Source organism: Eumetopias jubatus, unplaced genomic scaffold (assembly GCF_037043125.1).
Source record: "Eumetopias jubatus isolate StellerSeaLion01/CBP00866 unplaced genomic scaffold, mEumJub1_p1.0 scaffold_6, whole genome shotgun sequence".
In the NCBI taxonomy this organism is placed as follows: Eukaryota; Metazoa; Chordata; class Mammalia; order Carnivora; family Otariidae; genus Eumetopias; species Eumetopias jubatus.
Genome location: NW_028274812.1, coordinates 84,882,401 through 84,954,489, shown reverse-complemented (window position 1 = coordinate 84,954,489; position 72,089 = coordinate 84,882,401). Strand labels below are relative to the sequence as shown.

The following is a 72,089-nucleotide window of genomic DNA, read 5'->3' as shown; positions in this document are numbered from 1 at the left end:
AGAAGGGTTCAGATGTTAGAGATTAATCCAGACAACAAATGATGTCTAGTCAAGGAGTCTTGGAAATCTCTGGTAAATGTATTGCTGGAAGGTTTCAAACGTAATTCAAGCTTATTTAAAAGTCTAAAATAGTTTCTATACAAACAAAAAAGGCTCCATCCTAATCAGCTGGATGCATATTAATATCAAGTAGTCATTTAAGCTAGTCTCTCTTATTTGAAGAGTTTTTAATCAATATTCTGAGATAATATACTTCAGTTGCCATAAAATTCCTTTTTGCATTTTTTAGTAATTTAAAGTATTCTTCTCCCTGTCAACCAACATTTAAAATACATTTCTTTCATATTAGTGAGATTTTATGTGTCTGTTAAATACCATGTGGAAATAATCAAGCCCCATTATGAACCCAATGCCAATTCAACACCAATTTCAAAGCAGTTTACCCACTTAGTGTCAGCAGCTATGCACTTTTTAACTTGTGGTTTAACTTTTAAAATCCCTTTGTTTGATATTGAGTCCACTTCTTTGGTGTAAGTTAATTATTTTGGCAGGATCTGGACCATGTTGGAGTTTGCACCAGTGGGAACCAGCGTTCACTACAGCAGGTGGCGGCTGTGGATGGCACGGGTGGTGTCTGGTGGGGAGGCTTAGTGTTTCCAGGCAGATGACTAGCTTTTTTTTCTTTCCTTCAGGGACTTTCATGGACTTTTTTAGATCACTCAGGCTTGGGTTGGAAAGTTATTTCAATTACTTAGAGAACTAATGAAGATTTCCCACTAGCCTTATTCTCTTAGCCAGAGAATCTGATTCCTTGACTGTGTGTGTAGCAATTAAGTCATCTGAGGAAATAATACAGCAAAGAGGAATAAAGCATGATGGTGTGGGGTCTACAAAAGAAAAGGTGGTTAAGTCTGAGAAGGTAGCATTTAAAAAAAACCCAAATGATAAGAAGGGGTGAGCCATGCAAAGACCTGTAGAAGAGCATTCCAGCAGAGGGAAGAGCAGACATGAAGATCCTGGGGCAGGAATGGATTTGATGTATTTTGCAGGGAGGTGCTGCTTTTCTGCCATTTGTAAAAGGCACAGGCCTGGCCCGCCCATCTACTGCTATCTTTCCACTGCTAATGTATGTGCTCGAGTTCAGTGTCTGTGCAAGAGTTCAGTGACATGAACCAGGGATGAAGATCAGCAGAGGAGATAGGAAGGCAGGCAAAAGCAAGGTCATGAGAACTTGTAGGTGATGGTAATGAGCGCCAGTTTTTAAGCACAATGGAAAGTGCAGTTCAAAGCCTTTGGAGAGTTTAAGTAGAGAGTGACATAATGCAAATTGTGCTATAAAAGATCACTTGGTTGTGGGGTAGATAATGGATTTTATGGGAAGAAGAGTGGAATAATTAGGACGTTATTTGTATATTATAGGCAGGGGATGATGGTGGCTTTGATGTTATCAATGGAGGTAGAGGAGAAGAGAGTGGGTGAAGGATACGTTTTGGAGGGAGAGCTGATAAGAACCGTGATGCATTGGGTGGAGGAGACGAGGGAAAGATATGAAAGAGTGAAATCAAGGACGAGCAAGTAGGTGAGTAACAGTAATATTTATTGAGATAAGACCTCAATTATTCCTCACAATGGCCCTTTGAGGTAGTTCTATTATGCCATCTATCCTATATGATCCCTGTATTTGTTTATCCTATCTTATATCTCTCTATATCTAATGTGTACCTATCCTGTATTATTCCTGTATCTATCATAAAAGAGAGGAAAATTAAACCTTAGGACTGTAGGGTAATTTGGCCCTGGACATGCAATTAGAAAGTAGTGAGCAGGAATGTGAGCCCACTCTAACTGAATTCAAGGTCCATACCCTAGTCACCACTCTAAGATTACCTTTTAGTTACTAGCCAACAGCTATCATTGTCAACATTTTTTTTTTCAGGCTTAAGATGAATTTTCGTATTTTAAAACAGATCTACAACATATAATTTATAAATGATCTTTCATATCAACTATTATATTAAAGTATTACTATATACTCTTCATAACATCATGTTCTATGTAAACCATCATCCTTCAAATGTTTCTTTTCAAGAGAATGACTTTGAATATCATGGTGTGGGGAAGAAATAGGTAAATGGCCTAAGAAAGTTTCCTCAAGGAGAGAATAAAGAACGAATAAGTGTTATGTTTCTCTGATTAAATATTTATTTCCCTAAGATTTTCACTCAAATATTTATATATATGAAAAAAAATCTATATTTTACCAAAAAACATCTCTTTGCATATTATTTGTGAACTGTTTTAAGAATTATTTAATTTTATTCTTCAGAATTACCTTCAAACTTCAAAAAAAAAAATCTTTAGGTCTCAGATCTGAGTGGTAGAGCAGTTCACCTATTTCTTAGTATCCAGAATGTACTCTGCCTCATTGTTTTATTCTGGATCCTGTGGTTTCAGGTAATAGAGACCTGATCAAGCTAGTTCAAGAATAATAATAATGTGAATAATAGTTATCTTAGACTGGGTTTTCTAGAAAGTAGAGATTGAAGCAAGCAGGAATGTTAAAATCTGAAGTCGATTTGGGAGAGGCACACCCAGGGAAGCCAGGGTGGGGAAGACGGGAAACTGCAAAGAAAGATGAATCATGGGATGTGATGTATTCCCACCTTGGCTGCTGCTTCGTGGGACCTGTGACAAGACACAGCATGTCTTCTAGAGACTTCTCCAGACAGGTCCCATGGAGAAACTGTGCTTTAGAGCCGTCCAGGGATGTGGGAAGGAGGAGGGGATCTGCCCGGCTCCCTCTCATCCCATTGATCAGTTTGTTCCTGGGGGTCTGACTCCCTCTCCCTTGCAGGTTGCATCATGAGGGACCTTCAGTGACCGCTCAGGAAGTTTGGTGCGGTTGCCTGGGGCATCCAGCGGGGAGGACCTAGCTCTCCCAGCAACGTGGGCTATCTGGGAGGTGGGAGGTCGGGAGAATTTGAAGATGTGAGTAATCTGATATAGCTGAATGTCAGTAGGCTGAGCATCATACTTGGATTATCTTACTGAAACCTCATCAAAACCCTATAAGGTAGCTGTTATGTGCCTTAATTTACAGTTAGGGAAATTTAAATAATAAGTGCCGGAACTAGGTTTTCTTTTTTTTTTTAATTTTTATTACGTTCAGTTAGCCAACATATAGTACATCATTAGTTTTTAATGTAGTGTTCAATGATTCTTTAGTTGTGTATAACACCCAGTGCTCATCACGACACGTGCCCTCCTTAATACTCATCACCAGGCTACTCCGTCCTCCCACCCCGTCCCTTCTCTAACCTTCAGTTTGTTTTCTGGAATCTCATGGTTTCTCTCCCTCAGCAGAGAAAGACAATTCCATCATATGGTTTCACTCATATGTAGAACGTAAGGAATAGTGCGGAGGACAATGGGGAAGGGAGGGAAAACTGAATGGAACTAGGTTTTCATGTAGGAAGTCAGACCCTAAAGCTCATGCCTTAACCACTGTACTTTCCTTTTGAAAGCTCTGGATGAGTCAGAGGGTCTTATTAAAGTGATGAAATTCCAGGGAAATATACAGGGGACTCTCCTGGGAAACAGGGTTGGGAATTGGACCACCACTGGAAGCCAGGCCAACCCAGAGGTTTCAGAGTTGTGTACCTTCATGGCATATCTGCTTTTCCTATGATTCCTATCCATTTTTTTTTCCACTCTGTGAGTCAACTACCTTTCCTCCCTCTTATCTCTAACTAATGAATAATAACAGTCTCTGCTCACTTTCCATCTCTGCTCTGGCCTCTATGCTAACTCACAGCACTCTAGCTCTAACTCTACCCCTGTGGCATACAATGTCTGTGTCCTGGTTTGCTATTTCTACATTTCTCAGGGAAGCATTGGCCTAAGATAGTTTTTAGAGTGTGTTGGAAAATAACTCAATTATTAAGTTCTTTGGAAAGTGAATTCCTTAGAAACTATGGGTAGATCACAAGACCCCTGTTCGGGACTTATGGGACCTAAGAAGTACACTATGTGCAATGTGTAAGTTCTCAGAAGCAGATTCTGAAGAACGCCCACGAATGTGCCAGCCCTGAAATGTTCTTTTTCTTTTCTGCGTTTGTATAACATGGCCTGAAATTCAAGGCCCTTGAAAAGAGGGGCTGATTGGCTGAATGTAACTGACGTACCAGCCCTTAGCTACACCAGGCAATTTTCACAAGGAAATTAGTTGAAGGAGCCTCCAGTGATACCTCGATTCACTTTCCCAACAGGGTTGCACATAATAAGATAGATAATTACCTAGGAGGATATTAGGATGCTGGAAGAAAGCAGGGGATGAATGTTGGGCCGACAAATAGGACAAATATTTTCCTTGCCCAGCCCATCATTTCTCTTAGTGCAGCACACAACTCACCATCCGTTGGCCAGTCTATAAATGGCAAGAAAATTGTGGCGAGCCTTCATGCATTTCCAAGTAACATCTAAATGACTTTCCAATGATCTATTTTGAATTATTTATGCCTTCACTTTCTTCTGTTTGCACATCCTAGATCTAATCATAAGAAATGACCATATTATAACCATTTATCAGACAACACTTTGGCATCATATTTCTTTATTTACAAATACTTCTTCAGCATTGGTCTTCAATTTACTACTGTGTCAGGTGCTATGGGAGCTACAGAGGCCCCGGATAAGATGTGATGATTGCTTCCTGGTGCTTAGAATTGAATATAGGAAACATAATACAAAACAAATAATACAAAATAAAATAATAGAATATAAACCAGCGCATAATCAAAGATTAAAAAGTACATCTATGTGTGGGGGGCTAGCCTGGCTGAGAACCTAACTGGTGCTGGCATAAGAGGAGCTACGTACAATGTATAATTTAAATCTGGGAGGAAATATTTTTCATCCAGGGAAGAGACTTGTGGTGTGGCAACCAGGTGATCTTTGCCCAGGCTATGTTAATCTAAATTATAATTTTTTGCTATTCGTTTATTCCAAAAGGTAGGACAGAGATTGATTTAGACTCTCTCTCCTTCTGTGTGTAGTAAAGAGATTTTGTCCTGGGGTTATTTCCTTTGGCCACAGTCCCGCTCTGCAGCTTTGCAAGGAGGTGCTGCTTTTCTGCCATTTGTAAAAGGCACAGGCCTGGCCCGCCCGTCTACTGCTATCTTTCCACTGCTAATGTCACGAGATGCCTCTGGCAGCATAAATAACTTTATTACGAAGCTGTAAAGTAGAGCAAGTTATTAATATTGTATGAACTGCATTCTATTCGTTTTTTTTTTTTTTTTCTCTAATGAGGGTTAGATCTTACCATAGTCTGGAAAATACATCCTTGAAACTGCTGAGTAACATGTATTGCATGAAATGAATCAGGAAGCTCCATCGCTACTGGACATTTTGATTGGAAGCTGGTTTTAATAAGTTCAGGTTTCCTTCTGAGATGCTTATTTTCTTCAGGAATTTCAGGATTAAGGCAGGCTACCTCTCAGTGCTAACTACAAAGAATTGGATTTGACAGTGTAGTGTAAACAGACCTGGATCGATGAGATGACATTCCGAGCATTATCAAGAGGCTTGTGGACTGCTTTGTTGTGAGAGGTAATTGACACAGAAAGCTTTTGAAAATTGAGGTTTACAGGAGCAGGGCCAAGTCAATGATGTTTTGTTTCATCTGAGGTATTTGAATAAGACATTAGTTGGTGGGTACTAATACCACTTTGTGAAGCTCAAGTTTAGGCAAGACATTAACCTCCTCTACAGCAAGCAGAAGTTAAGTTAGAAAGGATAAAAATAAAATTCCCTCCAGATCAGTGCAATTACTCTGTGAGGAACGGAGGAAGACAGGGGTCTGCAGATATCACAGACTGCGCTTCATTTGATAGAGGTTTATTTATTTCCCTTGGGCCATTAATAACCACATGTTAAATTTTCTCCCTCCTTGATGTCGATCTGATCCTTTATTGTAAGTTGATTTAAAAACAGAACGCTCTGAAAAGACTCAGGATGCTAGGTTCCAGTCCTAAATTTTCTACCAACGGACCTGATTTTCTGCTTTTTTGTCCCCAGTGACAGGAAACGCTCATATTACTGATTTGCATAATATTGATTTCCCCACGGGGTTTCCTGGGAGTGTGCAATTCCTGACTCACTTCCCCAGGAATAGACTGACACACTTCTCTCCCACTATCCAAATGTCACTATTTTATTAGTAGCAACAAACTACTGTGATACACTTCCAACTGAGTGTGGCCTCCCAGGTATCTTGACATCTGGCTGCGATCTGCGGCACGCAGAGTCTGCCCGACAGTGAGTGAACGGCTTAATTTCTCTGTGCTTTATTTTCCCTCCAAGAAGGCCCCTTCCAGTTCTGAAATTTTAAAGCACTCTCCTAGAGCAGCAACCAAGCCAAATGAGGCCTCTTTGTATATTTCTATCATGCTAACGTAAGACACTGCCTTACTTACTAAGTCAGAGTTCTTCCAATACCGAATTCTAAACTTGACAACGGCACAGGGCTATGAGTTAGGCGCTGTTGGACTCACTGGCATTCGACAGGGTTAGGCTACTCCCTTGAACATATTCTAACTTCTTTTAATGTCCATGTTGGACCTAGTAACCATTCATGCATGATGGAAACAACTATATTATGATATAAGTGTTAGTGTGGTATAAGCATAACATTTACATTTGCAATTCATTCCAGCCGTCAGCACACGCGCCTTCAGTTCCATGAGAGCCTGGCCTTCGGTCTGGTCTGTTCATCTCCTCACGGTCTGGCACAGAGGAGACGTCCAACGATATTTGTTGAGTCAACTAACAACTTCCGCAATAATGACGATATATGAAGTAGTAATGTCTTTTATTTTTTATATTACTGGACTATTTTTGCCTGCATGGGATAGAAACCCAACTTGCACGAATGTAAGCAAAAAGAAAAGATGCCGTTGTGGGAGCACTCCTAGATGGAGGGTGGGTGCCTGTCCTTAGGAGTAGTACTCGGCAACCCAGACTTTTCTGGCTCCATCTGGCATCCTTGATTCGTTCCAGCTTCCTCTACAAGGTGACTCGTGGCCACAGGTAGCACCTGGGTTCACATTTCAGTTTTCTTTTCAGAAGGGAACCACCTTCTTCCCTAGTTTGTCCGGCTCCAGTTTTTTTACCCAGTGTTTGTTGCAAAGGTTGAGGGCCGGGCAGGGTTCAGCAGAAGGTCTTTCATCACAGATTTGTTAGTTCCTGTTGAAAAGCAGATTAAAGATGGAAAAGCTTTAAAAGGCTATTTCTTAAATATTTTATTTTAATGAATTAATTTGCCAATCTTTTGATGTAAAGCCAATACTTTTTTTTTTTTTTAACTCTGAGACTATTGTTTGGAGCTCTACCTTGCTCTTCTTGAAAAAAAAAAAAACACAAACATATCTTCATGCAGCTTTTCAACTGTGATTTCCTTAAAATGGAGAAAAGACTTAATCCTCTAAATGTTTAAGATTCCCCCCTTGATTGTGTATAGTGCTTTTCCCCATGATTTATTTGATGTGTGTGTGTGTGTGTGTGTGTGTGTGTTTGTGTGTGTACTTTGTCTCTATTTTTCCCAAAACTTTTGGGATAAATTTTCAAAAATAAAGCTTTCATTTCAGCTGCATTCATTTATTGTTTGTTTAATATCTAATGAAGTTACATACTTATAATAACTATCAAAACTGGCATGTAGGTGTGGGAATAAATGCAAGTGACTCTTGATTAGTATACAGCTCCAAAGGGGCAACTGAAGTATGCAGACATTCGAAGAGATGCCAACTCGCCACTGTTTAATGTGCCCTCTGCCAACTGGTCTTGTTAGGAGGGAAGGAAGAACATCTCTTGCTAGGGTGATTTGGGTTTAACAAAGGCAATCTCTCTGCCCCTGAGTCCTCACAGTGTATGGAGGGACAGACATGCACACGTAAACACAGAATGTAGAATGTGATGGATCTAATAAAGAGGGATACTATGAGAGCAAAGAGGAGGGAGTCACTCTTTCTGCTTGAGTGTCAGTCAGTTGGAGCTGCATCTTTAAGAACAGCAAAGGGGAGAAAGGACATGGCAAGCACCAAGGCAGTGAGACGTGAAAGAACAAGGCAGAGCTTGTGACCATGTCTAAATACTGAGGGCCTCGGAGTATTCGAACTGGAGAAATGCCAAAACAAATTTATGAAAATTGTGGTAATTTTAAATGTTTACCTTTCATACATTAAAATCATTAACACACATAAAAAGTGATATTCCAAAGAAATCACAGGATTTATTTTAAAAAGCCATCCAGGCAGTATAGGCCTCGATGGGGCATATTAAAAATCATATGATGAACATTTGAATGATGAATATCTTGTCAGCATACATATGTGACTCTATGTGTAATATCATCTGGAGATAATGCAAAAGCCTAACTTTGAAGTGGTTATAAATGTTCCACCATAGCCAAATGGCTCTCCTCCACGCATGCCTTCTGGCTCATATGCACCTCAAGCATGGTATATGAAGGTAATTGCAAATTGAAAATTATTGGGCATGGATATGATTTAGGGTATGTTTTAAAGAAACACATTAACGAAGCAATAATGGAAGATAAGAGAGAAATCATTAAGGACCTTGAAGCCATGTTAATAAATTTGGAATAAAGGTAACAGAAAGCCCAATAGCTCCCCTCTCTGAAAAAAGCTATTGGCCATCACAAGCCAATATTATTTTCCCATTTTTTATATCATTTTCTTATAAGACTATGATGCTCCCCTAAAAGCATTGAATTATTGTGTACCCATCAGACTAGATAACAAATACTGAAAGATACCCTTAGTTGAGTAACTTGGGATGTAGAATGATTTGGCCTTAAAGATAAAATTTTGGCTTAGGTTGAATGTGAAAAATGTTCAAGAAAATACTCAACATAGGAGCTTTGCACAAATTCCGATCTAGATAAAGTATCCTAGACTCTCATAGTTTCTACTGTTCTTCTGCAGGCTTCCAGCATCATCTTTCACTCTGACATAATCTACAAGGGATTTGGCTAGCGATGTCTCTCCCTATGGCACCGTATCTTTACCCTAGCAGGTATGGCTCATGGTGATGGATGTCATACACATGCACAGACAACAGGAATATAAAAAGGTTGTGGTGTCTCAAAGAATAGGCAGAGAGATGCTATCTGTCAAAGAATGTGATGATCAAGTCTGTTTTCCCATAGTTGTTAATAACTCCACACTTTTTAAAAGAAAAAAAGTATACTTTTGGAAACATTATCAGGGAGGATACCCTTTAATTGAAGGAAGTATATTTGACGATAAGTCATGGATGGATTTTTAAGAGTGATGAATACTACTATAATGAACATCCATAAGCTGGAAGAAATCATGAGGTAGTTGACAGGTTTTCAAGCATCAAAAACTATCCTTTTAGCCCTGAGTCATAGAGTTTGATTCTTTCTGGGTTGGCCAGGCACTGACAGGGCTCACATGTTGACTCTCAACACGACTGATTGAATGGATTAAGGGAGATTTATAAATATACTTGATATTTCTAGGCATCATGTAAATGTAAAATTGTTTGAAATTTTGATTTTTTTTACTTATCATGATGAGTTTATTTTCCATATGGAATTAAGAGATCTAATTTAAAAGATTAAATTATATGATTACAATTCAATTATTGATCAATAACATGACAGAATTTAAAAAGCCAGTGTAAAATGGTAGATAGGATAGAGGTAATGAAACGTGAAAGTCAAACTTTCAGATCTTTGCATTAATGATTAGACTCAGATGTCCGAATGGGCCCTTAGATGATTATTTGTTTGGCCTTGTTTAAGAGATGAAATTATGAGCCGAAGTTTATGTGACCTTTCTCCATTTACAACGTGTCCAGTTTGGAGTTTAAGAGTTTCTGGCTCTGCCCAGTTTAAAAAGGGCTAATTGAATTTAAATTAAAAAAAGAAAGAAAGAAAAAAAGGGGAAATGTATCTATTCTGTTTACTAAACTCAGGAATGGGTCATGAATGGAATGAAATGGAATGGAATGGAATGGTGTCAATGGAATTATAAATAAACATCTTGTTTCTACCTTTTCTAAGTTGTTTTGAGATAAACTTTATATTATATTATGTGTTGCTACTGCCATTTACCAACACTAGTTTTAGAAGTACTAATCTATTTTTAGGTGAAGGTGGGAGTTCACCAAGGGCAATATTTTTAACTCACAATAAGAAATTTATAGGAATGCCTGGGTGGCTCTGTTGGTCAAGCATCTGCCTTCGGCTCAGGTTGTGATCCTAGGGTCCTGGATCTCCCTTTGCTTCTAGCTCTCTCCATCTCTCATGAATAAATAAATAAAATATTAAAAAAAAGAAATTTATAATATATCAGTGTATATAAATGTAATTGTATAATATAAACATAATATTTATAGAAACATCTCTAGATATTATATAAATATTATTTATGTATATTACTTATGTATTTAATATATGTTATATAAATATATATATGAAACAAGAGTCTCACAAAACAAACTCTATTCTTACTACTAGTAATGCTTTCTGACCACTTTTAGGAACCACTGTGGTGTGTAGGTTGCCCAAATCAGTGGGTCAGCGCCATCCTCTTAGCCCAATCTCATACTATTCCTCAAAAGAAAGGCTGTGACAGCCAGCAGGAGTAATTCCACTCGATGCATGGGGGGAGGGCCAAGAGTACTGCCCTATGATCTATTCTATCTATTATTTCATAATTTTTAAAATGTCTTATGACTCTCTAGATTGACCATTCCCAATCTTTTTTGCCTTCTGTCTCTCCATTTGGTGTCCTGGGAGAGAGAATATGATCAGCTCAGTTTAAATGAAGTGTCTATGCCTGCACTAATCAGCTGTAGACAAAGAGAATAAGATCCCTTTTTAAAAATTTATTTATTTTATTTAAATTCAATTAGCCAACATATAGGACATCATTAGTTTCAGATGTAGAGTTTAATAATTCATCAGTTGCCTATAACACCCAGTGCTCATCACATCACGCACCCTCCTTAATGCCCATCACCCAGTTACCCCATCCCCCCATCCACCTGCCCTCCAGCAGCCCTGTTTCTTTTCCATAGTTAAGAGTCTCTCGTGGTTTGTCTCCCTTTCTGATTTCTTCCCATTCTGTTTTCCCTCCCTTCCCCCATGATCCTCTGCACAGTTTCTTATATTCCACATATGAGTGAAACCATATAATTGTCTTTCTCTGATTGACTTATTTCTCTCAGCACAATACCCTCCAGTTCCATCCACATCAATGTACGTGGTAAGCTTTCATCCTTTATGATGGCTGCATAATATTCCATTGTGTGTGTGTATGTGTGTGTGTGTGTGTATGTGTGTGTATATATACCACATCTTCTTTATCCATTCATCTGTCGATGGACATCTGGGCTCCTTCCATAGTTTGGCTATTGTGGACATTGCTGCTAAGAAAATAGGATCCTGTAGTCCAGATATGATCATCTTCTATCCCAAATGTTCTGCATCAAGGGGGCTAATTCCAGCAGGTGGGGATCCTGTGAGCTAAGCAGTCACCCTAGTTAGCATGTATTTAAGATGCCAATACCCTTGGGATCTTGGACCCCTCTTCTAAGTTCCTTCAGGGTTCTAGTCCAGAATACATTGACAAGTGGGAATTATTATCTGATTTTACTGGAGGAGAATCCAAGAAATAAAGGATGAATGATTTACTCAGAATTCCTGGGGACTCGGTGGAACAGACAAGGCTAGATCCATGCCTTCTTACTTTTGGTGTATGGCGGTATGTTGCTTGTTCAACACAGTGGACTTAGAAACCTTATTGTCATTACAACTGCTTTGTTCATGTCATTCCTACAAAAAAGCCAAAAAAAAAAAAAACACCTACATATTTTCATTAATATGATGCTCTTCAAAAGGTTCTGTTCCCTGTTACATATTTTATGCAATGTTAAAATGGCTTGTTTGAGCATTTGCTCCTGTACTCATATAAGTCTAGCAGTCTATAATTTCCTGTGACACTCCCTTTTCCTTTTTATTAGATAGGGAAAGCATTTCCCTTCTTTCATCTTTAGACGTGTTTTGTGTGTCCTTTATAATTTCTCAGAAAGATTGAACAGTGGCTCTGTAGTGACAGCAGTAAAGTAATTTGTGATCCTTCAAAAAGATGCAGTACAAGTTAGAATTATTACTCCGTGTTAACAAAGTAACATATGACACCTAATATATTTTACTCTGATCTTCCATGTCCATAACTCTGGCTTTTCCAGAATTATGTCTATAAAAGTTATATTTTTAAAATGTGCAATAGACATTGGTCAAACTGGAAGCAAATTTTTTTTTCCTTTTCTCTTTCTTTTTAAAAAATTTAGAGCCAGCAGGGTTATGCTGGTAGGCATTCTGGGGAGCATTAAGGGCTATTGGTTGAGGACATTGGCAGCCCCAAGCTGAGAATTCTATAACCCTTTCTGGGTCTCTGTCAGGATCCTGGTGTAAAGATTTCTTAGCAAATATATAACCCCCAGACAAGAGTCCTCACTTGGTCTAAATCATTATGATGATCATCTTACACTTGCTGATTACCCCATTAAATCTCTACACTGAAGAGTAATGCTTTAAAAGTGCATGTGTGTGTGTATGTGTGTGTGTGTGTGTGTGTGTGTGTGTGTTTCAGAACAGATGTTTTAATTCAGAATGTAGATGACTACTTTTTTTAAAAAAAGAAAAGTTTCCAGTAGAGAAAGAAATAGAAGTAAGGAACTCAGCTAGTGGTCAGGAAGGAACTTAGCTGGAGGTAACAAGTCTGTTTTGTCAGGAGTTAGTATCTGATTGTCATCATCACGGGGAAATCTCTAGTTTCTTTTCAAAAGCCTGAGCAGTTTTTAACGCTCCTCTGACGTTTAATCCCACTACCTGGCTCTCCACACAGAGGGCTTCAGATGATTCAGTATTTTCTAAAACCTCCTGGGTTTAATTCTCCCCTTCCCCTTGGTGACTGGAAAGATTGCAGCCTCTACAACTGTTGCCCTTTCCCACCCCCACCCCTGACAAAATCTCTTCTCATAGTTTTCCAAGAATGAACGTAAGTTGCTTCCTAAAATTATCATTCAATACTACCAGGAACTGAGAAATCAACAGTACTGAGCAAGACATTTTCTGCCAAAGCAAGGGCCAAATACATTCAAAGAACATTTAAGGAAAGAGGGAGAGAGTCCTGTATCCATCCCTTCTTAAGCCTTTTGCTGCTCATGGATCTACTTTTCCTTCAGGGGATCTTGCTCTTCCCTCGAAGGACTTGCTTGTCCCAGCCTAACAGTGAACTATAGGGCTGTTCTGTTGATCTTCTAGTTCTCTCCGCAGAAGCTTTCCTTTTCCCATTTAAAGATTTATTTATTTATTAGAGAGAGAGAGAGAGGAAGGGGCAGAGGGAGAGGGAGACAAAGAATCTCAAGCACACTCCACGCTGAGCGCAGAGCCTGGACACAGGGCTCGAGCTCATGACTCTGAGATCATGATCTGAGCAGAAACCAGGAGATGGATGTTTAACTGACTGAGCCATGCAGGTGCCCCTCTTTTTTCACATTTAAAATGAGGATAGAAACAAGATAAGCCCACAGAAGGAAGAATTCAGAGTGCCTGGCTGAAGTTGCTAGTAGCAGAGCACAGAGGTCTGGGGGTGTCCAGGCAAATTATTTATCCCAATTTACCATAAACATTCCACTAGATTCAGGGGTAAAATGATCACTTTCTGAGAATAGTTTCCTGCAGAGACCTGCCATGCAGGTCTGGTGTTTCGGTGACACATGTTAGATTGTTCCCCAGGGTGGGGCAGGAATATCTCCCTTAGGAAGCTCTTACTTCCAGGTTGAGCTATCAACAAACCATTCCCTGTCTTTGGTCTAATTAAACTATACATATTTTGGGGGGGGTATAAAATAGAGATGCTGACATGTCAGCATTTATGCTGCTGACACAAACGTTCTGTGTATAGTTGATGTAAATGTTGCTGACATAAACCTTCTCCTCGACAACAGATGCTAGAGGTGCTTTTTCACTATCTTCCAGTGGATTAAATTTAAGCATTGTCTGGGCCAAGAGTTGAAGAATCTACTACTGATATTCAGTCCTCCACTATGACAAACTAGCCTATTGATTATTCAATACTTATTTCTTTGATGCCAATATCTTAAATTAGAGCATGACTTCTTTTAAAGTTCAGTATTAGAAGAAGAATGCAGTACTGATTATCTTTGTACCAGTGTCTTCGTTTGCAGGGCCTTAAAGATGACATTTAGTTTCGGGTAGAAAATAGAGGCATGATGGTTTATTGTATAAAATAAGTTACATTGTAATACAGATTTCATGTTAATATGACTTTTGAACTGTTGCATTAACTGAGAGTTGCCACTGGTGAGAATTTTGTAGATGACTGTGATGAAAGCTATAGATCTTCTTCAGGGAGAATTGCATACACACTCAACATAATACACACAAATTTAAGGGGCTCAAGAACTCCTAAGGTTGCTTATGAACCTAAGGTCAAGAACTTCCTTCATTGGTTGCATTGATCAGAGATGACATTTACCACCGACATTTGGGGATACAGTATCCCCAATAAGGCTTTTAAAAGATGGGCACCTGGGTGGTTCAGTCGGTTAAGCATCTGCCTTTGGCTCAGGTCATGATCCCGGGGTTCTGGGATCAAGTCCCACATCGGGATCCCTACCTATCAGGGAGTCTGCTTCTCCCTCTGCCCTTCCCCCCTGCTTGTGCACTCTCTCTCTCTCACCAAAACAAATAAATAAAATCTTTAAAGAAAGATCACATCTTCATCCATAGTATCTTTTTATAATATTGATACTCAAGAATTTTGTGAGTTAAGACCTACTGGCTATTGGAGGTGTATTAGTTTAAGTCCTCCAAAAAGCTAGTGTCAAGGCAGGATGAGATGTGCAAAAGATTCATTGGGAAAAAATGCCAGTGAAGGATAAAAGAGGAGGGAGCCGGAGTTGGTAGGTGACCCTGCAGGCCTGGAAACTGATCTGACACCTGGGAAGAATCTCAGACCACAGTGCCGTTCTAAAAAGTCTCCGCCAGGCCAACTGGGAGTCCCTGAGCAAAGTTCGTACATTAGAAGAGTTGTGCGTTGGGCAGCCTGGCCTGCCCCAGCTTTGCCTGGGAGAAGCGTGGGGGAAGCATGGCCCGGGCATGAGTGCTGTGGCAGACTCAGAGATGCAGCACCTGGAGGCCGTTGGGCAAACATGGTCCCCACGCAGGACCTCTTGAAAGGGGGTCTAAGCAGTGGTCTTCATGGCCACCGCATGGGGGAAAGAGGGTCTTTGTAGGTACAAAAGAGCAAGTTCTTCTTTTTTCTCCCACTTCCTTATGTTTTGATAGCTGCGACTCTTTGGTCAGTCTGACTCTGCCAGCCAAAGTATACACAGGGATAGGTAATATGATATCGTAATTTTGTGACTTGGTTTTTGCCTCCCTATAATACCGTAGCCACACGAATTGTTCAGCAAGTGGTTAGGATGGCAAGATCATTATCCACAGAGGTTAAATACATCAGCTTTTTACCGCACCTTCACCTTTTGTCCCGGGGCACTCAGCGACAACATTCCTGTTAAATAGGAAGGGACTATAGAATTAAAAATTGCTGTTTAAGTGTAGAGCCCAGAATACTCACCAAAGTTTGGCAGAAGCCATGCTAATATCCAGTGTCTCTCTTTGTGGTCTCAGTGGGATTAAGTCCAAAGAGTGGTATCCAGTTTTTTGTTTTTTTTTTTTTACCTCCCTCCCCCCACCAACCCTGTGGCCTGTCGGCCCCTTTCTTTCACGTCTACAAAAGACACATGGAGGATTCCCTTCCCTAACCTGTAGAGCAGAGCCAGGCTACTCTCCCAGGGGCCTGCGTTCTCCAGGGGAGTGAGCTACACTAGACGTGGGCTGGGTGGGAGAAGAGAGCAAAGAGACAGGGACAGCATGGTGAGCAATGCTAAAGAGAGCCCCTCTGTGGTAGGAACGTGAAATGCTCCCAGGATATGGGAGTTTATGATAACGCATTCACTCACCAAAGGAAGAGTCATGGGGCAGTTACTTTGTTTCAGACACTGTTCCAGGTGCTTGGGATATATAAGTGAACAAAATAAAAACCCCTGCCCTTTGGTAGCTTACATTCTAGAAGGGAGACTTTAATGTGTATATGAACAAAATACATAAATAAATTTTATCTAAATAAATATACTTCTATAAAGCACAGCTTTTCTTAAAATTGCTTTTCAGCAGCAATTCCCTCATCTGCTATTACCAGAGGCAGAAGTCTCTTCCCTCTGTTTTCTTTGCCCCTTTTAGTTTCTTTCATCTTGGCTTCCTGTTTCTTCCCGAGGGAAGGAAATACTTCCTTTGCAGAAGTTCATCAAATATAACTTCCAGATAGTCACTGACAGAATAAAATGACCCTGGGCGTATTATTTAGTGAATATTTTGGATCTCTGCAAAGTCTGCCTTTTAACTAGATCTCAATACATTTCCCAAAACCTGTTCAGAAAATGTATCAAAAATGTAATTGGTTAAAACCAAATAAAAACACACAGGTCTTCAGTTCTAAAATCAATGGCATTAATCCACCAAAGGCCGGCATGGCACTGAATGAAGGCGCCACAAGTCTCACTGATTATGATCTAAAATCCACAGATCTCCTCAGTAATAAATAGGGAATGGGACAATAAAAAGTACTCAACTGCGAGGAAGGCAGACATTTCGATTCTCCCTTTGCTACATTAAACAATACAGCCTGCAATCTAGAGAGACAGGAGGAGAGAGCCAAGTGAGAAATAATGACTTCAAGTGTGTGGGACTCACAATTAAACCCTGACCTTATTTCAAGGCCGACCCCTAGATCAGTAGAGCATACACAATTCCGGCTGGATTTAATGGAAGTCTTTTTTTCTTTTTTCTCTTTCTTCACTTTTCTTTCTTTCTTACTTTCTTTTCTTTCTTTTTTCCTTTCCTTTTCTTTCTTTCCTTTCTCTCTCTCTCTGTCTCTCCCTCTCTCTTTCTCTTTGCAGAAGGGACTATTTAAGGTCTTTGGGATTCATCTTTAGGGAAAAACCAAAACATGGTTTTTCCATGGATTCATATTTGGAATTAAATGACACACTTGAAAAGACAATATGAACGAATCCTTAAACTACTTCCTTACCCCAACTCCAGGCCCATACATAGATTCTATTTCTAACTTCTTAAAGAAACAAAAATTATCTTAGTAGCTGTGGGCGGTTGACTTTAATGAAACTTGATTAAGACAACATTCAATTAAAAGGCAATGTAGGTCACAACCAGAAATCATTTACAGAATGTATAGAAACAGCCCTCGACCCTGTTATGACCGACATTCTCAAGAGCAGGTCATACTCCTGTCTTCAGTCCCTCACCATCTCCATCCTGGTGCCATCTTCGTCCCGCTGTTTGGTGAGGCTGCTCTCCTTCATGACAGCCGTGGCTCCATCAGTCCATCTCTGGCTCATTGTCAACCTTCTGAGCCTTTGACCTCCCCTGCTCTGAGAATGGGTCTTTTCTTGGCTCCTGGGACACTTGATTTCCTTGGGTCACTTCATTTGGCTTCTCACAGATTTCTTCACTGCCTTCCTTCCTTCCCTCATTTCTTAGATGGAGGCAGAACCCCCAGATCCAGTCATCAGTGACCTTCTCATCAATGTCATCCACTTCATAGCTTCCACTGCTGTGCTGTGAGCCCTGAACTCTTCTTAAAGCCCAGCTCTGACTCTGAATATACAACCACCTGCTAAGTACCTTGAAATGGGTGTTCCTCTGCACGTCAAGTTTAAAGTCTGAAACAGTAATTCATTTTCTGCCCCCTTCCTAGTCTCCCTATATTTTCAGGATCATCTCTTTTTATTCTCTCTGTCTCTTGGGCCAGAAAATTGGTCAGATCATCTTTGGGTCCTTCTTCTCTCTCATCCCCTACATTTAATCACTCGGCTACTTGAATCTATTCTATTTTCATAACTGTGAATTTCCATTCCCAATGCCACTTTCCATAATTAGACTCATATGAGACTTTCTGTCTGGCTTCTTATAACAGCCTTTTAACTGGAATCCCTTTCTCTCTCTCCCCTTCTTTCTTTAAGAAATGTCGATCTATTCCTTATACTGTGCAAACATTGTGCTGGAAGCTTGGGAAACAAAAGCAGTTGGAGCGGGCTCCCTCCGTGAGGAGCTCACAAAGCAGTGGGAAAGAAGGATGTGAATGATACTCACTTCCATATACTCTGATGAACACTGCACACATGAATGGTGTGTAGGTGGCCCAGAGAGAGGGGTGATTTTTTTTTTTTATTTTCCCCAGGAAGCGGGCAGAGGGCCTTAACAAAGGGCTTAATGGAAAAGGTGGCTCTGGGGCTGAAATGTGGGGAAGGCTAGGATTTCACCAGATGGAGAGTCATGAGGAAGGGCATTCTGGGCCAAGGTAACAATGTTCAGAAACTCACAGAGACATCAAAGGCATGTGGTATGTTTAGCAGTCTGTTGTCACTGAATGCAGACTGGGGTGGGCCGTGGGGCAGGAGACTGATGGAGAGTTGGGCTGCACTGTGAAGTGCCTCCAATGAGGTTTGTGGGTTTTGTTCTATAGACACTTTGGAACCGTTGCTTTCACTCCCCACATCTAACCAAATACCAAATTCTGAGTAGAATCAATAAACTGATGTGTGAATCTGATCTATTTTCTCCCATGACACTGACTCTGTCTTATTTCTGCCCTTATTATTGGGGGCTCTTGGCCAAATTCCCCTTTATAAGAATGAGAACATTTCTATATCCAATCCTCAGTATTTAATTATCTTTTCTTATAGAAAAAAAATGGGATTTGGCAATATATGGCAGTATCAGGATCTATGTGCAAATTTCCTAGAAGACAATCTACACACACACACACACACACACACACATATTTTTCATTAAATTTTCACTACAGGTCCGTGAGAAATGTCCCTATCCAGAAATTTTGCTTGCTTATTATTTTTGGCTACTACAGAATGGAGAGAGATTTCCTCATTGGTCTAGCCTCAAAAAAACATATGAGTGGCCCATGATTTCTGCCCTAAGGGATATAATGAAGAGGATTGAACACCCACCCCTGAACCTGATGTGAATGGAGAGCAGAGCCCTCTAGGTCTGCCTTTTCAGAAGGAGCATGCCATACGTCCTTGGTGGATCCCAGGCTGCTCAGGCTTTTGCAGTACTCCACATAGGCAGAAGAATGCAAACACAAGGATGCTGGTATCCACTATTGCCCTGAGTAGAAAATAAGTGGAAATGCAGAACAATTCTTCGTCCAGTTTCAAAATGTCCCTTGGTGTTTGAAAACACCAAAATGTCTGTCTCATTATTTATTATACAGAATCCAAGTAGGCCTATCTTAGAAAAGGGAACATCCCTAATTTTGGAAAGATTTTTAAACAGGATCTCACCATGCCTCACCCAGATTATTGCTCTGTAAACTAACAATCTCCTTGCTTCCTGTCCTTCTTCTTCTGTTTATTTTACATTCAACTGTCTGATTTTGCTGTTTAAAATGCATATCTTCCACTTTTATGTTTAAACATTCCAGTATACTTGTTGTTGCTTATGGGATAAAGTCCAAAATCTCTTGGTATGGCATACCTCTCTCTCCAACCTCATCACCCATCTTGACTCAAAAACAACATATAAAAGTTCTAGGAATAACCCTCAACATATGTAGGAACTGTATAATTTGTGCTTCTATCAGGCATTCTTGATGCAGTTGGGAGTTTGTTATGCTAAACAACCCACTAGGGAGCCTATAGATTGGTTTCTGAATGTCCCTAAACCTCCTGAAATGAATCTTACTCATTTTGAGTAAGAAATATATTAGAGCATTTTCTCAGGAGGATAAACTCCACATCTTCTGTAAGATTTTTGAGTGGGTCTTTACAACCTCATGGTTAAGAACCATGGTAAATCTGTTGAGAGCCTGGACACTCGATAGTCAAATTTGATAGAATAATATACAAAATAAGAATGGATGACAGTGTTTTAGTCAGATCATCAAGTACAGAACCTCATGAGATGTAAACGCAGAAGCCCAGGGAATTAAATAACTTGCCTGGGATTATTTACACACCGAATAACAGAATTCAGATTTAATTGTGCATTATCTTCTCTATTGTTTGCCGTCTCATATATTAATGTTACTTTTTACAACTACAGTAGAATGGAAGCTACTTGAAAGTAGGAGCCTTGCCTTGAGGTGATGATGATGACAATAAAGATAATTTTGGAGGAAACTGATTAAATAACACGACTAAGGGCACAGGCTAATCGTTAGTAAGCATCGAACCAAGGTATAGGAAATACAGTGTTATGTATTGCTACTTCTTACATATTTAGAACAGTCTACCACTTCAAAATCCTGGATAATGAGAATTTATTTATTTAAATCAAGTACATTCAATAGATCAGGCAATTTCCAAGTAAATGTGAGTTTTTTTTAAATGAAATACTCTTGAAATGATGGATTCATGGATTTGCAGATCTGAGAACACTACTGTTTTTCATGTTACTCGGTTGATTTATGGAATGATTAAAGAAAGAAACTGCCGTTTACCTGAGATATCTTTTATTAGGCTCTGGGAAGCAGAGGAACTTGCTTTACATTTTTGTTTAACCTTTACTAGATATTTCAAATCCTCTCATTGTCTGTTTTACTGATTTATAAAAGGGTGTAGGAGTGGTTTTATTTTGTTAGAGAACTAAAGTGCCCTCTCCTGGTTCTTCTCTGTCATTACAGTCAAATATCAGTTAAGATTTAATAAATAAGTTGTCCTTAATAGAAATAAAAGCAATAAATTCATTTTGATAAAGCTAAATTAAAACTATGGATTCTAATTATAAAAAGGGAATTGTCATTGAGCATTTTGAAGCACTTACACATTTTTAATTTGATCTGCAAAGAAAATCCCAAATATTTGCCTTAATCATGTTTTTGTCACTTATGTTTTAATCTTAAAAATGCAAATTCTACTTTATAAAGAACACTTTCAACTTTTGGCATTGGTTTTGATTCACTTTAGATAGCCAACATTTTTTATTATCTTGACTAATACCTTTTTTTAATAGATGAATCCAATAGATATACTTCCAATTTAAATGTTCAGAAGCACAAAATAACTAAGGAGGGTCAATCTTGATTTTATTAATGTAATTAACTAAACTTACTACCAAGAAAAGAAATCTCCATCTTGTTAAGATGTCATGTGATTGATATTCTAAGTAACTTAAAAGGAGAGCTTCTTAAGCTTGTTGCAAACTTAAATTTTGACAAATAATTATGTATATTAGTTCCCTTCACTAAAAGACCTCGTTGGGTCAGATTCATTCTAACTGCTGGTGCTAATGGCATCATTAGAGAATAAATAAATGTTATCTCCAAGCCCTAATATTCCAGTTATCTACGTTCTGAGAGGCTTAGGACTGTAGAACACGTTCTTTTTACGAGTTCATAAACCTCATCACTTCAGAAGTAGTTCTCTCTCACTGTCTTTTTCACAGGACTGTTCTATCACTGCCATGGTTTAAGAATTTTTTCTAGCTGTTGGTAGCTATTCAGTTCTTGCACAAAGACACAAATCCTGGCTGCTGGCCTTTTGGCATCTGCTAATATTTTCATAGACCTCAATTGAACTTTCAGTCTGTTCATGGAATTTCAGAGGCTGACAATAGAAACCACTTCTATTTGTCTTTTAACCCTTCACTTTTAGTCCTTTCCATAAGCCACTTGAAAGTCCTGTACTAGCCGGTTTAGGGAGAGAAAGGGAAAAGAAGAAAATCCAGGTTCCCTCCATAATGTTTGAGTCTCCCTTCTCTCTTCATCCAGAGAAAAGTAAATTAAGCAAACATTCAAACTGGGTACAATGTGGTGCATATAACTAAGATGAATATTGGATAAGCCTCAAACTTGTAACACAGTCACTTGAGCCTCTCCTGGGTGCCAGAATTAGTCAGCGGAAGCAGCCGTGAAAACACATACAAAAAAGGGAAAATGGCTTAGCAGCGTGGAGCCGAAGCAAGCGGGTCCTGCCAAGGAGTAGTGAGCTCACACTTTACACACTACAGAACTAGACATCTGCCGTAACACACAGGTCCTTCTTGGGCCCGTCAGTTTGGCACTTCCACCTTTCCTGAAGCCCTGGGAAGAATAGCTTTCAGGTTCCCTTCTTCCCCCTCACTGACTTTTACCCCAAGGGAAGAGGCCTGGCCTGGGGTTGGTGACTGTTCTGCCCCTGATTCCCAAAGGTCAGCAGGTCAAGATCCGAGCTCGGACCATCTCAAGGTGGGTGGAAGGCCAGTCTCTGCAGCAGCAGTTCTAGGTGAGAGGGCCTTTTGTGCCTAGCGGCCCTTCCTTGGGGAGGGGGCCCCACGGGCTAGGGCACGCTATCAGGGACACGCTGACGTAAGCAGTAGTCTCCAATCCAGTGCTACTTGTAATAAAAATGTTAGGTGGATACTTGGAAGATGATAAAGGGCCAATTTATGACGCTACAGGTTGTCCCGGATGTATTTTCCGAGGCCGGTTGCATCGTCAGCCAGTGAACCTGTAGGGTACACTCCTGGCCAAGGAGCTTTAGCACAGACACGCTTGCAGATGCTCAGCCAATGAAGTTTTTGTTTTTGTTCTCTTTTTTTACCATGCTGTCCTGAATGTGTGCTTGCTTCTACAATGTGTGCTGTTTAATTAGTTGTGGCCAATTTTTCTGACATTTGTGTTCTGGCAAACCTTTAGAACTATAATGTCAGACAAATGTATGGAAGTAGACATGTGGAACTAATTGCAAATAAGAGAAGCTTGCCGTGATGCAAATAAAAATTGAGTTTTATATGGCCTTTCAAGGAATGTGTGCAGGAATGCAGGATAAAAATAAGCAACGATGTGGGATTGGTGGAAGTTCTTTGAAGTCCTGAAGATCATTATAAACTTTATGGCAGCCCAGAGAGATTGACTGGAAATCAGGTCAATAGTAGGTAGAAGAACCTGTAAACAGTTTCACAGGACTTGAAGAGGAGAACAAGTGTTGGATGCCAGGGGCGGCCTATCTTCTTGGGAACTAAGCTACCCTGTCCCAGCCCTAGAATCAGCCATTTCTCCTAGAAGACTTGATTCGTTTCAGTGGGACCAAGGTCTGGGAGCTAGGTTTGCTTGTTGCTACTCTGGTCTTTTCTCTTTGGCCCTTACAGTGAAGAGACCTACGATGCTTCTGTACACATATGCATATGCCTGCATATCAGTACACAGACACATATATACGCATGCATATGTATGCGCACGTAAACATTCATATAAATATTTTAAAAGTCATGAGTTTACACCAATTCTTTCAGTTGCCATACACTCCCAGAAGGTTTTTCTTGCCTTCCAGCACTTCATATTTGTATTTCCTTCTTCCATAGTGAGAACTCTAGTTTCCAACAACATCAACACATTTACTCATTTGTACATCTAAACCCTTTAGTACATCTAAGAGTTTCAAAATTGCTTTGCCCGTGACATTACAATAAACGATGTACTAAGAAGAGTTTGGGATGTGTTTGTGGACTCTCTCCCCAACTACCCTAAGACTGAGGATATATAGTGCAATATTGTGTTTAGAAGTTATTGAGATTGGTTATTGTTTTCCCACCCTCTCTGCCTGTCTCCCTTCCTTCTGTAAGTGTGGCTATAGTGTTCATTTGAAATACAATTAGGTTCATGTGTTTCAGCTTGCTTTCAATTTTAACACTTTCTTTGTATTCTTACCGATTTAATTTTATTTTTGAATATGTAGAATACTAATATGACTTCGAAGGTCAAACAATACAAAAGGTATAATGAGAAATGTGTCATTGCTTCCTGTATTCCTTCTACCCAATTTTGCCAACCTCTTGTAGACAGCCGATTTCACTGTTTTCTGGTTTGTGCTTCTTGTGTTAATTTCTGTAATGACGAGCCATGTATTTTAAGGTTTCCCCCTTATTTTTACACAAAAATTAGCACACTAAACACTTTGTATTTTGTTTTTTTCACTAATAATATTTCCTGGAAATCATTCCGTATCAGCACATAGCACTCCTCCTGATTATGTTTCACAGCTGCATAGTGCTCCATTGTGTGTATGTACCATCATCTATTCAACCAATCTCTTATGCTTGACAATGACAAATAATACTCTGTAAATAACTTTGTGCATTCGCGTTTTCATATTGTTGGAGATAGATGGTCAGAATACATTCATAGAGGGAATTCTGTGTTGCGGTTTGTTTCGGTTATATATAGTTGGTTAGATATTGTCAAATTCCCCTTCTTAGGAGTCACACTGTTTTTCATATTCATCAGCAATATCAGTGCTGATCGGTGCCTGTTTTTCCACCATCTCATCAACAGAGTATATCGTTAAGCTTTTCAATTTTGTCATTCTGGCTGGCGAAAATAGATTTCCACCAGAATTTTTCCTCAATTCAAAAGAATTATTAATCATTGGGGATTTAACCCTTTATCTGTGACATATGCTGTGAATATTTTTTCCTAGTTTGTCAGATGTCTTTGACTTTGTTAATGTTTTTGCCAGGCACAACAGTTTATTAGTTTTTTTTATTAGTAAATAGTCATATTTACTAACCTTTTCTTTTATTGTATCTGGGACTTTAGATCATAGCTAGAAAGCCTCGCCTTATACACAGGTTTTAGAAGAATTCGCTTATGTTTTCTTCTGGTGCTTGTGTAGTTTTACTTTTTATATTTAGATCTCTGATCCATTTGAAGTTTATTCTTGGGTGTGATGAAAACCATGGATCTGCTTTTACCTTTTTCCAAGTGGCTATCCAGTCACCCCATGCTATATGTTGAACAGAGCATCTTTGCCCCAGTGATTCGAGATAACTCTTTTATCATAAACTAGATTTGTATATGTATTTGGATCTATTTCAGCAGGTTTTATTCATTCCATCGGTCTGACGGCTCCTTCTTGTGCCAATACTATACTGTTTAATGAAAAAGGTGGCACGTTTTTATACCTGGTAACAGTTCTTCCTCTTGTCCCCCAAGTGCCCCCAACACCCATCACCCTGTAGATCTTCATATTCAGTAATTTCCTAGATATCCTTGTGTTTTTTGTTTTTCATTTTTAGTTCTTAATAAAACTAAAATTTTAATCAACACAAAGGTGGCTTTCACTGTATCATTATTAATAAATCAGACTAAACCTGGGTTATGGGAACTGCTTTGTAAAAAGAGAAGAATGATAGGCATTTTATTCCTGACTATGAAAAATACTTATTCTTTCTCTTTTCGAGTTGAGTATAGAAGAAAATTATTTCAGTTCAGTACAACCTTGAAAAAAAATTAATGCTATTGCCTTATTCCTAGTATTTCCTCATTCTTCTTACCTTTTATGTGTCACCAATAACCCATCCCACCAAGGGGGAAAGAAAACCATGCCATCACCATGTTCTGGTAGCTCCTCCTTCTGGGATGTACAGCTGAAAACAATCTTTTATCTCATGACTCTTTGAATTAATAGAACCCTCCATTGTATGTACTTATGTTCCTGAAACTAACTCCAGATGACTGTAGTCCACTGCTTCTGCCTTGGGATTGCGTCTATACTGATGTTCTCCTACGGAAGCCAGAGATCAAACGAGCCCTGATTCCATCATGGTGAAACATGCTAGTTTAAATTAGAGTAAGCAAAACTACAGCCAATTTCACCTGCTTCAAATCTCTATTGAAGAAATCGTATCTTCTGACTCCAGGGGTCCACGAAGATCTGTTATGTCTTAAAAATTCAGATTCCACGGAACTTATGTTTATTGTCATAATACATTTTCTTTTGCTTTTTGGCATAAAATAGTATTTGAAAAAATTGTATTCCCCATCAAGTTTCATCAAAAACAGCCGTTCTTTCCGTTAATTCTGGAAAAAATTTTGTAATCTCAAGTTCAAACCACATATCATAGTTGATCAATAGACTATTATAATCCATTGAGATAGTCCAAAGTTTTTTAAAAATGCAGCTCAAAATCAGAGAGGGAGACAAATCAGGGGAGACTCTGGACTCTGGGAAACAAACTGAAGGTTGCAGAAGGGAGGTAGGTGGGGGGATGGGGTAACTCGGTGATGGGCTTTAAGGAGGGCACCTGATCTGATGAGCACTGGGTGTTACATGCAACTAATGAATCATTGAACAATACATCAAAAACTAATTATGTACTATATGTTGGCTAACTGAACTTAATAAAAAAATTAAGAAAATAAAAATAAAAAACGCAGCTCAAAAAATAAAAATAAAAACATGAGAAAGCAGCTCAAAAGATGTGTCACACCAACTTAGGTACCCAATTTTATGTGCCAGTGATAAGCCAATGGACCATTTCATGAAGGCTTAACTTTTCAATCAGAAGAGATTGCCTTCAAGGTTAGAGAACTTTCATTTTAGAAAACTTTGTGATTATTCTTGCTGTTGAAACTTTTAAGCATTTTTATTAGTCAGCTTAATGTCTTTTGTGAATGATCATTTGATGTGTTTTCCTGTTTTTTTCTATTAAAATCTCTGTCTTAATTATTTAAGAGTCTCTCAAATATTATGTCTATTAATCCTCTCACTCTCATAAGTTTTGCAGATATTTCCCCCAAATTGTTATTTGTTTTCATATTTGGTTTGGCATATTTTGGCACATAAAGTTTTAATTATCTTTATTTATATTGGTCCTTTGTATTGTGGATTTTTGAAAATTCCTGTAATGCTTGGAAGATTTTCTGCCATCTTCAGATCATATAAATATTCACCTATTTGACTTTTAAAAAGTAACTTAAAAAAAAGATTGATGTATTTATTTGAGAGAGAGTGCAGCAGGGGGGTGGAGGGACAAGGGGAGAGAGAGAGAATCTCATGCAGACTCCCCACTGAGCGCAGAGCCAGACCTGGAGTTCAATCTCACGACCCTGGGATCATGACCTGAGCTGAAGGCAGATACTCAACCTACTGAGCCACCCAGGTGCCCCCCAAAAATGTTTAATTTTTAATCCAGTTCCAATTTATTTTACCACACAGTATGAGGTGAAGATCTCTTTTTCCTGATAACCAATTGTCCTAGTACTATTTAAAGAATAATTTATTCTTTATTTGTGTATAATGATCTCTATCCTAGGCATAATTTTGTATGAAGCCTCTCTTAATGTATTTGTCTATTCCTGAGACAGTACTATTCCATTTTAAGTACTGTACCTTTGAAACAATTTTAATATCTGGGCAAAGCAAGTCTCTCCCAGTATATTATTTCAAAATTTTCTTGACTATTCTCACCTATTTTAAAAATAGATGAACTTTCATATAATTTAATAATTCTTTTTTTGTCCAGAACATACCACATTTATTCATTTCATGTTCACTGACAGACTTAGTTGTTTGCTGCATTTCAATCTGTGTATAGTATTCGCATGTTTTTATAGGTGAGATATTGGGTTGGCTTGGCTGGTTCTCTGCTCTGATTTCATAAACCTGAAATCATGGTGTCACCAAGCATTCTTTTTTGAAGGCTCTTAAGATGAATCATCTTCCGAGATCATTTATTCTGTTGATAGAATTTAGTTGCATGTGGATGTAGGAAATGATGTTTTCATTTCCTTGCTGGCTGTAGGCTGGTGGTTGTTCTCAGCTTCTAAGATCTGCCTCCATTTCTTGGCCAGTGACCCCCTTTCTCTGTGTTCAAGGACAGCAACGGCAAGTCAGCCATTCTTATGTTTTGAATCTCTCACACCACCCCTCTACTTCATTTCTCCTTTGCTCCTCTCTTCATTTCTCCGCATCTCTCTGACTCTGTGTGTTTATTTTGTATATGACATTTAAGACCAACTTATTTAGCTCTATAAAAAAGCCCATTGGAATTTTTATTGGGATCAGATTACACTTGTAAATTAACTTAGAAAGAATTGACATCTTGATGATGTTAAGATGTGCTAATAAAGAGATGTCTTTCCATTTTTTCAAGCCTATTTTTGTGTCTTATAGAAGTGTTTTGTAGTTTTCTTCATGTAGATTTTGAGCATTTCTTGTGAAATTTGCTCCAAAATATTTTATCTTTTTTGTTACCATTGTAAATGGTTTTGTGCATTCATTATATTTTCTAGCTGGTTACTATTTGTGTATATGAATGCTACCAATTTTTACATGTTAGTTTTATATCCTGCTACCTTAGTTAATATTTCATTGTTTGAATTCATTTTATCTTTGATTCTCTAGGATATTCCATGGATTCTATCAGATCATCAGCCAATAGAGGTAGATTTATTTCTTATTATAACTCCTGCACCTCTGGTTGTTTTCTCTAGTCTAATTGTATTGACTATTGCTTTTAAACAGTGCTAGATACCAGTGGAGATAGTGGGCTTGCTAACTTTGTTACTGACCTTAGTAAGAATCCCTCTAGTGTTTCCCTATTAAGTAAGGAAATAGCCATTCGTTACTGTTTTCCTGAAAGTTTTTATGAAGAATGGGTGTTTAATTTTGCCAAAGTCAATCTTCAACACATATAAATTCTTATCATTTTTACCCATAGACATTAAAATGGTGAATTATATTAATTTGGTATCTAATATTAAGCATTTTTACATTTAGTATAAACCTTATTTGATTATGGGGTGTGTTAATTTTTAATGTGCTATCAGTCAGTTCAACAGTATTTCATTTATTAAAAATGTTTATATCAATCTCATAGATGATATTGGTCTACAAATTTTTGTGCTATCTTTATCAGGTTTAGATATCAATGTTATACTTGGCTTCATAAAAAGACTTCTTGACTTCTTATTGTCTGAGGCAATCTATGTATCATTTGGATTGTCTGGTCTCGAAAGGTTTGGTAGAATTCTTCTGTATGATCATCTGGGCCTGCTGCTATCATGTGGGATAGGTAGACATTTTTTCCCATTTTTGTAAAAATTGGTCTAAGTTTTCTATCTCTACTGGGATCAGGTTTGGTATAGTATACTTGCCTAAGAAATTATCCATTTCTTCTAGGTTTTCAACTATATTCGCATAAGGGCATGCAAAAGTAGATGTTAATGACTTAAAAAATTTTTCTTTTGGATCATAATTATTTCCAAATTGTAATTTCTACTTTGGTATGTTTGTGATTTCTCCTCCTTTTTTTGATTAGCTAGTGGTTTGTCTGTTTATTTTTCTAAGATAATAGGATTGTGATTAATTTGACCTACTGTTTTTCTCTTCTCTACTTCATTCATTTCTGATTTTAACTTGAATAATTCCTTCTACTTTCATTTGTTACTTATTTTGTTCTTTGTTTAGTATTTTGAGTTGGAAATTTAATTCACTTATTTTTATTCTTTCATTTTTATTGATCTTGGTATATAGGGTTACAAATTATTCTTTACATTGCTTCAAATGTATTCCAAAATTTCTGGTATAGAATGCTTTTACTATTGTTACTTTTTCATAAATACATTAATTTTTTTTATTCTCTTTTCATCCAAGAGTGACTTCATGCAAGATCTTTAATTTCCAGGTGAGATGCCTTTTATTTTTTGATTCTATTTTTATTTTCCAGTTTTATGGCACTGTGGTCAGATCAGTTTTAGTACCGCTTTTTATGGTAACTATCAAAGTTCTCTTTGTATCTTAGAACAGTGGTTTATAAACCATGGCCTGGAGGGTCTGTACCTTTCCTTGTAAATTTTTTAAAAAACATAAATGGAGAACTTAATGAATTCTTTTAAAGTATACACAGAGTGTAACAATCATGAAGTTAGGAAATACCTCTATCCCACTTTTTTCCAGTGACAACCTCTTCTTCCCATTGTAGAGGAAACCAGTCTACTGACATTTATGACAATTAGTTTCTTTTCTTTAGTTTTACCACCCAAATATAAATTTCTAAACAATATAGTTTCATCTTGCCCATTTTTTTACCTTATGAAAATAAAATAAGTTTTAAAATAAAACTTTTAATTTTGAGATAATTGAAGAATACCATGAAATTGTAAAAGATAGTCCAAAGAGATCCCATGTACTCTTTATGCAGTTTTCCTTAGTGGTAGCATCTTGGAAACCTATAGCACAATGATCACAATCATAATATTGACATTAATACAATAAACCAATCTTATTCAGCAAGATCTTTAATATTCTCCTCCCCCTGCCCCCCGCTCCACCACCTCATATCCAAGGAGTACAATCTCTATTCTCTCTATAATCTTCCCCCAGAAGCACTGTCTCTAAGGCTGCTACTTCAAGCCCTGAACTCTTTCAAGGCCCTTCCCTGTAGCTAAGGCTCTGAATCACCAAATCCCAATGTATCTTTGACATTTTTTGGTATGTCTCACCTCTTCCTCTTGGCCCCTAACCCTACCTCTCTACGCAAGAGGTTTCCTGGGATGGTTTGCAGGTATTAGAAGCTTTGTTAGAATTTCTTTTCTTTTTTTGCCCTCATAAGTGACTTGAAAGTTGCAGTGTTTTCTGTTCCCTAACAATGTTTAAGTCATAGGTCCCGTGTAGTTTTATTTGTTCTCCTTGTTAATTGTATGGTTATTTTGGGAATGTCATGGGGGAGATTTGGAATCAAGCTACTGCTATTGTTCTTCAAAGTCATTTAATCTCTCTGACAGCTTCATGAGTACTATCACCTCTCAATCCTTTGAATAGGAGGAAACTGAGGCCCAGAAAAGTTAAGTGATACCCAAGAAGTTGGTAAGTGGGACACTTGGGAATTGTTGATACACATTTAATAAACTCTCAGGGTTGAAGAGACTGTAACATTTCTGTTCCTTAGATCACTGCTATAACACACACCCACTGTGGCTACTGAAATTTCTGCTTGAATATCTCCAGTGGTAAGGAACTCATTGCCTCCAAATCTTTGGATTCTCTAAAATGGCTAGAAAGCTTTTTCTTATGTTCTGTTGAATTTTACTTCTGTGTGTCTTTGACTTTGGTTCAGGTTATGCCAACTTTGTGGTTGGGGTCAACAAAGTTCAAATCTATACCTCTATCCTTGACCTAGTGCTTTATTGTTGGAAGTCAGAAATGCATCCTGGTCTTCAACAATACATTTTTGAGTCTCCTTTACCAAATGGCCACATTGTTTTGGACATGTCCTACTTTACTTCTACCTCTATGGAAATGAACACAAAACTACTTGGAATCTGACCAACATAAAATAAAGTAGGACAATTTGTTCTCCTAGTCTGGACATTATATCATATATTGATAAAATGTCATTATATAGAGAGAGTTTTTTTTGTTTTGTTTTGTTTTACCATCATATCACTCTATGAGTTGCAAAGGTAGTGGTTAGGACAAGCCCTAAGTCTTTTTCCACATTTGCTGATGACAAGTCACATGTCCCCATGCAGTCCTTGAACATGTAGCTGTCTGACTCCCAAGGCTGGACTTCTACATTTATACCAGTTCAGTTTCATTATTTCCAACCTAGCCTATCCTTCCTTTTGGCTTGCTCAGATTTTACCGGGGGCTTGATTCATCTATTGTAACATTGCCTTCTTGTTTTCTTTAAAAAATTAATCATAAATCCAACAATGTCTTTGTCTTAGTAAACTTAAAAATGTGGTGTAGGGCAGGACTGGAGCAGAGTCCTGTTGCCATTCAAATCTTACCTCTAAATTAATGATTCTTAAAGTGGTATGTTTTAAGATATGTAACAAGTTATGGGTAGAATATAACCTACCTTCTTTAGCTGTTTAATATTAATGCACACCTACCTGAAAATGTAGCTAAACATTTGAAGACCTTGTAAAACTTAGGATGTTTAATTTTGATTTCAGATAAATGGGTCAAATAATTTTTTTCAGTAGGTTGTCTTCATTCTTTTGCTGTCTTTCTACCCCCTACCCTAGTGTAGTTATCAAAGAACAAAATTTATACATGTTCTTTTTAATAGTTACCATTATTTCATTTTAGTATCACCAGTGTGGATAACCCAATACACACTTTCTAGTAACTCTTTCTCAGCACGTATTGACATTTTTATTTTACCTTACTGGTTTTTTATTCCTCTTTAGGCTGGATGGCATTCTGTTGGCCAACCGGTTGCCTCTATGCTCCTTACAATAGATTGTGACCTAATCACAGGTTTATTCACTGAACACGGAGGAATTATTATATATGGTGAGCATAAAAAGATTATTTCTAATTAAGATAGCAATGAATATATATTTTATTGAAGTATAATCAACGGATAGTGTTATATTAGTTTCAGGTGTACAATATAATGATTTAATAATTCTATACATTTTTCAGTGCTCATCAAGGTAAGTGTATTCTTAGTCCCCTTTTATTTATTTTACCCATCCCCCTCTTCCTACCTTACCTCTGGCAACCACCAGTTTGTTCTCTGAATTTAAAAGTCTGTTTATTTGTCTATCTGTTTTGTTTCTTAAATCCCACATGAGTGAAATATGGTATTTGTCTTTTTCTGATTGCTTTATTTCACTTAATATTATACCCTCTAGGTCCATCCATTGACAAGATTTCATTCTTTATTTATGACTAATATTCCATTGTATATATATCCCACATCTCTTTTATCCACCCATCTATGGATGGACACTTGGGTTGCTTCCATAATTTGGTTATTGTAAATAATGCTGCAATAAATAAAAGGGTGTATTTATCTTTTTGAATTAGTGTTTTCATTATCTTTGGGTATAAATACTCAGTAGTCGAATTACTGGATCATACAGTAATACTATTTTTAATTCTTTGAGGAACCTCCATACTGTTTTCCACAGTGGCTGAAGCAGTTTGCATTCCCACCAACAGTGCATGAGTGTTCCTTTTTCTCCACACCCTTGCCAACACTTGTCATTTCTTGTTTTTTTTTTTTTTTTTTTAGCCATTCTGACAGGTGTAAAGTGGTATCTTATTGTGGCTTTAATTTGCATTTCCTTCATGGAGAGTGATGAGCATCTTTTCATGTGTCTTTTGGCCATCTGTATGTCTTCTTTGGAAAAATGTCTCTTCAGCAATGAATATATCTTACAGGAATTTATCTTCTGTAAAATTCTCCTACATAGTACACATCCATGTAAACTTAATACAGCAAATGACCATGTTGTTCTAAATGGAAGGTCAAAATTTTTTGTAATGAAAGTTTGTCACATTTGGATTTATATCAAATCCCCACTTCCAGAATGAAACACCCCAAAGGCTTACCATAATTAAATACGTGTTAGACCAAACCCAAGGCCTACCGGAAGAGCCACACTTTGCACAGCAGTGTCCTTTCATCTACCTTTTATTTGCTAGTTGCTATTACCAACAGAAAATGCTGATGCTGTTCAAGTTATCAAGAAAGTCTTCATCCTCTAAAATACATTAAAATTAATGTATCAGTAGATTACACAAAAAATGATTGAAAATGGTATCCCAAAACAAATCTGTATACTAACCCATCATTGTTTAATATGAACAAAAATCTTGGTATGTTTGAGATCTTCCAGATTTTGAATGCTTTAGTTAACATATGAGAAATAACTTTAAAAATGTCCATGTCTTTAAAAAATACTTTATAGAATGTTTTTGAAATGACAAAATTATAAGGATGAACAAATTAGTGTTTGTCAGGAATTAGGGATGGTGGAGGAAAGAGTGAGATCTTTGTAGTGATAGAATAGTCCATGTATTAACTATAGTGGTGGCAATATGAATCTATATGTATAATAAAATGGTAGAGAACTACACACATACATTGTTTTCTAGCCTTGATAGGGTACCATAACTTTGTAAGATGTAACTATTGGGGGAAATTGGGTGAAAAGTATATAGGCTCACTCCATCATATTATTTTTGTAGCTTCCTAAAAATCTACAATTATTTCAAAATAAAAAGTTAGAGAACAACTATACAATCTATCCATCATATAGATCATTCTACAAGTTAGCTCAGTATCACTCAACAGCTATTCACCAAGACGGTAATTGCCTCTAATCTTTTCTGTATTGAGGCAGGATTATAAACAAACTTAAAATAGTTCAAAAAAGTTATTGAATGAAGGGTTAGGAATTTCGTGATTAAATGAATAAAGTAACCTTACAGAGTTGAAGTAGACTAAAGGTCAATTTTCAGCAAGTAATAGAGAAAATCACAAGTCTTTAAAAAGGTAACTGCTAGTTTAGAGGATAAAGCTTCCTCTTTGTCTTTTTCATCCTGCATGAACACCTACCAGCATGGCATTAGTCATTCAATAATTCAAAAAATGCAAAAGGTAGGGTCCTTAGGGTCTTCTCTTTACTTAGGCTGCAGGAGCACAATCCTCAGGAAAGAGGTTCAGAACCTCTCATGTTTTTGTCACGGTAGTCAGTGCTACACAGCTAAGTTGTTTAGTGTATTCGGCAGGTGGATTTGGAAATCTCCATAACTGAATTCAAACATGAGAAACTGGATAATTTGGTGATTGCATAAACAGAGAAAGCAATGTATACATGGATGATGGGGTGACTTTACAGAGTCATAGTGTCTTAGGGACAATTAACCTAAAAAAAAGGTGAAGTCATATACCGACTTGCACCATAAAAACTATAAGCACTGTCAGGAATTTGAGTAAGACTCAGGACAAATTAACCTTCTTTATCTAACCTTATTGTTAACAGTCCGTTGCCACAGTATGAATCTCAGAATTAAGGAAGGCAGAAAAGAGGCCACCAGATCATGATATTTAAGTTCCAGACCAAACATATGGACCAGAGAATGACAGGAACTTTTCTTTTATATACTATTAATCTTGGATTAACCATAAATATAGATTGTACGTTTTACGCACTTTTACTACTATCATAAAACTAAAAGGCAAACAAAGAAACTAAGTTAGTTTCCTGCAGGTCATGCAATATCAAGAGAGATAATAAATGAAAATAAATGACCTATTGGGCCAGAGAGTCCTGGATTTGAGACATATATCTAGCAGGCTATAGGAGTTTGAGCAAGTTATTTAGGCAAATTATTAAGTTTAGGCTAGATTATGTTATGGTTACAAATAATCTCCTTCTCCATCCTCAACCTGAATCTCAGGAGCTTACCAGAAGAAAAATTCCCTTTTTATGTCCAACACTGGTCCAGCAAAGGGCCAGTGTCTAGCGTAGTCACTCAAGGATCCAGGTGACAAAGGCTCCATTTTGACAAGTGTTTCACCAATACAGGGGGAAAGAAACATGGCAAATTTACAGAGGCCCTAATGCTTCCCTGGTGCTTCTGTTCCCATTTCATTGACCAAAGCAAGTCACACCTAAACTCAGAAGATATGGAGAAGTGCAAACTTCTCATGTGCCAGGAGAGAGCTGAAAATTTGTAAACAACCCCACATCTTCTTAACAATCAACTTCAGTTTCATCCCCTGGAAAAATTGAGACAATAATACCTAACTTAGAAGGTACTTGTGCATATCATGTAATATGTAGGAACAGATCTCTGGCGCCACATGGCCCAGGTTGGAATCTCAGCTCTAAGGCTTGTTAGCACAACTTTGGGTACTTTTCTTAATTTCTGTCACTTCAGAGTCCTCATTTGAAAAATAATATTCATGCCTATTATTTAATTATGAGGATTAAATCAGTTAATATAAGCAAAATGTTTAAAAGAGTGCCTGGTGCATAATGACACTAGGTATTTACTTTTGGCCCCTAACATGGCTTCTGGAACACAGACAATCTTTAGTGATGATTGGTAGTTATCATGATGATTATTATTACCTGAACTGAAGCCACATTTACCATTGCCCAACACCGTCTTACTGATACTTGTGAAATAAAAAAAGTCAGTAAAAATCTAATCAGATTCCACTGACTGAACTGGAGTGGGTTACATAGAACTTAAAAGGTTTCCCTGAAGCATTAATCTGTAGCAAGGGCAGCGGGTGCAGTCCCCACAAAACTAGTGGAGACATCTTAGTTGTTTGCCACTGTTGTCCAGGGCCATCGCTGCACTGGCTTATTCTGGAGATGAGTGAATATTTGTGGAGTCAGATGAGATGGAAATGGCCCAGCCGAACTGCAGTGACTGCACTGTACTAACAATGTCTAATCAGAACGCACAGGAAGGAAGGTGGAGACTTGGCCTCGAGCACACTCACATGACTGGGCTAGCAGCAACACTAAAACCAGACTATTGTAAAATTCAAAGGTAGTTTTAAAGACATGTTGCCTTTTTTTTTGGAATGTCTAAGTCCAGGGGTTTAAAGCATTTTAGTTCATCTAGAAATTCAAAGTTTTCCAAGTGACTGCATTATACAGTGAAGTCCTGGAAGTTGGCAGATTCTCAAGTAATGGGCATTACCAAACTGCAGAAATAACTGTTTTACCCTATGAGACTTGGAGGTTAAAACAGGATGCATTTTTCTTTTTGAGTCAAAAAAGAAGCACTTTAAGGCCATACTTGGCTTTTTGGTGGCAAAGCTTTTGATGAACTCAACATTACAGAATGTTTGGCAGTCACTCTAAGATCATAGGGTATTTTTCTGGCCAGTCTGGAGGCAATTTTTATACTTTAATTATGATTATTTTTAAGATGATCCAGATCTCTTTATTTATCTCCTTCAGGTCTGCAGGCTCCCAGGTAGTACACTACAGAGGTGTGTTAAACCTGAGACTCTAAAGTGTGTATCATTCAAACATAACATTCAAAAGTAAATTATCTTTAAGAATGTGTACATTTATTTTGGATGGATGGGCGTACTAGTACTTTAGTCAACATTAGTTTTTGTTTGGGACTATTCCAAGCCTCATAAGGCTGTCATTTCCCAGTTATTGTGACAACCAAAAATGCTGACACCCATTTCCAAACACCCTCGTGGGGCTGCCCTGTACCCAGATGAGAATCATTAAATGGAGCTCATTAGCACATGTGACTTGCTGTGTGAAAGAGTCAAGGTTTCTTAGTTTTGGCTGAATATAAAAGCATCCTCAAACTAGTGTTTGATGTTGAAGTCTTTTCTTAAAAAATAAACTTTAAAAGACAATTTTAACAACCACAATCTTTTGTTCAAAGAAAAAGACAAAAATTCAATCACAATAATCATTCTAAAGCTGAAAAATAAGAATGCTAAATTTACAGTCTATTTATATATTTGACTCTGACTGGTAGAGGACTTACATGTTTCGAACCCAATCCTGGATTACCTGGCTATGGAAATACTTTAAGGCATCACAGAGTCAAGCTAGTAGTGTCTCTTTCAGTTCTCGAGTGGCTACTGACACCTATGTAATCCTGTGTAAGTCAGTTAACATTTTGACGCCTTGACCTTCCCTGAAACGTGGAACTGAAGCAGTGTAGCGGCATGGCAATGGCTGAATGCCTCTCATCATCGGCCATTTCACTCTTTCAGTAATTTGGTGACTTGATGGAACTGCTACAGTGTGATTTTGAGAAGAATGGGGTTCTGTGAAATAGGACAGTATCTTGAAGGAAAGAGGATGTTTGCTTAAAAGTCATTTGCTTACATGAACCTATGGATGGTTGAACAGTTTGCCAGTTTCAGAGAATGTTCCTCAAGATGTGTGCTGTTACTATGTTTTGAGAGAAAGATTCGCTGGGAGAAAGAATTTCTCTTAGTGACTGCTTGAATTAAGAGTTCTGGTCTAATTCAAGATCAGATGATTTAATTTTTTAAATTTAATTTAAAAAACTTTATTAAAGTATAATATACAATCAGAAAAGTGCAAAAATAAATTTTGGCTTGAAGACATTTCATGAAGTGACACACTTGTGTAACCAGTACTCAGACCAACATAATACCGGCATCCCAGATGCCCTGTCCCTCATGCCTGCTGACAGTCATTGTTTTCCCACCCTGCAAGGTAACCATATTCTGACTTCTATCACCATAAAGACAGATTAGATTTGCCTGTGTTTGAAATTATTATAAATAGAGATATAAAGTATGTCCTCTTTTGTGTCTGGCTTATTTCATTCAACTTTATGTTTGTGAAATTCACTGATAATTTCATGTGAGCTGTAAATTGTTCATGCTCAGTGCTGTGGTATTCAGTTGTATGAATATACCACAATGTATAAATCCTACTCTTAATGGGCATTTGTGTAGTTCCCAAGCTGGGGCTGTTACAAATAATACTGCTATGAACATTCTTAGTCATTTCTTTTGGAGAACATTCTACAAATTTCTGTCAGGCAGAAAACAAGAGCTAGGACATAGAATATGGATGTATTCAGCTTTAGTAGATACCACTAAACAGTTTTCTAAAGTGGTTGTCCCAACAAATGCTTCCATCTGCAGTGCTGCTCCATATCCTTGCCATTTTTTTTCTTTTTAATTTTACCCATTTTAGTAGTTGCAGCTTGGCACTGAGCTGTGATTTCAATTTGCATTTACTTGTAACTAATGAGGCTGAGCAACTTTTTATGTTAATTGGTCATTTGCGTATCCTCTTTTTGTTCAAGTCTTAGCTCATTTTTCTAGTAGGTTGTCTGTCTTATTAATTTGCAGGAATTCTTTATTCTCGGTAGAAGTTGTTCGGTATATTTGTTGTAAATATATTCTCTTATATTATCTTTTCATTTTCTTAATGATTTTTGATGAAGAGAAATTCTTTTTTTTTAAAGATTTATTTATTTGTCAGATTGAGAGAGGGAAAGAGTGAGAGAGCACACACAAGCTGGGGGAGCAGTAGGCAAAGGGAAAAGCAGACTCCCAGGTGAGCAGGGAGCCCGATGCAGGACTTGATCCCAGGACCCCGGGATCATGATCTGAGCTGAAGGCAGATGCTTAACGACTGAGCCACCCAGGTGTCTCGATGAAGAGAAATTCTTGATATTATTTTCCAAATTGTCATATATTTTTCTTTCCACTATTGTCTTGTGATTTTTTAAAAAGAATTTTGCCCACTCCAAGGTCATAAATATGTTTTTTTTTCTTAGAAGCTTAATTGTTTTACCTTTCATATTGAGATCTACAATCCATCTGGAATTTTTTTGTGTGCATGGTGTGAGGTAGAGGCTAAAACTTAATTGTTTTTAATAAGGGTATTAAATTAACCCAGCACTGCTTATTGAAAAGACCATCCTTTCCCTAATGTACTCAGTATCATCTTTCTCATAATAGTGTCGCTATTCTGTTTTCCCATCCATTGTCTGTATGTTTGTTGCTACACAAATAGTACACTATTATAGTTACAATGACTTTATAAAAGATCTTGATATGCAGTCGGGTAATTTCTCCATTTTCTTCAAGACTGCCTTAGTTACTCTTTTGCCATTTAAATTGTAAGTTTTCGAATTTCTCAATTTCCAAACGTGTGCGCACACACACACACACACACACACACACACACACCTGCTCAAATTTTGTTTGGGACCTTATTGAATGTACTTGATCAACCTGGAAAGAATTAGCTACTTAACAATTTGAGTCCTGTTCTCCACGGCCATGTTATATCATTCCATTTTACTCAAGTCTTCTTTAATTTCTCCTACTATTATTTAATTTCCAATATAGAGACCTTACATGTCTTTTGTTAGATTTACCCTTGGGGTATTTGAGTTTTTGTTGCTACTATAAAAAGTATTTTTAAGATTTCACTTTTATTTGTCTGTTGCTGATTTAAGAAATAAAACTGATTTTTGTATATTATCCACATAACTTTTCAATGATAGAGTTAACAAAAATAACACCCAAGAACCACTGTTGTGATTGATAACTTGTTCTCAGCAGTTTTAGAAGGGAGAAAGGAACTTTATTTAGATCCAGAGAAATCTAAGCAAGAGAATTTTATAGAAATAGATCACCACTAGGCATAAAAATATTCATATTATAAAGACTTACTAATTTAAACAAATAAGGACAAGGAGACTGAATTCATAATCCAATACAGTATATATTAGACTTATTTCTGTTGAGTTTTTAATGACACAACGAGGCTTGCAAAGAATTGTCAGTTAAAGCTTAGGGTTTTTCAAATATAAATGGAAATTTACATTTAAAGTAAGTTTGCTCTTTTAAAGTATTTATGGCAGTTGCTTAGCGAACAACAAATACACAAATACAGTGGAAAGATAAATCATCCTTATCAGTATCTGGAGAACTATACATTTGACCAAAGTAAGGTCTAAGTTGAGAAAATCACTTGTACAATATACCATAATTTGAAAATATATAATATGTTGCATCATATTGGAATATATGTATTACATATATATATTCAAATTATCACTGTATAAGGGACAAGTAAATTATAACTTGGACCTTACTCTGTATAGATATATACATACACACACATATGTAAGAACACATATACATTTAACCCTTATATTACCTTCTATTATATATTATATATACATATATAGATATTGCTAGCAATATCTTCTCAGTAATGTATATAAATAAGTGATCTCTCAAGCATGTTTATTAATACTACTTACCTATGTCACAAAACAGCTTAGTAACAATGAGAACATATTTGGAAGAATAATGATAAGTACAAAGGCTAACAATATTATATAAGATTTAAATCTAGAGGTTTTTTGTAGACAATGAAATAAATTTTCCAGAATACTTAAATTCATTTAGTTTTGAAAGATTGAAAAAGACAATACCATTGAATAAAACTGGATATTTTAGAGACCTAGACTACAGAAGATGTTTATATCCTGACACCTTATATACTTATTTGTAGGTTCATGAGAGCAAGGATTTTGTTTCTGTTCACTGCTATATCCCCAATGGCTAAAACTGGCACACAGTAAGTGATCAATGAATGTGTTGGCTGATGGAATGACTATCAGCACAGATGTCAATAAACTTGAAACAGCTACATTCATGACTAAAAGACAAAATCAACTTAGATCTGAATATGTGAAGGTTTCCACTTTTCATTTAGGCAAAATAACTAAAATGCTGTGAAAAACTACATGGGTCATTCCTCTCCTACTCTGAGCTGCCTTTGCATTTACCCATATAATCTGCACCTCCTAACAAAAGTACAATTTTAAACATCCACAACAACAATTTCTTTGAGACGACTGTAGAGCATTGTCTCAAAGAGGTCCTCCTCAAGCCTGCAGGCAAACTCTAAAAAGGTTAATGACTCAGCCAAGTTGGAGTTGCTCAGCAAGCCCTTCAGCAATGTCTGCCACTGCAGAAGGCCAGCTTGTGCAAATACTTCCTTGAAATCACATGCTAAGGTGATTGTATTTATATACATTTTTTTGTTTTTGTTAGACTCACAGGAAACAATTGCTCCTATTGTCTTAGATCCTGCACTTGGCAAAGAGAAGAAATTAAAAGTTTCTCTAATACTTTTAAAGCAGTAGAGTGTCTTTTGGTTTAAATGACTGGCTATGTTGATCTACCAAGACAATATATTCAAGTAATTGTGTCCAGATTCGTTAAATATTCAAAACAAACATTAAGTTAGTTTTTTTAACCTTTTTAAGTGCTTGCTATATTAGAATATACCTTATTATATAAATACGTTCTATGAAAAGAAGACTCACTTAATACAGATTAGAAAAAAAACAACAGATTTTGTCAAGTTCAATAATTAAGTCGAGTCCAATAAATCTTTGATTTAAATTATTTACATAAAAGAAAAAATGAAGAGTTATGGTTTTTCTGGTTAAGGCTTAACCTAAGAATTAGTCTGTGAAGATTTTTCTTAACATTCTTTTGCATCTCCCCCACAATCCTATCTTTCCTCAAGATGTGTAACTAACCAAATTCTGGCTTTAAATAGTGGGCGTTATTCATATTGCTAAGCCTGGGTCTCTAGCCTGCATCTGATCCTTGACAAAAGAGTAAGTCCCAGGACACCAGAACTTCGGCTTCAAAAAAAAGCTAAACTCAGGGTAGAAATGCTATGCAGGTTAGTGAAGAATTGTTCAGCTTAATGTGCAGGCACTTAATGGATTGTTGCTTTTACAGACCCGGCTAGAGCAACTTACAAAATGTAGCCTCACCTCAGCCTTGTACAGGTTCCCAGAACTTTCATCTCTGGGGTAGTTGGTAAAATTTTTTTTTCTAAATGGTGTTGGACAGATCAAGGATAACTGATCGTACAAATTATTTTATATTTGTTAGTATGACTCAACTTACTTTATTTTTTCCTTCTAGAGTTGACCTCATAAATAAATACTGGATAGGATTAATTACAAGACACATATAAAAATACTCCAAATCCGTTTCTCTGTAGTTGATTTCCAAGGCAGAGAGAGTAAACAGCCTTCTCCCAGCTTTCTTACTTTCCACAGCTGAGAGTGTAGGATGTTTACAGTATCTGTCGCTCAGGGTGGGGTTGGCGGTCAGCAGCACAAGCCTCAGGAAACCCAGCATCATTTCAAGATACCATAATGTGTTACAGGAAAAGATCCGAAAAGTATACTTGGAAGTAAATTATGGCTCTTTTAGGACTGGGGCTAGAAGAGTGGGTGAGTAGGCCACATGACACTAATTTCTCGCCGCCTGCTAAGTTTTTGTCTTCCTGCTGTGCACATTCTAGGATTTTCCTGGGGTCTACAACTTTGGCCTTGCACACTCACAGATTCTGTTAATGTTGGATTTTCAATATTTTATAATTTCCCAAAATGGTCTCAAAAGATTCACCCACCTCTTAAATGGCACCCCTTTCGTTTCCGTATGTGCGAAGATGTGAAATCCAGCCTCTCTCACTCTCCAAGTTATACAACTTTGTTCCAGCTCACTGCTGCATGTAACTGAGAACAATGGCTGAACTGTGCTTGCAGACAAGAAGACCATCCATCAGTGTAATTACTGAAAGTTATTTTAATTACGGGTTACACAGTCATAAGCTCAATCTAATGTGAAAATGTAAATATGCTAGGACACCGGTTATATGCATAAAATGGTGTATTGTAAATTGCTAACAAAATGCTAAAATTCTAAAAAATTGAATATATTTGGAAGGAAGTAAATCTGTAATTAGAGGCATATACATGAATGGAGTTAGTCAAACCTAAAGTTCTTTTCTAAAAATGATTTATTCAGTGGTTCCTGGACTTCATTTGTTAATACTGATCTATAATGCACTAAACGCTTGGGTGAAAAAGAAAAACATCAATACTGTATATCACAAAACAACCTTCCATGCCACATTGTAAACCAAAGGGGCACCTAATTTCAAACTATTACTGGACATTGTTCATTCATTCATCAAACATTTGTTAGTGCCTGTCATATATCAACCATGTGTTAAATTCTGAGTGATGAGAAATGGATGGTATTATCCCTTCCCTGAAGAAAAACATGGCCTAATCTTCCAGACAGACACATAAGCCATTGTTATAAGAGTGACAAGTGCTGTGGTGGGTCAAAAGGACACTTCTGAATTGGCTGATAACCTAGGCTGAGTCTTGAAGTTTGAATAAGGTTGATTAAGTTGAGATGGTGCTAATATGGGTTTGGAACGGGTGGGCAGGAAAGGGGATAGTGTAGTTTTAGATGTACCAGAAAGAACAGTCACAAAGCTGGAGAAAGGAAGACAAAGATAATGTATGCTGAGACCATCAAAAGTTCAGTAGAGTTAGAGCCAAAGATGCATGTGGGTGTAGGGAGGTGAGGTTAGGGGTAGATCAGAGTGGGAGATGATGAGGGTCCTTATATGCCAGCCTAAGAAATTTGGGCATTATCTCCAAACCATGGAGGCCAATGAAAGATTATAAGGAGGCAAGTGGCATGACCATGACTGTCCTTTATAGTTTACTCCACATGTAAGGCTGCAGGTAGGGAAAATAAGAAAAAGATTAATGGTATAGAGGAGAGCATGAGAGTCTTAATTAGGGAAGTAGCAGTAAGGACCCACAGAAAATATATATGAGAAATTTGAAAAAGAACAGAACTCAGTGAGTGACTGCTTGAGGGGATGGAGAAGTCTGGGTAATTCCTAAGTCTTGCTGGGGTGACAAGGCCTTTCACATAGGAGGGAATTAATATGGAGAGGGGTGGTGAAGGAAAGAGCTCAGAATACCAACAATACCTTTAGTGGATCTGGGCTGGAAAGTTTATGAATTCACATTCAAGGCATATTTAATTCTGTCATAACTGAAGGGATGAAGACATTCTGGAGGACTGAATCAGATAAGCCTGTTCTTTATTCTGCTTCTGTACCTCCACTTGCCCCCCCGCCCCAGCCCTCCTGGTGGTAAATCCCCACACATTCTTCAAACCCCAAATCCAGTATTTTGTCTTTGGAAGCCTCTTCTGGCCATCTCCATCCCTAATAGTGGTGCCCTTCCCCCAGCCTGGGGAGGTACTGTTCATTCCCCGCTTTGACCATCAGGGTGCTCTGCATATTCCTCTATCACAGCACTTATACTTTATTGCAATTTGCTGCTTACCTATCTATAAAACACCATGTTTCATTTTCCTTCATTTCATTTAATTACAACATTTTTACAACCTGTAGCTAAGTTTGTTTGGCACTACCGGAGGCTCCCAGTAAATGTTTGATGAATGAATGATGATTAAATGTATGATGCCATGTGCCACCTGGCAATTTGTTAACACTTTGAAGATGATTATTTGGGTTTTAAATATTTAAATAATGAGTATTTAACCAGTTCCTGAAGATGTGTTTTTAAAATCCCAAATAATTCAATGTTAGGCTGCTTTACTTTTCCAAGGAACTTGTGGCTAAGAAGATAAATTACTGCATCATAAGCAATCTTTCCTTAAATGACAGCAAAACCTTTCGGAAAGTTAACTTTGCATGACGGCAGTTTGTTTTAATTTAATTTTTTTGTGATGGATTCCAAATGAAGAAAAATCAGGGTACAAACAGTGCAGAGGAGAAGTGCATGTAAACAGTTTATAAATGGACAAGAAAGAAAGGAAATGACCCTAATAGTTGGTTCTGACTATTGAATAATCATTTAAGAGTTTAAAATGTTCTCACTGGGAAGAACCACACCCTAACTAAATACAGTCATTAAAATAATTTTAGTTACATAAAATGATTATTTTAACCACTCTAAGACAAATCAGAGAAGTTCCTGTTATAACAAGAAATCTACTCTTTTCAAGTAGGGCTTCTGAGATTTCACAGGCATTTTAGTTACATAAAACCAATCTCTGATAAACCAGTAATTTGGTCATTTTGAGCGCTAAACAAAGAGATATTTATTTCAAGTGTATATTATATATGATTACATTTGGCACATTTTGTATTAAAAAAATCTTTTTATCTATTATCTGATTTAAAAATATTCTGCAATAGTACCCATCAGCTTTCAGGATACACAGTAGCCTTCTCCATATCTCAGCTTTTAGGGTGAAATGTAGCAGCTTCGTAGTACCATGAATGACTGGAGAAAAACCACTGTTACCACTTTGGAAGCTTGATGTATCTTGTGTACTCAGGATTTTCCTGCTGCTCATGCCTTGCCCTATCGTGGGTGTTACTAATTCTTAGGCACCAGGTCTCCTACCATTGTTGCATTTTAAGCTATTGCACATTCCCCGGGTGAGGATGCCTGCCTGCATCTTATTCTATGGGCATATCTCCATAAGCCACTTGGCCACCTGTTCTCTTCTCTTGCCCAGGCCATACACTTGCCATTTCACCTCCCATGCCACTTTCATTTTGCCCATTTTGTGAGATGAAAATTTAATAGGAAACCATAATCCCTGTCAGTTGGAAACTAAATCCAAGTGTGACAAACATAATCTCAATGAATAATGGACTATATAGAAATTTCCAGGAAACTATGAGAAAATCACAATTAAAATGTGGCGACATGCACTCTATTTCGAGCCTCCTTCACGTATAGTAATTTTACTCTAACTTACTCTAGAGTTTGTATTTATCTGAGGTCCTAAAGGACAACTGCAAATATAGACTGCATCACTACCACTATGTTATAATACACGAATAATCAATGATAAGGTGACTTCAAAATAGAAGTGCAGAATATCTTCATAAAATTAAGAGATTTATCCAACTCAAAAATTCCATGGTTTTATTTCCAAATCATTTGCTCTGAGAAAGTCCACTCCTTCTTTAATTAACCTTTCATGTTTATCCTAGAGAAAAAAGCTCTTCTCCCCGATCCCCAAAATGCTGTCCGTTGAATCTGTGCCTGAAGTGATTCTGTTCTCAAGTTTTCACTGTGGCTTAAATCTAAAATCTAAAAAATTCTATAGTTGTGAGGGAAGAGCCAAAAGTTCGTGTCATCTTTGTGTAGAATGCTGTGAGTAGATTCACAGTCAGTGTGATGTAACCTATTCAATTACACCTTCCTTAAAAATTCTTTGGGCTCTTAATTTCTCTAGTTATTTTTTCCTTTACACTTACCATTTCATTTATCATACCCAGAAAAGAAAATGTAGATGAATTAATATTTTTTTACTGCTTATCAATATTATTAGTTTCCTATTAAGTGTGCAATTGCAAGGTTTTTTTTTAATATTATGGGGGCTAAAGTTTTAAATGAAAATATATATGGATATTCAATGAAAGTGGTAGAAAAACTGGGTTCAAAAACATTTTTTAAAAGGCAATTTTTGGAGTCCTCTCCCTATATATTCTGTGAGCAGTGTTACAAACTACATGTTATTCTGATAACTTCAGCCATGTTAATAAATAATTATGGCTCCTGTGTTTAACTGTCTGCTAATTTTGGCACTAGCCATAGTGCGGGGAGTGTCACACTGACAAAAGAGAAGGTAATTTGGTAGTGTTGCCACACTAACATTCATTAGGAAACTCACATGGTGGGCCTGCCAATATTTTAGTTAAATCTTATTTACTACAGACATCTGAATTAACTTTAGAAATAACTGTCAGTGCTATAGAGTATCAAAATATTATATTACTTAGTGGCACCAGTTCATATTTTGATGAGGTTAATCTCCCCACTGAAGAGGTTTTACCAACATAAAGTTACTCTGGCCAGATACTATCTTTTATGTAAAAAACACAACCCATCCCTATTTTTAAAACAAAGTGCATGTATGTATGTGTGTAGGGGGTGTTTCTGGAAAGCTACACACAAAACGACAGCAGCAGTGACCTCTGGGGAAAGGAGGAGGGAACTAGGGCTGGGTATCAAAGAAAATTTCAACTTTATTGGCAATAAATTTTTTTTTAAAAAAAGAGAATGTACTCATACTTCTATCTAAATAATATATATTATACATATATATGAAATTATATCTGTATCTATCTGTATAAACCTGTATATATACAGATTTAATTTTAAAGTTAAAATTCTCTAACAAAATTAGACATAGGGTTCAACCGGGTTCTGGCCTCTTTACAGATTTAATCAAATTGATTAACTGTGACTTTGGGTACTCTCTAGAACTCTCTCTGAGCCTCAGCTTTTCCATCTATAAAATGATAAAATAATACAGATGTATCTCATAGGGTATGCCAAGTTCACGCTCAATAAATACATATCTGTAGAAACACTTCATAACATGTTATTAGTCTTAATATTTCATGTTTAGCATGTAACAATGCCTATTCTTTCTGCCTTAGTTTTCTCCTGTATAAGGGCATGGATCTCTTTCTTCAGCCCAAGGTGGAAATGTAAGGGATACTGGCTGCTCTTGTCAGTAGGGCTTCTGGCTCAAGTATCCCTGCCACAGAAAAGAATGTGGGGCTGGGAAGGCAGAGCCCTCTTAGGCACATCCTAGCTGATACAATGATTACTTTAAAAAAATTCCAGACAGAACAGATCAAATCAGAAAATATTCTTAAAAAACAGTACCACCAGGTGTCACTGTAACCTAAAGCAATGTTGGCTGTTCCTCTATTCAGCTGGAAAGAAATGTATACTACAAGCAAACAAATACTATCTTACAAGGCTTTCCATGTCATTAATTTATATTATCACAGTTACTAAACTATAGTCACTAAATTCTAAATAAATGGGTCACCACAGCCTTCATTTTTAAAAAAAAAAAAACCTTATAATTAATGACAATGAATGCTAAACAATTTAAAATGCAGTAAGTAGATTTCTGGAGATCAAGGATTTCATATTTTCAGTTTCGTCTTTTAGAAGGCAAACTTGAAGTCCATGATAATAATGATGTATCATTTAACTAAGATTTTATCAGATAACAAGTGAGTCTAGTTGACTGCTTAGCACTTTTCTTGTTCTTTACTGGATATTTGGTATACATCTTAAAGTAACAAAAAATAACAGTTGGAAATTCTCATAACTGATAAAATTATGAGTTATAAGATTTATTTTAGAGACATAATTCATTTTAATAACTCCACGGGGATTTTAACATCACTTTTATTCTTTTCAGCCTTAATTTCTTGAAGATATAGGACTGCTTAAAGCAAAATGTATAACACTATATTTTGGGTTTTAAAATATATAGATGTAATATATATGGCAATAATAGCACAAAGTATGGAGGGTTGGTAAATGAAACTATACAGTTGTAGGAAATATAACTATAGTTGTAGGAAATATAACTGTATACACATATGTATATGTGTATATATATATATATGTATCTCCAAAGTTAATTCAGTAATAATTTTAAGTTGATCATGATAAAGCATATTGTAATCCCTATAGTAACCATTAGAAGAATAATGCAAAGAAGTATAGCTATAAAAGTCAACAGAATTAAAACGATACACTAGAAAATGTTTAACATGAAAGAAGGCAGGAAAGGAACAAGAAACACATGACACAAATGGAAAACAAATAGCAAAGGGGTAGACCTAAATTCAACTATATCACTAGTTACATTAAATGTAAATGGACTAAATATTCTAATCAAAGCTATACATTATTGGGCTGAGCTGTATAAAAAAGCCAGACTCAACTATATGCTATCTGTAAGAGATACACTTTAAATATAAAATACAAATAGGTTGAAAGTAAAAATTTGGGAAGATATACAGTATGCATAAGTAAACTTCAGTGGCTATATCAGAAACATGTAAAATAGACTTCAAGAAATAATATGAGAGTCAAAGACATTTCATATTGATAAAAGAGTCAATACAGCAGGGATTTATAAAAATTATAAGTATATATGTATCCAATAATAGAGCTCAAAAATACATAAAGCAAAAAAAAAACTATCAGACTTCAAAGGAGAAATAAACAATTACTATTATAGTTAAGTTGATGACTTAAATATGTTTCTTTCAGTAACGGATAGAACACATAGACAAAAAATCAGTAATGACAGGGCTATACAACATTATGAAACAGATTGGCTGCATTGATATTTATAGAGCACTCCACCAAACAACAGCAGAACATAAATTCTGTTCAAGTACACACAGAACGTTAATCAAAACAGACTATGTGTTGAACCATAAAACAAATCTCAATACAGTTAAAAGGACTGCATTTACACAGAAGACGTTCTCTGACTGCAAATAAGTTAAAATAATAAAAAGATAGCTATATAGTCCCCAAATATATGGACATTAAATAACATACGTGTAAATAATCCATGAGTCATAAAAGAAATTACAAGGGAAATAAGAAAGTATTTTGAACTGAATGAAAATGAAAACACAACATCAAAATTTGTGGGATGCAGTTAAGAGATACTTAGAAGGGAATATATATGCTTATATTAGAAATGTCTATATTAGAAAAGAAGAAAATTCATTTCTCTTAACTGGGCTTCCAAATTTAATAACTCCAGTTCTCTTATATTCTGCTAGATGAAGATGTTGAAGGAGTCTCTGCCAGTTTTCAAAAATTTTTTGGTTGGGATGTATTTCATATTACTTTTGTGAATAATAGAGGAAGATAAGAAGCAAAGAGATATTTACTATGTGCCTACTGGGCAACAGATGGTGTACTTAAATGAAAAAGCTTTTTCTCCTTCTACTTCTGAGATTCAGTGAGGTTATCCAGAGTCACAGGGCTAGTAAATGATGGAGAAGCTCAGATTTAGGTCTGCCTGATGTTAACAGCTCATACTCCTACTATACAGCAGGATGCCTGAATTCTTGATTGCTGCTGTCCTGTGGTCCACTATGGCTCCTATATTTCCTTTGGTTTAAACTTTAATCTCTTCAGCTTATTTCCCATTATAATAGTTTGTTTCTTATTAAATGAAATCTGTTACGATTTATTTATTGTCAACTTATGAAAGACAAAGCAACTGTCTCTATTTCTGTCATGGTGTTGCCTTTTAGGTTATAAAGTCATAATGGGCAACCCTCATGGTTACTACATTATACTAACTGCTGCACAATCCCTCCATGTGGATAGGCAGAGGCATTAGATGCACTTCATGATGATGAGAGCATGCTTTCACTTTGCTTCAGGAAACACATCTGGTACTGTATGTTTGAAACTCTGATGCCATCAATTACTGCTAACATTGAACATTATAAATTCCCCAAACAGAAAAAGAAAATGCATTGATTAAAATTAATTCCACTGAATTACCTGAATAAAGCACTTAACAGTTCTGGGTTATTATGACTGATCAGACTTTAATAATAATAGCTAACGTTTTTGAATGCTTTTCATGTTCCAAGCCCCATGCCAAATGCTAATTACCATAGTGTTGTAAATAAACCCACACGGATGAGGGAATTGAGGCTTAAACTTGCTCAAAATCACAAAAGGGTTAATATCTAAACTCAGGTTTACTTCTCTCAGCATCAATGTAAACATGCACACCCTACACAGAGAAAAGTATGAAAATATATTCTGGTTCTAAAAGGTTTATATCAATATCTATTGATACTAGAAAAGTACAAGAGGATCGGACATACGTCTGGATACTTTATAGGCTCTTATAACTTCATGGGGTACTATTTACAATTTCAAGTTAATTCTCTGGGGATCATGCAATATCTGTATTTTTCCTTGACTATCAACGTTTCAATATGCAATAATAAAGTCAAGAAATGCTTGCTTCCACAGATATGAGTATGCAACTCCCAAAAGAATACACACATTAACATACAGAGATCACTAGTTTTTTTTTTTTGTAATTAAAAAATTCAAGTAAATGAATTTTTGGCATCAGCATGTTGCAACTACTAAATTAGCAACATTTAAACATACACACTGCACAGGCATGGCTCAGCAAATCCGTTATATGTAGCTAAAAAATCTGCTTCTGACTTGGTGATATTGCTTCATTTAGTTATAAAATAAAGGGATAGAATAAAAAAATTGATGGAAATATTTCTCATCAAAATGAAAACAATTTTAGTAGTATAGTAATTTGGTACAATGTGGTATATCAACATGATATAGTCATTTAAGTGATTAATATATTTAAGTAGAATGTAATATTTTTAAAAGGCATAACACTTTCAGTGTACCAGCTGACTGCATCTGTACAAAAACGGGAGACACTCCACAATAGCCAAAATATGGAAAGAGCCCAGATGTCCATCAAGAGGTGAATGGATAAAGATGTGGTATACACACACACACACACACACACACACACAGGAATGTTACTCAGCCATCAAAAGAATGAAATCTTGCCATTTGCAATGATGTGGATGAAACTAGAAGGTATTATGCTAAGTGAAATAAGTCAGTCAGAGAAAGACAAATACCGTATGATTTCACTCATATGTGGAATTTAAGAAACAAAGCAGATGAACATAGGGGAATGGAAAGAAAAGAAAAATAACATAAGATAAAAACTAAGAGGGAAGCAAACCATAAGAGACTCTTACGGAAACAAACTGAGGGCTGCTGGAGGGGAGGTCAGTGGGGGGATGTGGTAACTGCATGATAGGCATTAAGGAGGGCACTTGATGGAATAGCACTTTTATGCAACTGGTGAATCACTAAATTCTACCCCTGAAACTAATAATACACTATATGTTAACTAATTTGAATTTAAATTAAAAAATTTTTAAAAACGGGAGACAATGTACAATAGGCAAAAACTAAAATATTTGGGTGTGAATAATAAGATTATGAAATGAATCATTTTTCTTTGGGAAATTTTTGGTTACTATTTTCTCAATGTTTCAACAATTTTTAAGAAGACAAAGAAAGACATGAGAGCACCTAGCCTCACAATGATGAAATTTAGACAAATGATGTAATGTTCTTTTTAGGTCGTTCAAATAAAAGATGTTTGCTCACCACACAGCAATTGACTGACTGAGCTTTTAAAATAGTAGCAGAAATATGAAAAAAGTTCTCAGGTGGCTGATTATATTTAGTGAAACCTGAATAGGTGACTCCATATATTTTAAGAAAACTTTTGAAAATGATTTCTTTTCAGCAGCACTGAGGGTGGTATTCTTGTGCAGTTTTTTGCTGCTATTGTATATTGACATGACAGAATGTTTTCTTATGATACAAAACAGAACCCAGCAGACTCAAGTAAAGCAGAAAATGTGCTGAATTTTTAAAAGCAAACCGTAGTAAAATATTTCGGGACTTTGTTACAGTAGTACTTAATCTCCATGTCCTTCTAATTGTGTTTATACAGACAGATTAATCACAGATATCCATCTTTTCCATTATATTAAAAGTATGTTTCAGAAAAAAATATGATAAAAAGTCTTATGAAAGTCATGGGGGTATAATGTACAATATAGGGAATATAGTTAATAATATTATAATAACTTTGTATGGTGACAGGTGGTAACTAGACCTATCATGGTGATCATTTCATAGTGCATCAAAATATCATATCACTATCTTGTACCCCTGAAACTAATATAATATTGTATGTCAGTTGTAATTCAGTTAAAAAAAAAAAAAAAACCTTACGATAAAGGAATATGTAATCTTGTTACCTTTGCAAAATCAAAACTTTTGGCCCAGTCCACTCTATCTCCTCCTCACCAAGAAAATCTTTGAAAAAGAAATGAAACTCTATCATCTGAAAATTCATCTGAGAACTATACATAACCTTTCCAACTCATCTAAAGGCTGGGGAGTTTGCAAGGGAAGCAAGAAAAAGTTCAGATGGTTTAAAAAAAAAAATCTGACTGGTTCCAAATCTAGTTGCTTAACCACCAGTGCCCAAGTGTCTCTAGGGAAGCAAGAGACATCTGTGGGTTTGGAAGGAGAATAATTTATAAACATGAAAGATGTATTTCCCCACTAACTCACCCCTGTCTCCAAAAGGGAAGAAAATAAAGCAACACAAGCTAAATGTTGAATGAAAAGTTACCTTAGAATTAGACAAAAGGAATGAAAAATAAAATTGCATCGGCGATTTTTTTTCATAAATATTCCGTGTTAAGAGTTTCTGGAGAAAAACTGGAGCACTTGATTGATATGCAACCTTCAGGTTAATTATAATTGATATTCTGGCCTTATTCATTCTGATAAGAAGTTGACGTATGAAAAGCAGTTGCTTGTGATAAAGTTTAATGCACTGCCCTTTATGTTCACTATGTTTTTTGTATAAAGACATACTAATAAATATTTATAAAATTAATTTCTCTACTTGAGACATTTTATAGGGTCATATGAATACATAGTCAGCAGGTCTCAGTTTGGATGTTGGTTCCACTTACCACTTCTGTGACCTTGGGCAAGCTCTTAACTTCAATATAATAAGCTTTAAAACACATGACGGTAACAGCGACTTCCTCATTAAGACGAAGCTCAAGGTTCTTAATTGTCAAAATTTAATAGGGACTTCTTCCTTTAAAAAAATTTAAGGGTTTACTGTGTACCAGGCACTGTTCTAGCCTCTAGGGATGTAGCTAGCCATAAGTCCCTCATCTCATGGTACCCATGAAGAGACAAAATCAATTAAGAAATTAACATACAATCTGACAGGTGTGATAAATACTACAAGGGAAAGTATGGCTGGTTAAGCGATCAGTTGGCAGGGAGTGCGATTTAAGTGAAGGTGAGGGTCAGGCCTTTCTTACTGAAACTAAATGAAGCAAGCCTAAATGAAGCAAGGGAGTGGGTCATGTGTATATCTGGCATCACATGTCTGTTGAATTTCATGTGTAATAACTGAGTGTTACACACATTTGTACCAGAAGCTACTACATAGAGAAACAGGGATTTGAAAGGCTTGGGAAGTACAGACTGGCAGGAACATATATAAAGGAAGAGGGGAAGAAAACAGCAACAGGGAGTAAAGAAAACATCACTTTCCCCTCTGTCTGACATGTAGCTTCTCGGTTTGAGCACAAACACCCTGGCTTATAGGATCTCTAAAGGGGTGAAGGAAAGCTAGACACCTAGGCTCTTGAAAGGCTCCAAGGGAAGAATGAATATTACTTTTATGCCATCTTTTCTAGTGGGTCTACTAAACTTTAGACCCAGGAATAAGCTGCACTGGCAAATGGGAAAAAGAACCGAGCTAGGGTAAAACAAGGGATCTTAGGTCGATTATCTTACGTTTCTCCACCTACGCCTACGGTCTTATTGAGATCTGTGCATGGGGTATGATTAACTTTGAACTCTGTATAAGAGTCAGTCTAGGTGTAACCCACACCTAAACAAAGAAGGACTTTCAGAAAATGATTAATACAGCCCTTTGGAGAAATAGTGGGAGAGATGGATGTTGCGTAAGCAATTCTCTGAAAACTCTCCGAAGAACATTAGACTTAGGCAATGTAGTAAAAAACTGATTCATTGTTCTGCTAGGTCTTATTTCCTCCTGTGGCAAAAGAATCGAAATTCTTACATGGTAGTTCTAAGTTCAAAGACATTGACTTCAGATGACAGTGCCATTTTATAGCGTGTTAACCAGTGTGTGTGAAAGTTATCGCTAGTATGCACTTGAATTACTGGAGTGAAGTCTTATTAACATGAAATGTTTTAGAAAACAAGCTGCTCCTAATTTCAACTTCTTAGGGTTTGTTACATAGTTCAGCCAGTTTCCCAATCTCTCTAGACCTTGACACCATATTTTGTTATAATTTCAGTAACTAGAAAAGCTTCTGCTTCTGTACATGCTATGTCCCAGCTTTGGTCTGTCTCCTACTCAGAACAGCTGCTTTACACTCAAGCCCCACCCTTCAGCCTCTCTGAGAGCAGCAGGCAATAATGGACATTTCTGGGGAGGGCAGGGACCATGTCTGACTTGTTCACAGCTGTATCCTAAACTCTTAGCACAGCGTCCAGTTTAGAATAGTTCCTTAATAAATATTTATTAAATGAATAAACCAATATCTGCAGTCCTCTGTCTGAGATCCACGATGATCTTTTATCTTTTCTGAGAAGGACCTGGGAGAGAAGGCGGGCAGGTATTATTAGTACAATATGGTTGTTGATTTTTAGTTCCTCCCCTTTTGATAGGATTACTGAACAGGCATACAGAGAAAATGTATTGGGCAAAGTTTATTTGACCAAGTCTCTCATGTCCTTGTGGAGAAATGTAGTCTGGATCCTAATATAATCAGGAAGATTCACAACTGCTGAACAACTGTGCCCCAGAGGAACTGAGGATTGGATAGAGATCAACCTGGAGGAGAGCACTGAGAGCCAGGGTTATACTGCTGTCTTTGCCTGGACATTTCCTATGCAACGATTTTAATCTTTATCGATTATCTTCAGCTAAACTAGATAATAAAGGCTTTCTGACGTAAAATTTTGTTGGATAACTAAGTCAGGATCCAAAAGGACTTTGACAAATTAGTGCAATGGGCTGATTCTAACTAACAATTAGGTACCATTTCTAAGAAATTTCTTACGGAGTGAAGGTGATGTAACTGCAGCTCTTGGGATGGCTTATGGATAAATGTAAACACCTATTTTAAATTCAGGTAATGAGCCAAACAAGTACCAACTGGGGCAAAAGTGCAATTCATGTGAAAAAGGAATGAGTTTTAACTGACATTAAGCTCAACTTGGTAATAATACTGATGACTGCCCCCCAAAAAGCTAATGTAATTTTAACCAACATTAAGAGAATTGTGCTATCTTTAGAAATCAACCGAGTATTTATGGAGCTTCTCTCTGCATTGTCCTAGGTGCTATGTGGGATAGAGAAGTATCAGGCATGAAATCCTTGCTCTTAAGGCACATTCTAGTGAAAAGATTGGCAGTCAGAAAACAATGTAAGATATGTGATATGAGAGACGACGTATCAAGGAAATGACCCCTCAAAACTCCTAAACACCCAAAACAAAAACTGAAAACAAAAAAAGGCCAGAGGCTTGAATACACTTGACAGGCATACATAGTCCCTTAATTGATATTTATAACCATGGCCCAAAGTCATCAAGAACCTGCTATACATAAGGCCCATTACTCTCTGTATAGAGACCGACAGAAATACATCTTAGAAACTGCCTTTTTTGTTTGTTTAGTTGTTTTAGTTTTAAATGGGATAAATTCACTTATCTAGAAAATTCAATTATGAGGATCGGCTCATTCCTGAATGGGGTCAGTAAATCAGGTACTACTGCACACAGTGAAGTACTGAAGTATACAGGTCGATCTGTAATGCTTGAGAAAAGAGGGAAATAAGCATGAGAAGTCACAGAAATGAAGCATTCCACCCCAAACTCTACTGAGCCGAGCCAGATTTGTGGGCTCTCAGCAGTTTGAGGTTGTGGCACAACCAGAGACTCTGGGTGCTGACAAGAGGATGGGGGAAAAAACAGCTGCTTCCACATAAGTCCAACACATAATTTACCAAAATAGCCAAAAGTTGCACACATCATGTTCTCTTTACAGTGATGGTGCACTACACGCCAAACCCATGGCACATTTCCTTCTCAGGTGGGATTTCCAGTGCACAAGGCCCTCCCTCCTTTGTGCCTGTATTTGGACTTTGAATTTAAGGCTGGAAAAAAGTGACACCAGCAAGTGGATCCATGCCTCCACATGTATGGCCTCTAATCTCAGCTGGCTCTCAGGGAAGCAGAATAGCTTCCACAGACAGCTTTCTTTTCTATGCCCATGGCAGCTTCTCCAACCTTCTCCTCTTCCCTATTTTCATTCCTCTCAGGTGTGACCTACCTCACTCCCTATTTCATGTGGTACCATTCTGTCATAAAGTACATTACTGTGTCCCAGCTCAAATCTGTTCTATGTCCATCTATCATTTCTTATTCACAGGAAGATGCCTCTCCTGTTTAAGACTAAAATTCCTTCTCCTCTGTGGAGCTGTTGATACTGTTGACTTCTCCTTCCTTGAATTCTCTACTCCCTTTACACCTGTAGTCTCATTTCCCTCCTCCTCTCCTGGCTCCTTTTCTGGCATCTTCCTCTGCTCAGTTTTCAATGTCATGTTCCTCAGTTAGGTTCACGGTCCTCCTCTCACATCTACTTGGGCAGCATAACCCACCAGTTGCTCTTCCTGAGGATGCTCTGCTCTGCACACCTCCATCCTCTATACATGCTCCTTACCTTTGCAGTGTATCGGCTCAACTGATTCAATTGCTCAGGGTCTGCTTGTCCCTCAATATGTTCAAAAAGTTTTTTGAACTGTTTCCTGATTCTTCTCTGTATACCTCAACAGGACTCTCAACAGGACTTCTACCATAGGTTCTCTCATGCAATCAATGATTCTCATGTTTTTATCAACTTTTAAGTTGCCAACTCCTTGAAATGAGGCTGCACTGTTTTTTGCCAATCTCTGTGTGAAGGGGTCAATAAACACCTATCAAATGAATGGATGAATTTTTTAGGTGCAAAATGTGATGCTGGAGATCAGGAGATAACGGAATACTGTCTGGATGATCAACTGGTGGGGCTGCCATTTGACAGGGATGTGGGCCAAGTGACTTAATGTCCCTGATGAGAGGAAGAATTTATGATGTTCTGACGATTCTGTACCACGTAAATCTACTTAAAGTTACTTTTTAAAAAAAGACTAGATATTAACAAAGTCTAGATAGACTGTACAATAAATTGAAAGGTACATCAGTGATTATTTTGCCCTTTTTTTTTTTTTTGTTGGTAGCAGACACTGAAACACTTTCGGGTAACTACTGCTCTGTGTTATGGTGGCATGGGTTACTGGCTAATGAAGACCTAAACCATTTTTGTATCCTAGACTTGTAAACCCAGTAGGTCCTAGAGGAAAGGGATCTATCTTTGTTCCTCAGTAGAAGACCTCTTTCTACTATAACTGCTAACTAGCCACTTGACCCTATCTGATAGGTACCCTAGATCTAGAAAACTTGCCTTTAGCTCTTGGAGACCTCACATGGTTGGAAGCAAACAGAAGATGATGACAAGAACATCATTTCCTCTGCTTCGTGCATTTTTAAAAATTTTTTAACAATAAAGCTACTTGGGTTTAAGGCTTTTTAAAATACCCGGTCTTATGGTGAGTATGCAAAAGAAAATAACTTCATGGTTTCTGGCATGGTTGGAGACATTAAAAGAGCTCTGGTTGCTGAATAAAATCACAGTTTTAAACCTTCCTGAGAGACTGTTATTTCCTCACTAATTCCCCTTAAGCAAAATATTTAAGATCAGTATGAAGAGGCTACAGCTTTTTATTCTGAGGATTACCTTTCATGGAAATGATAAAATGGAAAAATAATTATTCCACAAAGTTCAATAAAAGAGCCAAATCCTCCCAACAAATCCACAGATACCATTACCCTTAAATACCCTCCACTTATCAGGGGGAGAAAAAGAAAACTTCCTTAGATCCATTCAAATATAAAAACATTCTTTACTACATTGAATTTTATAAAATCCCATTGTTAAATACTTCCTCTCAAACTCCTGCCAAATGGGAGGATTACTGCTGAAACAGACAAGGAATATGTGACCTCTTCTCCCTCCCCTGATGAACATCAGGGTTACACTTTGGCACACATACAGATCTATTTTCTACAAAGGATGCAGCTTTTCAGAGATGTGAAGGATCTGGAATGAGAACACTGGCCCTCATCAACCCACTTCCTCTATTGGAAGGGAGTCTCCCAAATAGTCCTCTAAAGGAAACACTGGAATGAAGTCACCCATGTTTAGTAAAGTAACAGTAGCCTGATGATGTGATTGTTTCAGAACTGATAGAAGGCACAGCAGTTAGACGGAAAGTTCACTGGGACTTTTAATAATGAAATTTTAGATAAATATTTGCACAGATGCACACACATATTTATTTGTTCTGCTTCAACGAGACTCTTCCAAGTGCTAGTTTCAAAATATAAACAGTGGGAAACTGCTGTAGTAATGACTAACAAAATACAGCAATTATTTGCAAGGGCTGAAAACTATTCATCTAATAAAAAGTAGGAAGCTGTGTGGGAGAGAAAGGAGTGAAATTCTCTAGCAAGTGAGGACAGTTGGAATTTAATAATTCACTTTGGCAATCATATTTGTTTAGTCAGCAGGCCAACGTTCCTACTGTGCTGCACAATGCTGGGGGCAGTCTTCATCTTAAACACCCACCATGTTGAGAGAACGAGTATTTCTAGCCAAGCTGCATAAATACCATCACTGCAGTAGTCCTTGAATATAAAGCTTTTATTATATATCTCTGGGCAGATCTGTAAAGCCCAGAAAGGACTCTCATTAGTTCAGAGATTAATTTGGCAGAGATGGCATCAGATTATTTGAAAATGTGTTATTAAGCAATATCTTAGAAGTGGCCTATGTGGCAGCAGATAGCCATGCTCTAGTAAGAGAATATATGATAGGCTCCAGACTATATTTTTAACATATCCTTAGTAATATAAACAGAGACCAAGACATGAAAAGCTCTCTTGGTTTTCTCTTCTCTATTCATCAATGGTTTTCCTCTTCAAAAATACTTTCCTCATCACTTTTAATTGAAATAATTTCTTCTTCAAAGGTGAAGAGATGCAAAAGTGAAGAGCTTATAAGAGAATGTGTATATTGCTATAGTAATAAGAACAGAAAGGTGTACCTGATGATCAGCCTAACACAATTAGATTAATGACATCCATTATGCAAACAGCCCAAATGTATAAATAACAAAGAACTGGCCACCTATGGAAGGGACATAATGGGAGTCAGGAATGCAAAGAAATGGAAAGTGTATGTAGCTACCACATGTCTGCATACGTCTACTCATACAAATATCTTTGTTTCCTATGCTTATTCACTGGTTCTCTTTTGTTTGACTCTTCAATATCATTTAATTGGTTAATACTTAACCAAGATTAACTCTTGGTAACCCAGAAGCCGTAGACTTGTTTTTTCATGTAGCAGATTATCACATACTGCCTAGCAAATAATTTTTTCCTATGGTAAATATATGGTAGAAATGTTTGTGGAAAGAAATCTAAATATTCTTTCAATGGAGGAGAGAGAGTTAGGTGTTTGGCAAAAGGGGCATATATGAAGAAGCAACAGAGTTTTGTAACTCCTGTACAATGACAGAGACTTGCATAGTTAGTCCCAATCTGGAGTGGCTTTCCTTTCCACCAAAAAGTGTCTGGTGTAACCAGTGCCACTACCACAGCAGGGGGCAGACCCCCACCAAGAGCACAGTGTGGGAGAGAGGTCGGCAGCCTGCATATCAGAGATCCAGAGTGGAGCCTGGCGGCACCAGAATGAGAGAAATGACTTCATGATAGCCCATGGGGAGGCAACTTTTTTTTTTTTTTTTGAGTGCACAAGAGGAAAGTGAGCATTTCAGAGAAACAGTTGAGGAAGACTAGAGGTGAAAGTCTGAATTTAGAGCAATAATAGACTGGGAGATTGGAAAATCTTCAAACATATACTAGAAGATCTGACCAGAAAGCCCCAGTTCTGACAGGTGTGGAACAAAGAACCATCATGAAGGAAGAGAAGCAAGTCGGAGTCGAGTCCCTCAGCCACAGCTGTCTATGTAGTTGGGTTAACTGCCCTACTTGGAAGATTGAAAGTTAGTGTCTGTGTATAATTTGACAGATAATAATTTTGCTTTAAAAATCTCTTTAGACAATTGTAAATAGCTCCCCTCTCGCATTCTTCACAGTGCTTGCTGAAGAGGGCAGCTGTGATATAGAAAAATAACATCCTATTATGGCTACCTTTACTAAAATTGCCTCTCTTTCTGCAGGCTTATCTGACCCAGACCTCAGAATCTCCTGGACTAAGAACAACTCATGCCACTGTGATTTGGAAGTATCCTGGTGCTAGAGAAGACACCAAGACGGCCAAGAGACAATGGAAGCATTAGAAGGCCCTAGTTGAACAGAATATATAATTTCATTTAACAGCTGCGGAAGCTCATTAACTACGTTGGCATGAATGATTCTTTACAACTACAAAAAGAAAGAAAAACAGCAGCCTATTTACAGATGCAGGGAGGGCCATTCCTTGTTTTCTAGCTTTCAAGGGAAACAAAACATTTCTGCATAATAACTTTATCCTATAATTCAACACTATTTAAAAGTGTAGCTTGCCATAGGCTTAAAGAGATATTTTTGTGCCACATATTCCAAACCTTTGCAATATTCCAGCACAATTTCTGACTGCATGGCTTCCAGGTTCCCTATGACCTGTTCAGGGGCCAATGGGGCAACAATATGGCCAGTCCAGGCACCTTTCTGGCATGCACACTCCCCGCACTCAAACATTTCTCTCCAAACACACCCCACACTTCATGTCCTCAGCTTGAGGAAAGTATAGCTCAAATGCTTTCCACAATCCTTCAGCATCTCTTATTTTTTATTTTAGGTTCTCTGCCACTTACTGAGTGACGCTGAGCCAGTCATTTAGCCTTTCTGTGCTTCAGTTTTTTTATCTGTAAAATTATGATAGCACCCGCTTCACAGGGCTATTGTGAGGATTAAACTGTGAATTAACATAAAGGATCTAGAACAAAACTGTGAGTTAATAGAAATCATCTAGAACATCTAGAATCAGCCAGTACTTCACTATTATTACCACTACTTAGGACATGATGCACCACTATTACTTATTTCACATGTATTTCACCAATTCCACCTAAACAAGAATTGTTTGAGGGCAACAATTGGCATCTAGGGTGAGTATGGGTACATATTAGCACCCTTTCATGCCCCCTTCCCTCTTCCTCCCCTGCTCCCGCCTCAGATACATACACAAAAAGGAGGGCTGTTGCTGTGGTAGGGGATGTTGCTGACATTTTTGGGGGATGAGCTGAAGGTTCATGAAGGCATGTGCTTAGCTTTATCCCATTTAGACAAACTTTCTCGTGGCTGTTCTTCCTCCTAAGAGTGTTAAGGTATGCTCTGGGATAGGTCCCTGTTTTTCTCTTTCACCTTCGCAGACACACTCTCTTCTTCAAGATCTCTCATAAATAGAACTGCCCAATATGGGGGCTCTAGGCTAAAGGAGTGTGAAATAAACAATTCCTTAGTGCAGCCTGCTTCATTAGTATTCCCTACTGGGGCTGAAGAGGATGCTCTACTTAGTGATATTACTGTTTGCCTTTTCTTTCCTTAGCATGTATTTCCTGTGAGATCTTTTCAGGAAGGGGTGGCTAATCTCAGGTAGAATTTCGGTAATCCTGGGTTTCTGGTCCACATGACATTATCTCATCCCACCCTTATTAGCAATCCCAGGGATCAAGTCTTTTTCAACTTTGTATCATTTAGCCCCCAATAGTCAACTATTGTTTATGCAAGTAGGCACTCAATATTTATTGAAGCGAGCTGTCACTCATCTTTAAAAAACTATTAGCCACATTCTGGTAGGGGCAGTCACTATGACTGAGGTCCTATCATTTAATTAAACTGAATCCAAAATTCAAAGAACGTTTCAGAATAACAAGTACTAAAATGTGATGCTTATCAGTAAAATTCAAACTCATCACTGTGACCCATAAGGTCCTACATTGCCCATTCCTTGTTTACTTCTCTGACCCTATCTTGCTCACTCCGAACCAGAGTATTTTATAATTTTTGCCTGATCCAACCTCTGCTCCTCTGCACCTGCTGTTCCCTCTGCTTGAAATACTTCCCCGCCCCCCCCAGAGTTTCACATGATGAACTGCTTCTTGTGAGTCCTATCTCAGGAGAAAGAAGGAACCCATAGCCTGAAGAGAAAGGAATAAGACTTCCCCTGAGGAAATGACATGAAGTATGATACCTAAAGTATGAGTGTACATGCGTACATGTGTGCATGGCTGTATGTGTTTTGGGATAGAGCTGGGTAAGATAAGAGTATTCCATCTATGCAGAGGGAATAGCTAAGGCAAAGGCTCAGAATGCAAAGGATTAGAGTAAGGTTGTTTGCAGAACTGAAAGGCAATGTGGCTTCAGCTTGAAAAGCCCAGGACAGCAGAAGATGGGCCATGAGCCGAATCATAAAGACCTCTTTCAGAAGAGGATGCAAAAGAGGGGAAGTAGAGTGAGAATTTATGTACTGTGGCCCTCATGTACTATCTTAATTTAAGATACAAATTAACCATTCTTCATAAGAAGAAAATCTTTCTGCCTTCACAGGTATTCCCCTATTCTTCCCTAACTTAAAAACAATTAGTAGTGCTAAGATCAGGCACCCCTAGGATTTTTATATTTCCTTCAGGAAAAGTGAGCTACCACATCCAAGATTCAGGGGATGGGACTGCTCATCAGCCTCTTGGAGCTTGTTTTCTAACCCTAAACATAACCATAACTTCTAGTACCATTCCTGGGGTTATCTCAGGTGGGAAACTGAAAGCATTTTTAAAGCTGGTTTTAATTAGCTATTAGCATATCACACACATTGAATTTGTACCAACAATCTGAATAGATTCTTTTCTATACAAAAAAAATTATATTTCAGTAAATTGCATTTTGATAAATTGACCTTATGCTATTAAATTAGCCTTACATTTTTGGAATTTCTAATAATTTAGGGTAATTTACTTTAACTACTCAGAGATTTAGGAACAAGTTACAAGAAATCAAGACAATCAGCCCAACCACTAAAGCTGAAGTGTAGAAAGGTGAGATGATTGGTTCACGATACAGCTGAACATTATTCTTCCCATGAACAAACAGTGTGCAAATTTCCTAATTTCTTATTCAATGTCTGACTGTCAGACATTTTATTTTAAGCAAAATACAGATTTACTGCGGTAAGAGAATAGAATGAAAATTAGAAAAAGAAAACTATATATCTGACAGGGCCATGAAAGCTACTGAAAGTATATGAAAAAGAATAAATGTTTCAAAATCAAATTCTCCAGATGTGCATTTCATAGTTGAAAGATTCTAATTCCAAAGATAATTTTAATCTAACACAATAATTAAAGAGTAAGGAATTGAGCAAAATAATTTCCTTAATATGCACTTAAAAGAACTATTATGTGTAAAACATCAATACTCAAAGCTGAATATCTGAATTTGCAAATTTTACCAATTCTCTCACTCATTTCAACATACTTAACACTCAGTGCAAATAAATCATTTAAATAGGACAACAGTTTCTATTCATCAACATCATACATCTTGCAAATAAATGTATTTCTATTGTGGAAATCTTCACTGCAAGTGCTACTCTTTTATGGCAGGAGGCATTTATTTACATATATTTTCCTTCATTGGTATAATAAACATTTGTTCTTTTCAAGAGTTTAACTCTTTAAATGAAAAACACCAAAATCCAAAATTCAGAAATGGTAGTTCAGTCTCTGCAAGGAAGCACACTGAGAATAACAAGCTTATATTGTATTACTGTACTGTAAAACATTTTATATTTTCCAACACTCTTTCCAGTAAGCTATCTCATATGTGAGATCTCCTGGTGTCATTTTTGAAATGAGAGCTGTGGAGAGATTCTGATTTTACTCAGTTGTTAAGGTGCCTGAAGGAGTTCATTCATTAATTTCTCTAACCATGCAGGGCACTGGAGTCTTTGGGGACAGTAAGTTCACATTTAGTGGTTACGCTGAATGAATCCCCAATCTACTTCATTTTAATTTGCATTAAAAAGCCTCTACTCTCAAAGTACTGCATCATTAAGTTTATATAATAATTAGATATACAAATTAGGAAAGGCAGATTAAGTATCACTTGGCAACATTAACTTGCCCACCACCTTCATACTAAAGATTTAAAGAGTGTATATTAGTGAGAGATACTTGTCTGTGCGTAACAACTGAAGAAGCCTGTTAAGAATACTTAATCCACTGACTATTATTTCTAATAATAAGCACATTCAGAGGATGAGATTTTTTTTTAAATTTTATTTACTGGCTTTTTGCCATTAAGAGAAATAAAAATGAAGGGGAAAAACAATAATCATAAAAACCCTAATATCTTAAATGATTTAATAGCTTAGTTAGTGCACACAAACAACTATAGTATATACTACCAACCATATCTTCTATATCTATTTAGAATAGTTATTCTGATATAATACCATACAAAGAAAGTCTTGTTCATTCTTGTAGTGATACTGCTGAGACAGTTCACTAAGAACCACCTTTAAGAATTCAGTAAGTCATTTAAAAATTTAAGAGAGAGAACTTCCAGTTACACTTCTGATACAGAAAAACAACTGGCATCTTTACATTATTATTTTTAAGCCACCACCAACTGACACCACTCAAGAAAGATCCCCAATCGTAATAGTTAGCTACAATTTTAGCTAAAGAATACAAGGCGATTCCGATAAGCATCTGTTTGGGTGAGGACGTGTTTCATAGGTATAGCTACTAATTCCCATGCAGGACTATATTCTTATTCAGCTTCCTTTGCTCCCATTGTCCTCTGGTTTTATTCATTCTTTACTAGAGGAAAGATTTCACACATGTGTAATATTACAGATAGCATCACCAGAAAATGGAGTTCAGGTTCAAATTAGAGTTTTATGGTCAGGGAAAATCAGTATCATTTAAATGAGTCACCACTGCCACTTTTAGACCTCTTACACTTCCTATAGAATTCTCCCTTTTAGGGGCGTACCCATTTTTATTTTTGCAAATCACAAACAAAAACTAAATATACAATAGTTATGATGATTACTCAGTGTGGTGCTATTTTTTGTTTTACATTATAAACTTCACAGCAATAGGCATATTACATTTATCTAGCACACATTTAACAAAGTTTTAGTCGCAGTAACTGACCAGCTGTGGCCCATTTCAAGAATTTTATGTTCTAATCATATATGATATTTTACTATGCTAACATGAACATACAATTAAAAAAACTGTAAAGAGGGAAAACCACATGAAAGCAATTAGTAATAGTTTCTAATTTATGCTAAATATTAATTTATCCCACTTAAGTGAATAATAACTTTGTCTATGTAGTTGTACATATGTAACACTGTAAATTTTAAAAGTTGGATATTTTTGTGAAATAAAAAAATTGCATCCAGATCTTATTTCAAATATAAACAACATACTTTTGATGTTATCTTAGAGTAGAATTTTAGATTTTTTTCTAGTGAAATATGGGGTCCAAGGCATTAATAAATTACAAGTATTACTTTCAAAACTACCCAGCATGTTTTCTGGAGGTTTGTATTTCTCTTTAAGAATATTTGAGAAAGCTGTAATTTTTGCAAATTAAAATATTCTAATAAGTAATCACTTAAATGAAGGAAATAACTAAATAGGTGGGAAATGGAACATTTAGAGGGCAGTGAGGCAAGGAAGGGGATATGAAATAACACAGGAGGAGAACCTAAAGAAAGTGAAGGTTAAAGAACTAGGAAAAGTTTACCCATTTCTCCAGACCTATAGTTATTTACCTAGGAAATGTGGTTAAGTTCCGTGGGACACAGCTGAGTTATTTGCTCTAATTGTTTTAAGCTTACCTATTAAAAAACAAACTGCATTCTCCATTCCAGACCCCAGGGCCTAGCAGATGGAAAGCCTCCATCCCTCCCACCTCTGTTTCAGGGACAGCGTGCTAACCTCTCATGGCCCAGCATAACTAACTGAGGGTTTTCACTTGATGGCTTTATGTATGAGAGAAATTTAAAGGCATTTCTGTACATGTCTCCTTCCATCCCAGTTAATTAGAATGTTCAACTGTAGTCTGGTCGAATTTTAAATAGTGGTCAAAATTCAAATAGTAGTCACACCGTTTCAGTATCACCTCTTGCTGATATCATGAATGGGTATCAAGTAGGAAACAGAAACTATAAATTCTATGTTAATGACAATACTGCATATTTAGAAAATACTGTTTTAGAGGACAAAGGATGCCATTTTCCTCTCCTTTTGATGTCTCATTTCTACTATTTAATTGTCTCATATTAAACAAATCTGCCATAAGACGAAAACAGATTTACAAAAAGGACAAGTTATTAGATCCTTCACAGAGGTCCACAACAGGATTCTTTTAGAAGTATTAGGTTGCCTTCATATAGTTAGGGTAGTATTTGATGCATGCATCGTTTTAAAGAGATATGTGCTATGATATAGAACAAGGTTAACAGCTCAATTGAATGGAAACAGTATCAACAATGGCCTAAAATACTATTTTCATCAGCTAAAATAAGAACAAGTAGATTTTTCAAATATTGGTTTATCATCTTAGGCACTTCATTAAATTGAAAACTACTTCATTACTTAAAGACTGAACCTATAAGAAAATAAAAAGTTTAATTCAATAATGTGAAAATGAATTAACTCTTTAGCCTTTACTATTTTTTCCCTCTTCAAAAAATTTAGACTTCATTCATAGAGATGTTTGTGAATGGATCTAAAAGACACCTATTTTGAAATTATAGACAAATATAATATATATTTATAAATAAATAAATATATAGTGGGACAAATATAATAGTGGGACAAATCACCTTTTTAGAGTGACTTGTGAAATATTACCCTAGTACACCTTATTTTTTAGAACAAAAAGACTATAATACATTTCCTCACTTCTCTCAGGGATATTTTGCCTACTTTTCTTTTCTCTTTTTGATATTGCAAATTCTATACACACACAGAGCACCTCTCCTCCTGCCCTGAAGTCCTCTAAAGATGCAAAGAGATGGTTTAAAAGTCATTTAATTTATATCATTTTCACCCAAGCTTTGTAAAAATGAATCAAAGGGAAAGCGAGGTATTCTGTTTTAGTTAACAAGATAATTGCTCCTAAAGTAGCTCCTTGAAGTCTGAGGCAGTAGGCAGCTGCAAACATCCGACTGAAAGCTCATCTGTGGCTTCACAGCTTCCAGTCGAGGATGTTTACAGTCGCTCACTGTCAAGAGGGATATACCTTCTTTCTGTTTGGTTAACCTAAAGACTGGTCCCTAGCAGGTGTTTCTCGGATGTACAAGGAGCAATTCTGTACATTAGTAAATTCTCACTCCAACACAGAAATATTCTAGAAAATGTCTCAAAATCAAAACAAAAAGCTTCACGTCTGTTATTCATCTACCAAGTTCCTGTAGGATTTTGTGATAGACTAAGACAGTGTATGCAAATTGCTTTCATCCATTATTGTTAGCTAAAAAACAAACAAGGCAGGATTACTTAATAGGGCTCCAACATGTATTATGCAATTAAAATCCTTCTTTGAGTGAAAATGACCAAACACAGAAATTAAATTACGTTAATAACATAAAGTGCACATTAACATTAAATGCTAAATTTAAGTGAGCTTAGACTCTCAATGAAAATATAAAAAGTCTATTTCAAACATTATAAATTCTGATAAAAAGAAAAAAGACTTATGTGCTTTTATAATACCACTGTTGCTCTGGAATCTGCTCCCAGAGACAACTTGTATAGTCAGATGGTTTTTGAAAGCATATGCAACAATCAGGAGAGAAATGGAAAGAAATAACAAGGTCTATAACAGGCATACATCAGTTTGTGGATCAAAGTTCCCCACTGGAAAAACACAGAACCTACACTCGCAACAGAGTGACGCACATTAACTCCAAATTTGAATGTTTTGAATTCCATTCCCATTCTCTTATGAAAATAAATGAGGAAAATTGAAGGCTAAGCTCTATCAGTCACTACTCTCCTGAAGGAATTCAAAATGCTTCCTAGTCTAGTGAAAGATTAAGTTGATACACAGTGGGTGTGCCTTTCCCCAAGATTTTTTAGGTGAAGTAACCATAAGGTTCTCAGGTTACAGAAGTCTTAGTAGTTTGTGACACCAAACCCAAAACCAAAACAGAATCCACACAAACAGTGTCATGTTTACCGAAACTAACAAATGTGAGGAGCTCCATAAATTACTTTTTCAAAGCAAAGGGTAACTCTATCCCATTAAGGTTAAGAAAGTTAATCTTTGAGGCAGCAGGTGAAAACAAGCTGAATTATGTTGAGGCCTTTTTCTTTATTAACTAAGGACTTTGAACTATTAAAACTTCCTAGGGAACCACGTTTTCTCAATGGGTCAAGTCACATAGGGGAACAAAGCAAACTTTATCAGTGCTGTGCAATTCTACATTCCTGAAATTCTTAGTACTTGGCATTCACATATACCATTGCTGACTAGAGCTCCAGTCAGTTCACCAAACTCAGCTACAGCTAAACCTCGTGAACTTCTCACCAAGACACCCACTTCTTTTAAGTTAGTCACAAATAGGCACGGTACTCTGTAATTAAAACAGTTAAATACCAAGCCTTACACCCTGTGAAGACATTATATAGCAGTAACTGTTTACCAAAAGAAAACAGTTTTACTTCCATAAATTTTTCTCAAAGTGACAGATCCCCTACTTGTCTTGGAATCTTACCGCTTAAAATTAAAAATGGTTAAGTGACTAGTACATACTAGGCAAGCAACCTCAAATAACAATTGAATGAACATGTGAAAGAGGTCTTAAACCTTAGCACAACTTTGAACATCCAGTCTTTTGCTCAGAGCTCTATGAAAAAACATAAAAAATTCCGCAAAGCACAAGCACAAAGATGGTAAAATCTTAGTTACAAGGATGCATCAACGGAAGGGTATTTAACAAGCATCAATATAGTACACTTCACTGCCTGGATACACAGGCTTCCTTTTTAGCAAGATACCAGCTAGATGAAACCTATGTGGAAGGTAAAGCAGATTTATCCCAACAAGGTGCTGAACAATTTTGCCAGTTTAAGTGAGACTCAATGTTATTTAAACTATTTGCTTGTTTCCTGGTAACTGAGCAGTATCGGTTGGCTCCACTTAGAACAACAATTCTCAAAATGAGAAGGTGGCAATGGAATTATCAGGACAGTTTCTTCTAACCCCACATACCTGGACTGCCTCTTGCCCCATCCATTTTGCAATTCTTATTCAGAAGGGGAGGGCGCTGAGTGTGTGCATTTTGCAAAATCTATCAAATGATTTTGCTATATGTTCCTGGCAGAGGACTACTAATCTAGAAAGATGAAACTAAATAAATTTGCTTGAGGCTAAAAACTCTTGCCACTATTTGAGAAAGAGCACCAGTAAATCCATTTAAAAAAAAATCAGGAATTAAAAACAAATATGGCAGAATAAGATTCATTTGTGTCCAATACATCAGATCCTATATGTTGTCTTATATAACCCTGGAAACGTTCACAAAAAACTTAGTTCAAAACCAGAGAAATGCTGGCTGCTCTCGCCCTGTTGGATAAGAGCCACAAAAGTCTCCCCACCCAAAAGCGCAGCTCTGGATGTCTATACCCTAATCAGTTTTTATAATCTTCCTCATATTAGTTTTAACTCTTTGAAGGATTAATTCCTTCTGAGTGGTGGACAGTTTAGGACTGGTCTCAATTAAAGTTTAAATTTTTTTCTTAGCTACCCTGAACCATTCAGTCTCGAACCCTCTTATCCTCTAATCATGCATTTTCCTAAACTATGTATAACTAAGAACAGATTAAAATATTACAGCCACTCAGACTCCCCCACCTCCTTCCACTCATACATAGAAGTCTCTGGATTTTAAGATATCAGAGTTTTTAAATTAAATGGCCCATACTTGAATATTGAGGTTTTAGGCACTTTTCAACAGGTGGTGGAAGATACTATTACTTTACTTGTCCATTTATTTATTTATGCTAGGACTCTCCCCTGGCCATGGAAATGCAAAGGTACATGTAGGTGACCCTACCTCACTGGACTGAGCCTTCTCCCTCTGGTTCCACCTTTCTCCTCCATCTAACCTCCACCCATTCTGGTCTCTGAATGTTTACAGCGTCACCCAAGGAATGGGTGCTTCATGTCAGCACAGGGCCTAGTGGCCAGGCTCTGCTCTGCATCCTTCCACCTACCATCGCTCTGGGGGCCAAGGTCCTAGGCAACTGCATCAACAGTATTGGTATTTGGACTTCATCCTTTCCTTCAGGAAACCCATCTAAAGACAAGAAATAAGTAGTTTCTGTTTCCTTGTAGAAAGTATATACATAGAAGTGATTCTGGAATGGAAGTAAAATAAATGTACAAACAAAATTCTGCCCTTCAAAATTCATCTTCACCTTCTTCTTTATACTTCATACTTTACACTTAGTAGTTGACACTGTTGTTAGCCTAATTCAAAGGTTTCTAATTCTCATTATATTTCTTGCTAATGACCACGATGATGAACTTTTCCTTGCTTTTTTTGGAAATTAATAGAAATATAGGGACACCTAGGCGGCTCAGTCAGTTAAGCTTCTGCCTTTGGCTTGGGTCATGATCCCAGGGTCCTGGGATCAAGCCCGCCAGCCGGATCCCTGCTCAGTGGGGAGTGTGTTTCTCCCTCTCCCTCTGCCTACTGTCCCCACTACTTGTGCTCTCTCTCTCTCTAATAAATAAATAAAATCTTTAAAAAAAAAAAGAAATATAGACCTATCTGCTTGTTGCCTGCTGAAAATGGATGAAGGCTGTAGGAATTTACTAGGAACATTTTCCCATGGATTGTGCATTCATGGAAGATTAAGAAACTCAAATTCTAGGAAGAAAAGCAGTATCTTGCATAGTAAAGAACTTAGAGTTACAAAGAATAAAATCTTCTACTTTAGAAATTAAAACAAGTATTTTTTGTTCAATTAATATTCTCTAATAAAATGGTAGTGAGAAATAAATGGAGAATTAATTCTGATAAACTGTGTGTATCAAGTTTATAGCCTTAACTTTAATATATCATTTTTGTTGTATGCCAAGCAATGTTTATGCACGATATCATCTTATCCCTGCCATGGTATGATGAAACATTTACTATCATCATTATCATGCAGATAGGAACACTAGGCTTGGAGAGCTGGAATCATACACTCACTTTCCTGTTCTGATGTTTTGCTTATTGTAAGCTCCTCTGAATCATTTGTGGAATTGGGG

General features: G+C 37.0%; 1 long non-coding RNA gene across 1 annotated transcript; it reads left to right on the top strand.

Annotated features, from left to right (window-relative positions):
* Window positions 1-28,344: 28,344 nt before the first annotated feature.
* On the top strand, window positions 28,345-61,187 carry LOC114204546 (uncharacterized). Its single transcript, XR_003608202.1, has 4 exons — window positions 28,345-28,386; window positions 29,599-29,629; window positions 30,729-30,810; window positions 60,980-61,187. It is a non-coding gene; the product is annotated as an uncharacterized LOC114204546 (long non-coding RNA).
* Window positions 61,188-72,089: the final 10,902 nt, after the last annotated feature.